Here is a 60948-nt window from a genome sequence, read left to right as displayed (position 1 = left end):
TATGATGGGGTCTCGCTCAGAATGGTGGCAACAGAAATGGGGTAGGCTGAACCACTTTTGCCTGGGCTAGGGGGTGGGGAAGAAGGAGGGAAGGAGAATGCCTCTGTCTTCAGACCTCAGTTGTGGGGTGGGGAGAGGGCAGTCGGCATGGGTGTCCCACATCTATTCTTCTTAGAGGAGCAGAGGGAGGCTTCACAAGGTCGGAAGCTGCTGACAAGACCTAATAGAAGGCAGGGGTGGGAGGAGAAAGAGGAAGTTGGGTCAGAGCCCGGATGCATGGGAGCTCAGGGAAAGTGGCACTGGGGCTTCCTCAGAATGTGGAAATTCCACTGTCTTTGGCTCTGCTTCATGACGCCACATCCTGAGGTGCTCACACCCTGAGGCCCAGACCATGGAAGTCCTGGAGCCTTCTCTAGCTGAGTCTGTATAGCTGAAGGGCCACAGCTCCTTGAAATGTTGCAAGGTGGTCCCCTAACATCACTATGTACTTCCTGTGGGCTGGTCCCGATGCCGTGACCTGCATGATCCCATAGCCCTCAGAGACTGGCATGAAGGGGTTAAGGAGCCTGCTCAAATTCACGCAGCTAGAATAAGGCAGAACAAGGATTTGAACTGAGGTTTGACTGACATCAAAGTCTGTGCTCTTACCCCCTCTGCTATATTAAGCCTGTCCACCCTTTGCTTGATTGGTTCAGCAAGGGGAGGAGGCTTTGTGGGGGATTTGCTTGTGGTTGGGGTGGCTGCCCCCCTTCATATCAAACCATGGGAAATAGTGCTGACGTCAATTGTTGCCATAGCAATATAGCAACCCTTTCCCTGCCATCGCCATGGAAACCGGGGGGGGGGTCCATCTGTACTTCGCCCCCTCCTTCTAAAAAGGGGGTCCCTTAGGGAGGGGCCAGCTAATAAGGTGTTTGAGAGAGAAGGCAGTGAAACATTCTCTCCCCCCCACACCCTTCTCTGAATACATCTTCATTGCTAGATCCAGGCTGGAGTCCTGGAGGTCCAACATTAGAGTCTGGGGTCAGCTTTACCCTAGACTATGAAGGAGCCTACCTAGGGATTCTTCTGGAAATGTCACTCCCCCAAGCTTTCAGGCTCCAGAGAAGATTTGCTGGGAAGTTGGCTCAGTAAGGTTGAGGGAGTTTCTCCAGCCCTCTGCTGACCGGATGTCACCCTGCCTGCCTGTGGGAACAATGTTCTAGGCTGTTTAGCTCTCTGCTGCCCCTTAAAGTCACAGGTCAGAGTAGCAGCAATTTCAGTCTGGTATTCAAGGGCTGGCTGACCCTCGGCATCCTGTCTGGTACTAAACAGACATAACCTTGTAGAAGGTGACATTAGCCCCATGTTCTGGATTTAGAGATGGAGCTCAGAGAAATTTAAAAATTAGTCCAAGGATATACAGTTAGTAAACGGGCATAAGTTGTACTTGAACTCAGGAATAGAGTTTAGGCCAGTTTTTTTTTTTTTTTTAATTTCAGATAGAGATAGAGGAAGAGAGAGAGAGAGAGAATGGGTCTTCAGCCACTGCAGATTCGTGTACCATCCTGTGCATCTGGGCTTACGTGGGTCCTGGGGAATTGAACCTAGGTCCTTTGGCTTCCCATAGGCCAGTATCTTTTCCAAAAGAAAAGCTAGGAAAGACACAGAACAGAAGACATAGGAAAACAGAGCCTTTCACCATCGTTGTTGCCTGCAGAACTAAATTCCAACTCCTCAGCTTGGTACCCAGGCTTCCTTGACTCAGCCTTTCTTCTGGTAACCGTTCCCTGAACCCTCTGCTTTAGGCATGGACTCTCAACAGACAACATGGTCTTGATGCATGTTGTGAAAACTGAATTTCCTCAACTATCCCTCCACCTTGCCACTTTGGAGCCTTTGCCTACAATGTCCCCTCCACCTGCAGTGCCCTGATCCTGGCTCATGGGCATGCTCATGAGCCACAGGGTCTGGCCCGTTTGCAAGGTCTGTGCTTGGAATCTGCATCCCTCACAAACCAAGCATGTAGGAAGTGGCAGTAATTTAAATTTTTTATTTGCAGCACTCGGGAAGCAGAGGTAGGAAGATAACTGTAAATTTGAAGACAGCCTGGGACTGCAGAGTAAGTTACAGGTCAGCCTGGGCTAGAGTAAAACCCTACCTTGAAAAAGGCAAAAAGCAAAAAATAAAAATTTTGAGCTGGAGAGATGGCTTAGTAATTAAGGCCTGCACAGCCTATCGATCCAGGTTTGATTCCCCAGGACCCATGTAAGCCAGATGCACAAGGTGGCACACGTGTCTGGAGTTCGTTTGCAGTGACTGGAGGCCCTGGAGCACTATTCATTCTTTCTCTCTTTTTAAGAAGTCATTCCATTTTGCCAGAGGTCAGAAATGTCAGAAGGGTCTGGCCTTTTTAAATATATATATATATATATATATGTATATATATATATATATATATACATATATATATATATATATATATATTTTTTTTTTTTTGGTTTTTCGAGATAGGGTTTCAATCTAGCTCAGGCTGACCAATTCACTATGTAGTCTCAGGGTGGCCTCGAACTCAAGGTGATCCTCTTACCTCTGCCTCCCAAGTGCTGGGATTAAAGGTGTGCGCCACCAAACCCAGCTAAAAATATTTTATTTTTATTTATTTATTTGAGAGAGAGAGAGATGCAAACTCCAGATATGTGCGCCCCCTTGTGTATCTGGCTTACATGGGTCCCAGGGAGTTGAACCTGGGTTCTTTGGCTTTGTAGGCAAGTGCCTTAACCACTAAGCCATCTCTCCAGCCCTCATTCTTTTTCTGTCTGTCTCTTTTTTAATCTCTCTCCAATAAATAAATATATTTTTTTAAATAAAAATTTTGAGCCGGGCATGGTGGTTCATGTCTTTAATCCCAGCACTTAGGAGGCAGAAGCAGGAGGGTCACCTTGAGTTCAAGGCCATCCTGAGACTACGTAGTGAATTCCAGGCCGGCTTGGACTAGAACAAGACCCTATCTCAAAATACAAAACACAGGACTGGAGAGATGGCTTAGCAACTAAGGTGATTGCCTATGAAGCCTGAGGACCCATATTCAATTCCCCAGGACCAATGTAAACCAGATGCACAAGGTGGCATATGTATCTGAAGTTTATCAGCAGTGGCAGGAGGCCTTGGTGCATCCATTCTCTTTTTTTAAATATATTTTTAAACATTATTTATTTATTTATTTGAAAGTGACAGACAGAGAAAGAGGCAGAGAGAGAGAGAGAGAGAGAGAGAATGGGCACACCAGGGCCTTCAGCTACTGCAAACGAGCTCCAGACACATGCGCCCCCTTGTGCATCTGACTAGTGTGGGTCCTGGGGAATCGAGCCTCAAACCAGGGTCCTTAGGCTTCATAGGCAAGTGCTTAACCGCTAAGCCATCTCTCCAGCCTTCCATTCTCTTTTTAATTTTTTTTTTTTTTGAGGTAGGGTCTCACTCTAGCCCAGGCTGACCTGGAATTCACTCTGTAGTCTCAGGGTGGCCTCAAAATCACAGTGATCCTCCTACCTCTGCCTCCTGCATGCTGGTATTAAAGGCGTGCACCACCATGGCCAGCAAAATAAAATATTAAAAAAAAATTAAAAAAGACTTTAATCCCAGCACTCAGGAGGCAGAGGTAGGTGGCTCGCCGTGAGTTTGAGGCTACCTTGAGACTACAGAGTGAATTCTAGGTCAGCCTGGACTACAATGAAACCCTATCTTAAAAAAAATTACTTTTATTTATTAGGGAGAAAGAGACAGAGAAAAAATAAAGAATGGGCACGCCAGGGCCTCCAGCCACTGCAAAGGAACTGCAGATGTATACACTACTTTGTGCATCTGGCTTATGTGAGTCCTGGGGAATCAAACTGTGGTCCTTTGGCTTTGCAGGCAAGCACTTTAACCACTAAGCCATTTCTCCAGCTCCATTCTCTCTTTCTATCTACCTCTTCCTCTCTCTTTCAAATAAAATAAATTATTTTTATTTTTATTTCTTGGCTTTTCGAGGCAGGGTCTCACTCTTGCTCAAGCTGACCTGGAATTCACTATGTGGTCTCAGGGTGACCTCGAACTTATGGCGATCCTCCTACTTCTGCCTCCCGAGTGCTGGGATTAAAGGGTGGGCAACCACACCTGGCAAATAAAATATTTTGAGAAACATGTTTGTTTTTATTTATTTGTGAGAGAGAGACAGAGACAGAGAGAAATAGGCAGGTAGAGACAGAGAGAGAATGCTAATGAACTTCATATGCATGCACCCCCTTATCATCTGGCTTACGTGGGTCTTGGGGAATTGAACTTAGGTCCTTTGGCTTTAACCACTAAGCTGTCCTCTCTAGCCCAAATAAAATATTTTAAAAGATTTAAATTTTTTTATTTATTTGAGAGCCAGAGAGAGAGGGAGGGAGGGAGGGAGGGAGGGAGAGAGAATGGGCTTGTGAGGGCATGCAGTCACTGCAGACGAACTCCAGTTGCATGCACCACCTTGTGCATCTGGATTATGTGGGTCCTAGGGAATTGAACCTGGGTCCTTTGGCTTTGCAGGCAAGCACTTTAACCTCTAAGCCATTTCTCCAGCCCTAAAATATTTTTTAAATATTATTTTTTTGAGGTTGGGTCTCACTCTAGGTCCAGGCTGATCTGGAATTCACTATGTAGTCTCAGGGTGGCCTCCAACTCATGGCGATCCTCCTACCTCTGCCTCCCAAGTGCTTGGATTAAAGGTGTGTGTCACCACACTCAGCAAGACTGGCCTTTTTATAAATATGTGACAGAGAGAGAGGGAGGGAGAGAGAGAGAGAATTAGTGCACCAGGGCCTCCAGCTCTTAAACTTCATATGCATGCACCACCTAGTATACTTGTGCAATCTTGCACACTTGCATCACCTTGTGCATCTGGTTTATGGGTCCTAGAGAGTAGAACATGAGCCTGACAGGTAAGGCTTGACAGGTAAGCACCTTAACTGTTAAGTCATCTTTCCAGCCTACTTGGCTTTTATTTGTATTTTTAAAATTATATTTTAAAAATTAAATTTTTATGTATTTGAGAAAGAGTCAAAGAGAGAGAGAGGAGAATGGGCATACCAGGATCTCCAGTTGTTGCAAACAAACTCCAGATGCATGCACTGCCATATGCATCTGGCTTATGTGGGTCCTGGGGATTTGAACTTGGATCCTTTGGATTTGTAGGCAAGCACCTTAACTGCTAAGACATGTCTCCAGCCCTTATTTTTATTTTTTGGTTTTTCAAGATAGGGTCTCGCTCTAGCCCAAGCTGACCTGGAACTCACTACGCAGACTCAGGGAGGCCTCCAAGTCATGGCAATCTTCTCACCTCTGCCTCCTGAGTGCTGGGATTAAAGGCGTGTGCTACCACGCCCAGCCCTTATTTGTATTTTTTAAAATTTTTATATATTTATTTAAGAGTGACAGACAGAGGCAGAGACAGAGAGAGAGAGAGAGAGGGAGAGAATGGGTGTGTCAGGGCCTCCAGCCACCTCAGAGGAACTCCAGATGCGCACAACACCTTGTGCATCTGGCTAACGTGGGTCCTGGGGAGTTGAGCCTCGAACCGGGGTCCTTAGGTCCACAGGCAATCGTTTAACTGCTAAGCCATCCCTCCAGCCCCCTTATTTGTATTTTTAAGGGAGAGGATGGTTGTGAAAAGGAGGGTATGTGAGGGAATATCAGAAGACAAAATTTCAGAGTGGGAAGCATTCAACATTGGGAGATGGGTTACAGGGTCTACAGAGAGCAGGATTTTGGGACTGCCTGGGAGACCATTTTATGTGAAAAAGAAAGATGTCTGAGCCAGGCATGATGGTACACACCTTTAATCCCAGCACTTGGGAGGAAGAGGCAGGAGGATCACCATGAGTACGAGGCCACCCTGAGACTACAAAGTGAATTCTAGATTCATCTGGGCTAGAGTAATCCCAGCATTCTGAAGGCAAAGGCATAAGAAATTCATGTTCCTGGTCAGCCTGTATTACACAGTGAGAACCTGCTTCCTTTTTTTTTTTTTTTTTTCCTTTCCCAAGGCAGGGTCTCACTGTAGCCTGGGCTAACTTGGAACTTACTCTGTAGCCCAAGGCTGGTTTTGAACTTCTGATGATCCGCCTACCTCTGCCTCTCCAGTGCTGGGATTAAAGGCGTAGGCTACCATGCCTGGCCTGTCTCCTCCTCCTCCTCCTCCTCCTCCTCCTCCTCCTCCTCCTCCTCCTCCTCCTCCTCCTTCTTCTTCTTCTTCTTCTTCTTTTTTTTTGAAAGAGAGAGAGATAACTATGGGCACATGAAGGCCTGTTGCCATTGCAAACGAACTCCAGACACATGCACCACTTTGTGCTTCTGGTTTATGTGGGTACTGAGGAATTGAACCTGGGCTGCAGGCTTTGCAAGCAAGTGCCTTTAACTGTTGAGCCATCTCCCCAGTACAGAACCTGCCCCTTTTCTTTTGTTTCTTCCCCTTTTAAAATATTTTATTTGTTTTCAAGCAGACACACACACACACACACACACACACACACACACACACACACACAGGAGAGACAGAGAGAGAGAGAAAGAGAGAGAATGGTGCACTCGGATCTCCAGCTACTGCAAACAGACTCCAGATGCATATGTCATTTTGTGCATTTGGCTTTATGTGGGTACTGGGGAATTAAACCAGTTCATCAGGCTTCATAGGCAAGTGACTTAACCACTGAGACATCTCTCCAGCCCTTTTTGCTGTTGTTTTGGAGGTAGGGTCTCACTCTGTATTCCCAGTCTGGCCTAGAACTCAGTAATCCTCCTGCCTCTGTCTCCAGAGTGCTGGGATTAAAGGTGTGCACCACCACATCTGACTTTCTTTCCTCCCCTTTTCTTTTCTTTCTTTCTTTCTTTCTTTCTTTCTTTCCTTGAGACAGAGTCTCACACTGATCCTGGAACTCTCTGTTTTTGTTTTTTTTTTTTTTTCAGTTAGTCTGGCTGACAGGGAGCTGCAATGATCCTCCTGCTTCTACACACCTCAGTGCTGAACCTACAGGCATTTGTGGCCATGCCTTTTTACATGGGTGCTAGGGATTGAACTCAAGTCTTCATGCTTTGTGAGCCATCTCCCCAGCTTCAGACCCTATCTCAAAAATAAGAAATAAATAAATGAACAAATAAATGTGCCAGCCAGGCATGGTGGCACATGCTTTTAATCCCAGCACTTGGAAGGCAGAGGTAAGAGGATTGCCATGAGTTTGAGGCCAGCCTGAGACTACAGAGTAAATTCCAAGTCAGTGTGGGCTAGAATGAGACCCTACCTTGCAAAACAACACCACCACCAACAAAGTGTCCTTTTCAGTTGCCTGTATGTCCTGAAAGCATCCCATGAGGGGCTTGGACTTCCATGTGGGTGAGGGGAGGGATAGTGAGTCACATGTTCTTAAGTCTCAGGGGACAGGAGATGGAACCTGATCCTTGGGTTCCAAAATTAAAGATAAGACTAGACAGATGGCTTGACAGTTAAAGAAACTTACTTGCAAAGTCTCTAGCCCAGGTCTGATTCCCCAAGACCCATGTAAAGCCAGAGGTACAAAGTGGTGCATATGTCTGGAGTTCATTTTCAGTGGTAGGAGGCCCTAGTGCACCCATTATCTTCCCCTCTCAAATAAATAAATAAATATTTATTTTATTTTTAGAGAGAGAGGGAGAGAGAGAATTGGAGTGCCAGGGCCTCAGCCACTGTAATCAAACTCTAGACGCTTACATCACCCAGTAGGCATGTGCAACCTTGCACTTACCACACCTTTGGGCATCTGGTTTACATGGGATCTGAAGAGTTGAACATGGGTCCTTAGGCTTTGTAGGGAAGAGACTACATAATGAGTTCCAGGTCAGCTTGGACTAGAACAAGACCCAAAAAAAGGATAATACAAAAAAAAACCCCCTACAATTCCTATGTGTGCATGTATGTATATATTCCTTTCCTTGCCAGCCGTCATGGCACACACCTGTAATCCAGCATCTGGGGGTTTAGGCTGTAGGACTTGAGGCAAAAGGGTCATAAATAGAGGTGGTCTGGTCTAGAGAGAGCCCCTACCTCAAAATAATTTTCATATAAACTGGTCGTGGTGGCACATGCCTTTAATCCCAGCACTCGGGAGGCAGAGGTAGGAGGATTGCAATGAGTTTGAGGCAATCCTGAGACTACATAGTGAGTTTCCAGGTCAGCCTGAGCTAGAGTGAGACCCTATCTCAGAAAACCAAAAAATAAAAAAATAAAAAAAATTCATGTTAGAATTGGAGTTTGACCCAGTGCCCATATAAAAAGTTGAATGTGCCAGGTATGGTGGCGCACGCCTTTAATCCCAGCACTCAGGAGGCAGAGGTAGGAGGACTGCCGTGAGTTCAAGGCCACCTTGATATTACATAGTGAATTCCAGATCTGCCCGGTTACAGCAAGACCCTACCTTAGGAAACAAAAAAAAAAAAGGCTGGAGAGATGGCTTAATGGTTAAGGCTCTCACCTGTAAAGTATAAAGACTCAGATTTGATTCACTAGTACCCATGTAGGCCAGATGCACAAGGTGGTGCACACAAGTGGAGTTTACTTGCAGTGAGTGGAGGCCCTAGCATACCCACGTTTTTCACTAGTCAGCAGGTCTGAGTGAAAAATACAAAAACCCAAAACCAGCTGCTACAGTTTTGGTGAGAAACACCATCTCAGGGAAATAAAGTGAAAGAACAATAGAGGAGGACACCTGACATTCTCCTATGTCCTATACGTGCATGGGCTCAGGGGATGCACTCATGTACACAGCATGTACACAAAATTTTAAAAGATAACTCCTTTTTTTTTCTGGGCTGGGGAGATTGCACAGCAGTTAAAGGCACTTGCTTGCAAAGCCTGGTGGCCTAGGGTTCAATTCTCCAGCATCCACATAAAGCCAGCTAGGCATTGTTTGTTGTGGCAACAGACTCTGGTGCGTGGGTTTGCATGCACACATACACATGTGCAAATTAATAAATAACTCTCGAGCTGAGCGTAGTGGTGCATCCTTTAGTGCCAGCACTTGGGAGGGAGGCAGAAGTAGAAGGATCACTGTGAGTTCGAACCACCCTGAGACTACATAGTGAATTCCAGGTCAGCCTGGGTTAGAGTGAGATCCTATTCCGAAAAACCAACAAAAGAAAAACTAATAATAATTCTCAGGACAGGAATCATGGTACACACCTTTTATCCTAGCATTCAGAAGGCTGAGGTAGGAGGATCGCTGTGAGTTGAAGTCCATCCTGGTCTACAGAGTGAGTTCCAGGTGAGGCTGACTTTGCAAAAAACAGAAATAAAAAAATTTCAACCCTTGGGCTGGAGAGATGGCTTAGCAGTTAAGCGCTTGTCTGTGAAGCCTAAGGAGCCCGGTTCGAGGCTCGATTCTCCAGGACCCACGTTAGCCAGATGCACCAGGGGGTGCACGCGTCTGGAGTTCGTTTGCAGTGGCTGGAGGCCCTGGCCCGCCCATTCTCTCTCTCGTTCTCGCTCTCAAATAAATAAATAAAAATGAACAAAAAAGTTCAACCCCTTACTCAATTTTCCAGTGATCCTGCAAGTCCTAGGAGAAACTGAGGTAGCCCCTAACCCCTACAACAAACCAGAGGGACCCAAAAAAATAGCAAGGAGAGAGCCAGCTTGGGAAAATTAGATGGGTCTGGTGTAGCCATCTCTTTTTCTTTTTTAAATTTCATTTTTATTTATTTACTTGAGAGCAACAGACAGAGGGAGAAAGAGGCAGAGAGAGAATGGGCGCGCCAGGGCCTCCAGCCACTGCAAACGAACGCCAGACGCATGCGCCCCCTTGTACATCTGGCTAATGTGGGTCCTGGGGAATTGAACCTCGAACCAGGGTCCTTAGGCTTCACAGGCAAGCACTTAACCGCTAAGCCATCTCTCCAGCCCTTTCTTTCTTTTTGGTTTTTCGAGGTAGGGTCTCACTCTAGCTCAGGCTGACATGGAATTCACTATGTAGTTTCAGGGTGGCCTTGAACTCATGGCGATCCTCCTACCTCTGCTTCCCGAGTGCTGGGATTAACGGCGTGGGCCGCCACGCCCGGCCCCAACCCTCTTTTCCCATAACGTCTATTTATGTAATCTTTCCCTCTCCTTGCCCCAGTCCAAGGTCTTGTAAGCAGCCGGTGTCCCGCACAGTAATGGGAATTTCACAGAGGAATGGAGGACAGTCTTAGGGAGTGGGTCACAGGGACTGGCTCCTGACCAGCAAAACATGTTGGGAGGAGGAGGGCAACCCGCAACTAGGAAGCGGAGGCGGGCCTGGACTGGGTCCCTGCGAGTAGGCAGTCCAAGCTTCCCGGAAGGGAAGGTGATCGCGGACGCAGCTGGACCGCTGGCGGGCCCGAGACGAAGGATAGACACACACGGCCAGCCCTGAGTGGAAAGAACAGTTTATGCTGTGCTTTATTAAAATGTGCATCATTCTTTTATTTTAAAATGTGCATCACTGTCTCGTGCTCGGCGCGTGCGACCTCAGCGTGGTGGCCCGCGGCGGGCCTCTCCTGCTCGGCTCGGGGAGCCGCCGTGCGCAGGCGCACTCAGGTGGCACGGGCCCGGGGGCTCCCGCCCATGGCCAGGTAGACGTCGATGGGCACGTGCAGCAGCGTCAGGCAGTGGCAGCCGGGGCAGCGTCGAAGCGGCCTGGCAAGAACGGCACGCGACAGGGGGCGCTGAGGCGGGGCCCGGGCCATGCCGTTGGGGTGCACCCGGGGCGGGAGCCTTCTAGGGTTGGGACCCTGGAGATGGGAAGTGGGGCGAAGGCCCTGCCCACAGTGCCGGAGGCACCCGGGCGGGCGCCGGCCTCACCTGACCGGGTTGTGCTCCGTAGCTACTGGCTCTGGGCTGTCCTGGGACTCGGAGGCGGCGGCAAGGCCAGGGGAGTCTCCGGCCTCAATGGGGAATCTTCGACCCTGCGGGGGCTCCTGGGTACTCATGTCCAGGCCCCGGGGTGCTCTGCGCAGGGAGTGGCGGTCAGGCCGCTCCAGGTGCCCCTTGCCCGCGCCCGCCCTCCGGGTCGTGGCTCACCTGCTGGAGTCCGAGGCCGGTCCCAGGCTGGAAGCAGCTGCCCGAGCCCTGGCCGCGGGAGGACGCTCCGGTCCAGGCGGAGCCTGGCAGGTGTCTGCGGCGTGCGGGGACCACAGCGTCGAAGGGGAGCGCTGCATTGTGACTCGAGCCACTCCGCACTGACCTCACAGAGCCCGTTCTTCCCTGGAACCCTGGACCCCGGGCAATTCCAATGTTCAGTGTGGCCACAAGCCTGGAGCCGGAGGGTCCTGGCCACAATGCCTTGGGGACCCTGTGGCCGCAGCAGCTCGATGGGGACACAGGAGAAGACGACGACCCGCTTGGAGGCGGTCCCCGCGCCAAGGAGCCCCGCATCCCTGACCCACGCAGGGCTGCGACTGGCACCCGGGTGAGGGCATGGGTGACTTTACGGCGCTGAAGACATGGAGGGCCACAGCCCTTTTTGGCTCAGGGTCATACAGCATTTACATCACAATTGGGTCGGAGTTTAAAAATGTCTGGCCCTCTCCCTCCCCACCACCTGCGGCTGTGTCCAGACGGAGAATGTTTTAGCCCTGGAGGCAGCTGTGGATGAAGTCCTCGGTGGGAAAAGGAGCGGGCCAAGGGCGATGGTGGAGTAGAGCTGCCTCGCAGAGGCAGCATGAGCTGAGAGGGTGATAGGAAGGAGGCGCTACACAGCATGGAGGACTTTCTACTCTCCAATGGGTACCAGCTGGGCAAGACCATTGGGGAAGGGACCTACTCAAAAGTCAAAGAAGCATTTTCCAAAAAACACCAAAGAAAAGTGGCAATTAAAATTATAGACAAGATGGGAGGGCCAGAAGGTGAGCTGGGGCCCCGTTAGAGGAAGGGTGGGCTAGCCAAAGGGGGTGGGTGTTTCTTCCAAGTCAGAAACTTCCCCTCTTCCCCTTTAGTGTGAAGTGGGAATGGGAAATAGGAATGTGGGCGTCCAGAAACACTGCACCTTCCGAAACCTGATTGATTAAAGAGACACAAGATGAAGGGTGCTTGGGCTTTTCCTATTCCAGGAGGGGACGGCCAGCAGATGGCAAGAACTGGTGCCCCAAGTGGAGCTGGGAAGAGGAAGACAGGACTCCTGGAAAGAACTTGTGGGTCAGAAGGCAGGGGTGGGAAAGGCTGGCTCTCCACCCTGTGGGCAAGTCATGACTCCTGAGATCCAATAGCTTTGTAAATGTTCCTAAAGCACCTTGACAGCTGTGATCTCACAGTAGTCACTGGGGTTGGCAGGTAATGGTTCCAATGATACTGTTATTAACTACAAGTGACAGTTTCAAGCAGTTTCAAGCAGCTAGATGCTATTGTGGGAGCCAATGAACAAGACCCAGACATGGTGGGTAGACAGAAGCTGGAATGCAGGAGACAGGAGTGAGGGGTTAGGCCCCTCTGAACTGGTAGCCCATTTCTCCTCCACTTGTTTCTTCAGAGTTTATCCAGAGATTCCTGCCTCGGGAGCTCCAGATTGTCCGTACCCTAGACCACAAGAACATCATCCAGGTGTATGAAATGCTTGAGTCGGCTGATGGGAAAATCTACCTGGTGATGGAGCTGGCCGAGGGAGGGGATGTCTTTGACTGTGTGCTGAATGGTGGACCACTGCCTGAGAGCCAGGCCAAGGCTCTCTTTCGCCAAATGGTTGAAGCCATCCGCTACTGCCATGGCTGTGGTGTGGCCCACCGGGATCTCAAGTGTGAGAACGCCTTGTTGCAGGGCTACAACCTGAAGCTGACAGACTTTGGCTTTGCCAAGGTGCTACCCAAGTCACGCAGGGAACTGAGCCAGACCTTCTGCGGCAGCACAGCCTATGCCGCCCCCGAGGTGCTGCAGGGTATTCCCCACGATAGCAAGAAGGGGGATGTCTGGAGTATGGGTGTGGTCCTGTATGTAATGCTCTGTGCAAGCCTACCTTTTGATGACACAGACATCCCCAAGATGCTGTGGCAGCAGCAGAAGGGGGTGTCCTTCCCTACTCATCTGGGCATTTCAACTGAATGCCAGGACCTGCTCAAGAGGCTCCTGGAACCCGACATGATCCTCCGGCCTTCAATCGAAGAAGTTAGTTGGCACCCATGGCTAGCAAGCACTTGATAAAAGCAATGGCAAGTCCTCCCCAATAAAGTAGGGGGAGAAAGCAAACCAAAAAGCTGCTTCTAAGATGGCGATATATATTTTACACTTAAGTTTACTTACTATACCCGCTTGTGACAGGCCCCAGCAGGCCTCTTACCAAAACAATTTTCCTGCTAAACATCTTCATGCAATCAAGGCCCTCATTCAGACTTACCTTTCATTAATGGCTGACAAATGATTTTCAAACAAGTGTTTAGCTAACCCTAATTAGGCCAAAGGGTAGAAGAGAAAAATGACCCAAAGGAATTGGAACTGCCAAATACAAGCACTGGGAATGTGGAAATGGCCTCCTGCCTCCTTGTTTTGGTGAGAAGCCTGTTTGGTGTGCATACCTTCCTCAAACCAGAGGGTAAGTGGGGCCAAGGAGACAAGGGGCTTCCTCAGGACCCACCTATGCTCCCAGTTCCCGGCAGGAAGCCACCCTTGCAGTTGTATAAGTCCTGCCCAGATTCCAGTATGGCACCAAAGGGGACAGAAACATCCCCAGACATCATCTAGCTTCTGTTGAATCTCTTTAATGCTGTTACAGCAAGTCTGTAAAAGGTTCAGAACAAAGTTCTTTTTTTTTTTGTTCCTTTTTAATTACAAAACTAACAGCTGTTAGAATCTTTTTTCTTTTTTTTTTTTTGCTTTGTTTTCTTTTTTTTCTGGCTACAAAATACTCTGGGGAGATGCATTATAATTTAAAATATATAATATTGCACAAACAACCAAAAGGTTAATTAAACTAAAATAATTACAGAGAAAAACCCCATCCAACAAAAAAATCATCATTCTCTCCAGCCCTTCCCCCCACTGAAGGTGTGAAGTGCCCACCACTCGTGGTGCTCCTGACCACAGCCCCTTTAAATCACTGGTGGATACACTAGCTTACAAGAATCACCAGAGCAGTATCAGGGAGCACCAAGTCTCCAGGAATGCAGGCAGCCCTCACTGCCCCAGCTTACTGTCTTCAGGAAGGAAAGCCTCTGCGGAAGCCAGCTGAGTCCCGGGACGATCACGCCAACACATCCCTTAGGGACAGACTGAGGTGGAGAAGCTGTGAGCAGGGCTGGGAGGGCTTGCCTTTGCTCCATAGCACTCATAGTGGCTTGTGTCCTAAGCTACAGGAGTTAAGGTAGGGAGCAGCTTGGAGCAAGCATCCTGCTGGGCAACACACAGAAGGGCCTGAAGTGGCCCCTCCATTTTTGGGAGGAGGGGAAGAATGCAAGAACAGAGTCTTGCAGTGGCACAGACGGGCTAAGGACTTGGGTGCATCTGACATGACAAAGCCCTGGCTAAGTGTGGGGACATTCCAGTGTGGGCTGGGGGAAAGGAGGGGATTCCAGGTTTGGTCTTAGATTCTGTACCCCAGGAAACCATTCCAGGAGTGGAAAATGTTTGGGACAGAGATTCCCAAGAGAGGCAAATTTCCTAGAGATGAGTGCCTCTTACCCACTGGGGAAGGAGCCAAGGGCAGGTGGCATGCCTTCCTTGCTGGCATATGGAAGGACAGGGGATGCTGTCCTGGCTTCCTCCAAGAGACTGGTGGTTCAGCTGCTTCTGTATTATAGCTATGGGACTCCCCAGCAGCTGTCTCAGGAACAGTGGGTGTTCAACAGAGAAATGTAGGCTCTCTGGTGAGGGGTAGGCATCCTCCTGTTAGGTCACCCTAAGGTTGGCACAAGTCAAAATTCTGGGCTTGTATTTAGAAAGGCCCTTTGAAGGTGTGAACAGAGGCCCTAGCCACCAGAATCTGTATCCAGAGTTCGAGATAACAGAGGTCATTTGGGGAACATTCCCAATCAGTGTCTTTCAAGGCTGGGATGAGACGAGCAAAGGAGGTGGAAGGTGCCATGGTTGGGGGAGCTGTTTGCTCTGGCTCCCCTCATTCCCAATCTTCCCACTCTACATCTTCCAGCTGCAAATGTGAAGAGATAATGGAGAATACAAATACACTTACTTCTTTGAGTCAAGCCTAGACCCCCACTTCTCCTTGCTAAGCACAGCCACCTCTGAATAGCCACCCCCACCCTGCTCTTTTTTTGTTTGTTTTTTCAAGGTAGGGTCTCTCTCTGGTTCAGGCTGACCTGGAATTCACTATGTAGTCTCAGGCTGGCCTCAAACTCATGGCGATCCTACCTCTGACTCTGGAGTGCTGGGATTAAAGGCGTGCACCACCATGCCTGCCACCCACCCTGCTCTTGATGTGACAGCCTTAAGAAATATTTGGGGAACAGAGATTCCCTTTGTCTAGGGGAGTGGCTGCCTCTATTGCTTTAGATGCAAAGAAAATGATTCCATTGACCAAGGCCCCAAACTGCAGGGGGAAGCCTTGATCCCCTAAAGGAGAATTTGCTTGTGCTGAGCAGACCGAAGTTGTACCTCTGAAAGGCAGGGAACTTGAAAGTGGTACTGTGACTAAAAGAGTAGCAGGTGCTCACAAGGTCTTCCAAGGGCTCAGTACCCTACCTCCAGCTGCCTTTTTCTTGCCTAGTTACTCTTATCCTACTTTCAGCTGATCCCTGTATAATGGGTTCCAGAATGACTGCTCAGGTATTTTGCATGCAGGTTTTCGTTGCTGCTGTTGTATGACTGCTGGGGATCAAATCCAGGGCCTCATGGATGCTAGGCAAATACCCCATTACTGATCTACATGCCCAGAAAGACTTGAAAAGACACAAAGTGTTGGGCATGATGGTTCATGCCTATAATCCCAGTACTTGGAAATTAAAACAGGAGCTATCTTTTTTTTTTTTTTTTTTTTTCTTTGAGGTAGGGTCTTTAGTCCAGGCTGACCTGGAATTCACTATGTAGTCTCAGGCTGGCCTTGAACTCACAACCATCCTCCTACCTCTGCCTCCAGAGTGCTGGGATTAAAGGCGTGCCCCACTACATCTGGCTCAGAGCTGCTTTAAAGTCACAGTGTCATTAGGTATCTTTGGAAATTAAAACAGGCGATATCTTTTAAGAGACTCCCAGTACTTGGGAGGATCTCTGTGAGTTCAAGACCAGTTTGGGCTACAGAGTGAGTTCCAGGCTATCCCAAGCTAGAGTGAGATCCTGCCTCAAAAAAAGAAAAAAAAAAAAAGACACAAAGATGACACTGGGTCTTCTTTGCTCAGGGTATATGAAGATCATTCTTGAATAGGTCACTACTTCTCTGTCAGCTTACCAATATGAAAGCCAGGCCCATGTTGCTGGGCATAACAGTTCATTCCTATAACCCCAGCAACTCAGGAGGCTAGAGAGATGGCTTAGCAGCTAAGGCATTTGCCTGAAAAGCCCAATGACCTGGGTTTAATTTGCCAGTACCCACATAAAGCCACATGCACAAAGTGGCACAAGCATCTAGAGTTCATTGTCACTGGCTGGAGGCCCTGGTAGGCCCATTCTCTCTCTCTCTGCTTGAAAATATATAAAATTGTTAAAAAACAGAAGGCTGGGGAGATGGCTTAGCAGTTAAAGCGCTTGCCTGTGAAGCCAAAGAACCCAGGTTTAATTCCCCAGTACCCACGTAAGCCAGATGCACACGGGGGCACATGAATCTGGAGTTCATATGCAGTGGCTAGAGGCCCCAACACACCCATCCTCCATCTGTCTGTCTCCTTGCTATTTCTCTCTGCTTGCAAATAAATGATCAGCAGCAGAATCTGCTGAAGACAACTGTCATCTTGGGCTTGAGTGAAAAGCCTCCCCTCTCCTCTTACAGGCTGTTACCTGAGCAGGGTATAGGGATCTACCATGGAGGCAGCTTGGAGGGAAATAGTTGGCACCCCTGGCATCACTATCTTGCTTGCTTGTGGGTGACCTGACCCACTCACCTCACCGGAGGCATCCACTTTGGAAAGTGCCATCTGCACTTCTTCTTCGGTCATGTCCAAGTCAAAGTCCTTTTCCCAGTCTTCACTGATGTCTGTGCTTGACCCTGGAATCATGAGCCATAGTGTGAAAAGAGAGCAAGGGGCAGGGAGGGGGTACCTAAAGCTTACATGGGAGTGATAACAACCCTTAAAGGGACTGACAATATATACCCCAAGTCTTTACAACTGACTTTTACTCAGGCCCAGTGATCTTAAAAGGAACATTAGAAAAAATATTGGGCTGGAGAGATTGCTCAGTGGTTAAAGGCGCTTGCTTGTAAAGCCTGACTTCCTGGGTTCAATTCCCTAGCACCCACATGCCAGATGCACAAAGTGGCACATACATCTAGAGTTCATTTGCAGTGGCAAAAGGCCCTGGCATTCCCATTTTCTCTCTCCCCTTGATTGTAAATTAAAAAAAAAAATTTTTGAAGGCTGTAGAGATGGCTTAGTAGCTAAAGGTTCTTGTCTGCAAAGCCAAAGGACCCATGTTTGATTCCCAGGACCCATGTAAGCCAGATTTACAAGGAGACGCATGCATCTGGAGTTCCTTTGCAGTGGCTAGAGGCATGATATACCCATCTCTCCCCCCCTCCTCTCTCAAATAAATAGAATATAAAAAAAAAAAAAAAAAGAAAAAAAGGCATGACATGATGGCACATGCCTTTAATCCCAGTACTCAGAAGATAGACGTAAGGAAGATGGCCATGAGTTTGAGGTCACCCTGAGACTACATAGTGAACTCCAGGTCAGCTTGGAATAAGACTGAGATCCTACCTTGAAAAACCAAAATAAATATATAAATAACAAATTAAATTTTAATTTAGTCTTTTAAAAAATACATTTATTTTTATTTGAGACAGAAAAGATGGGGAGGGAGAGAATGGTACACTAGGACCTCTAGCCACTGCAAACAAACTCCAGATACATGGACCATTTTTATGCATCTGGCTTACATGGGACCTAGAGAAATGAACCTGGGTCCTGAGGCTTCACAGGCAAGTGCCTTAACCATTAAGCCATCTCTCCAGCCCATAAATTAAACTTTTTAAAAAGCCTGCATACAGTTCAAAAATTTAGTTTTGCTGGGAATGTAGTTCAATGGTCCAGCACATGCCCAAGGCCTAACTTTACACACACACACACACAAATTTAACTTAGGGCTAGGATATAGCAGAATTGGGAGTATTGGCCCATTAAATACAAAGCCTTGGTTTGATCCCCAAAACTGCTTAAAACCAGGCATAGTTATAATCCCAGCATTTGGGAAATGGTAGAAGGATGAGAAGTTCAAGGTCATCCTTGGCTACAAAGTGAGTTGGAGGCCAGTCTGGGCTACATATGACCATGTTTCTCTCTCTCACACACACACACATGCACACAGAGGATGTTAGCAGGGCATGATGGTGCACGCCTTTAATCCCAGCACTTGGGAGGCAGAGGTAGGAGGATTGCTGTGAGTTCAAGGCCACCCTGAGACTACAGAGTGAATTCCAGGTCAGCCTGAGCTAGAGTGAGACCCTACCTTGAAAAACCAAAATAAATAAATAAAGAAAATAAAATAAATGAAAAATAAAGGATGGTCACTGTTGTAATATATTACAATGAAAAAGAATCAGGCTGGGCATGGTAGCACATGCCTTTAATCCCAGCACACTCGGAAGGCAGAAGTAGGAAGATCACCATGAGTTCAAGGCCACCCTGAGACTACAGAGTGAATTCCAGGTCAGCCTGGGCTAGAATGAGACCCTACCTCAAAAAAAAAAAAAAGGGAATTAGAGAAAAACAATAGTGCAGTTATATGATGGGACATATTTATACTTTTTATTCCCCCCCAACATGGTGTCTCACTCTCGTCCAGGTTGAGACTATGTAGTTTCAGTGTGTCCTTGAACTCACAGCAATCCTCCTACCTAGGCTTCCCAAGAGCTGGGATTAAAGTTGTGCGCAACCACGCCTGGCTCAGAGCTACAAAATTTCATACCTGGTCTCACAGCAAGTCAGAACAGATCTATGGCCAAGATTTAAATTCTGACCCTACACCTAATCTCCCTGTGCCTTCAGGACATTTTCATGGCTCTTTTGGCTATCAGTGTGGCTTCAACTCTTGGCTAATTTCTTAGGATCTATGGCTGTGGCCATAATGATCTCCTCTAATCTTCAGAACTCCCCTTTCAAGGGCTGGAGAGATGGCTCAGCAGCAGTGTGTGTTTCCTGTGCAAATATGAGGGCCTGAAACTGCCAAAAGCCATGGAAACAGCTAGGCATGGCTACACAGACCAGTAACCCAGTCCAGCAAAGAACAGACATCAGAGCATTTCAAAACACTGCAAGCTCTTGTATTTGAGATTCCAGCTCAGATAAGAACAGGGGGAAGGGTGACAAAGCAGGACACCTGATATCCTACTCCAATCATCACGAACAAGCACATGGGGCACTGCAAGGGCATATTCATCATGCATGTGTATATAACACACACACACACACACACACACACACACACACACAAAACCTCCCTCTCTTCAGGCTAAAATGCTAAAACATACCCTTCCCAAGGTAGAAGATCAACTAGCATTAACGTTTCTTGAGCATTTCACCTCCACCCTCTGATATGGACATCTGCAGTCATAACTTACACATGACGGAATGAAGGCTTCAATGGCAGAACGAGAGGTGAACTTGATGCTGTCACCAGCCTCCTCTCACTCGTACCCTGTAGCATACAGTGTGCTCACATCTTTCTTGTGTGATCAATGAAATAACTTAAGACTTCATGATATTAGTTTTTTTTTTTTCTTCCTTTCAAGTGATTATTAACCTCTGGGCGCCATCACTCATAATTCATTTAACTGGCTCTTTGCTTCTTCAGATAAATGGAGGCAGAACAGCCCCCAGGCTTCATAGTCAACACCCCTACCCCCACCCAGCTCTTAATTTAAGACACAGCATCACTATGTAGCACAGACTGGCTTCTAAGTCTGTATCTTTCTGCTCTGTCTTCAAATGTTAGGACTACAGGCATATGCCATCACATAGCACTTTGAAGATTTCCTCTCACCAGTGGGGGTGTGAATAAACTTTCCTCCTAGGGCTGTGGGTGTGGCACACTGTTAGAGTACCTAGCATTTGTGAGGTTCTAGGTTCATTTTCTAGCATTATAATTTTTTCCCCTTCCTCTACTGTGTTCCCACAGTTCCATTCTAGCCTCAAGACCCTGGCTTCCTTACCTGACCGGTATGGTTGTTTTGTGGTTGTTCTGCATTATATCCCCAAGTCCCTGAGCACAAGCGAGGCAGCAAAGGAGACTGGCTGCTTTCACTGCACCTCCCACATGAATTAGTTTCATCTGTCTCCAAGTCCAAACACAGCCATAATTCTTTTCTCTCTCTTTTTTGTTTTTTTTGTTTTTGTTTTTCAAAGTAAAGTCTTGCTCTAGTCCAGGCTGACCTGGAATTAAGTCTCAGGCTGGCCTAGAACTCACAGCAATCTTCCTAACTCTGCTTCCCAAGTGCTAGGACTAAAAGCATGTGTCACCACACCCACCTAGAACTGTAGTTCTTTTTTTAAAAAAATATTTTTGTTGTTTATTTTTATTTAAGAGTGACAGACAGAGAAAGAGAGAGGGAGAAAGATAGAAAGAATGGGCGTGCCAGGGCCTCCAGCCACTGCAAATGAACTCCAGACACGTGCATCCCCTTGTGCATCTGGCAAACGTGGGTCCTGGGGAACCAAGCCTCAAACCGGGGTCCTTAGGCTTCACAGGCAAGCGCTTAACCGCTAAACCATCTCTCCAGCCCTGTAGTTATTTTTTTTAACTTTTTTCCCTTGTAACCACTTAAAATTTTCATTTATAATTAGGAAAGAGAGAAGGGCGTGCCAGGACCTCTAGCCACTGCAAACGAACTCCAGATGCATGTACAGCCATGTATATATGGCTTAAATGGGATCTGGGGAATCAAACCTGGGTCCTTAGGTTTCACAGACGCCTTAACCACTGAGCCATCTCTCCAGCCCACAGAACCATAATTCTTTTAACTTTGTTTCACTATCTCTCATTCCCTCCCTATCTCTCATTCCCTCCCTATCCCAGGTAAGATTTCCTGAGTTATCATCACACTGTTTCCTTTCCCTTCCCCCTTTTCTTCCCTTCCCTTTGAGACAGGACCACATGTAGCTCAGGCCCTTGGAACTTGCTATGTAGCCAAGGAAGACTTTGAACTACCCTCTTGCTTTCATCTTCTTAGTACTGAGATTACAGGTGTGCACATGTTTTGTTTTGTTTTTTTCTTTTCCTCTATTGATTTTACTTGGATAAACTTGAACTCTGGTTAAAGCCTATTTTCTATCTAATTTGTGCTGGCACTGGAACAACCGAATATGGCTGGACAAAAGTACAGGGGTGAGCCAGGTGTGGTGGTGCATGCCTTTCTTCAGGAGGCAGAAGTAGGAGAACCGTTGTGAGTTCAAAGCCAGCCTGGGACTACAGTGAGTGCCAGATCAGCCTGGGCTAGAGTGAGACCCTACCTAAAAAAGACAAAACAACAAAAGAGCATCGTGGTGCACAAAGGAGGCACAGGTAAGAGGATCACCTGAGTTTGAGGCCACCCTGAGACTACATAGTGAATTCCAGGTCAGCCTGAGCTACAGTGAGACCTTACCTTGGGGAAAAAAAAAAAAAGAAAAGAGTTCCAGGCTCAAGCCCAATCTGGGCTTCATAGTGAAACCCTATCTCAACAAAAACAAAATAAACAGTTTGACTAGTCTCACTTGAAATCCATGACCACTCTTTTTTTTTTTTTTTTGGTTTGTTTTTTGAGGTAGGGTCTCACTCTAGCTCAGGCTGACCTGGAATCCACTCTGTGTTCTCAGGGTGGCCTCAACTCATGGTGATCCTCCTACCTCTGCCTCCCGAGTGCTGGGATTAAAGGCGTGCGCCACCACACCTGGCTTCATGACCACTCTTTTTTAAAAAAATATTTATTTATTTGAAAGAAAGAGAAAGAGAGAAGGAGGGAGAGAATGGGCATGCCAGGGCATTCAGCCACTGCAAATAAACTCCAGATGCATGTGCCATGTGCAACTGGCTTACATGGGTCCTGCAGAATTGAACCTGGGTCATTTGGCTTTGCAGGCAAGTGCCTTAACCATTAAGGCATCTATCCAGCCTTTTTCTTTTTTCTTTTTTTGAGGTAGGGTCTCATTCTATCGCAGGCTGATCTGGAATTCACTATGTTGTCTCAGGCTGGCTTCAAATTCACAGCAATCCTACTACCTCTGTCCATGCCCAGCCATGACCACCTTCTTAAAGGAGCCCTGGTGCTACCCACCCAGCAATCCCACACCTGTTAAGCCCATCAGGTAACTACTCTTCCTCTCTCCTATGGGACTAGTTCACTCTTTTAAGTATCTTCTATTGATCTCAGGGTACATGATCTAAGTTTCCAACCAGTAAAAACACAGGGAAACTGTACAGATCTCAGAGGTCTTTGTGCGATTGAGTGAAGATATGCTTATCTAGTGCTCAGGACATGTCTGGACACAATGTTACCTATTAATTGTCATCATCATTTCCTCAATGCAGGGCTCTACCCAAATTTCTCTATGATTGAGAACTACCAATTAAATCATCTTCAGTTTAGGGCCAGGCGTGGTGGCGTACACCTTCAATCCCAGCACTCGGGAGGCAGAGGTAGGAGGATTGCCGTGAGTTCAAGGCCACCCTGAGACTACACAGTGAATTCTAGGTCAGCCTGTGCTTGATCAAGACCCTACCTCAAAAAAATAAAAAAATTATCTTCAGTTTATAGGTAGTAAACAGAGGCTTAGGAAAACTCATTAACTTTTCTAAAGTCAAACAGCTTATAAACCAAGTCCAAGTTCCCCCAGAGCCTGGGCCTTAAGCCTCTGTGTGCTGCTGCTTTACCAGGCCAAACTTCTGATGCCAGCCTAAGATGTTAAGTTCTTAAGCTCTACTTAAGAACAAGCCCTTTCGGGGCTGGAGAGATGCCTTAGCAGTTAAAGTGCTTGCCTGCAAAGCCAAAGGACCCAGGTTCGATTCCCCAAGACCCATGTGAGCCAAATGCACAAGGTGGTGCATAAGTCTGGAGTTTATCTACAGTGGCTGATGGCCCTGGAGTGCCCATTCTTTCTTTCTCTCTCCAATAAATAAAGTAAATGTATATTTTAAAAAAGAACCAACCACCTCACCCTTCTTGTTCCTTCCTTTCCTAGAAGACAATATAGAAAGTGCCACCCCACCTCTTAAACATGCCCCTCAGCCTGAACTACACTCCTGAGCACCTGCCCCAACTCTCCACCTTTGTCTCCTCAGTGAAACATTGCTGATGCTCAGATTTCTTCTTTCTCTGAATGCCTCCAGCATCAAGACTGCCTTATACTGCTTCATGCTTCACCACAAAGACTTCTGCCCCTCCCCGCAAGTGTCTCATAAGCAGCACATAGGAGCTCAATGGATGACCTCACTGAACCAAGCAGAAGGGAAGAACTATGTTGAGATTGGAAACCCTGAAGTTTCCCTCAGGAAACAGGGTATGGCCTCACCACATGGACAAGCTTTATGGATGTGACTGGCACTGAGTGTTAGCAAGGACAGTAATATGTTTGTCAAGGGGCAAAGTATGGTCCTGTTGGTAACTAGCACTCTGGAGAGGAATTTTGGGAGTGACCAAAAAAAAAAAAAAGTAAAATAAAATAAAAATACTTGATACTAGTTCTATCCTTGTCCTTTAATTCCTGTAGTTAAAAATGGTGCTCTTGGGTTGGAGAGATGGCTTAGCAGTTAAGGTGAGGCAAGTGCAGGGTCACACATGCCTACTAGGTGGTACAAGCATCTGGAGTTCTACTGCAGTGGCTGAGGCCCTAGTATGCCAATTCTCTCTCACACACTCTTTAAAAAAAGCAAAAAAAAAAACAAAAACAAAAACAAACAAACAAAAAAAAACAGTGCTTTTCTGGGTGTGATGGCACACACTTTTAATCCCAGAACTTGGGAGGCAGAGAGGTAGGAGGACTGCCATGAATTCCCAGTCATCCTGAGACAACATAGTGAATTCCAGGTCAGCCTAGGCTAGAGCAAGACTCTATCTCGGGGGTGGGGGTTTGGGGGAGAAGAGGATGCTCTTTGGTGGGCGAGGTGGCACATGCTTTTTTTTTTTTTCTCTCTCTCGAGGTAGGGTCTCACTCTAGCTCAGGCTGACCTGGAATTCACTATGTAGTCCCAGGGTGACCTTGGAACTCATGGCGATCCTCCTACCTCTGCCTCCCGAGTGCTGGGATTAAAGTTGTGTGCCACCACGCTCAGCTGGCACACACTTTTAAACCCAACACTCGGGAGGCAGAGGTAAGAGGATCACTCACACGAGTCTGAGGCCAGCTGAGACTACATAATGAATTCTAGATAAACCTGGGCTAAGCACGACCTTACCTCAAAAAAACAGAAAAAAAAAGTTATGGGCTGGAGAGATGGCTTAGTGGTTATGGTACTTGCCTGTAAAGCCAAAGGACCCAGATTCAATACAAGGTGGTGCATGTGTCTGGAGTTTGTAGGGTCTCACTCTAGCTCAGGCTGACCTGGAATTCAGTCTCAGGGTGGCCTCAAACTCATGGCTATCCTCCTACCTCTGCCTCCTAAGAACTGGGATTAAAGGTGTGTGCCATCATGAGCAGCTAAATATATATTTTTAAATTTTATTCATTTTCTGGGAGAGATGGCTCAGTGGTTAAGGCATTTGCCTGTTAAGCTTAAATACCCAGGTTCAATAGCCCGTTACCCACGTAAGCCAGATGCACATGGTGATGCATGCATCTGGAGTTTGTTTGCAATGACTGGAGGCCCTGGTGTGCCCATTCTCTCTCTCAAATAACTAAATAACTTTTTTTTTTAAATGATACCAGTGAGTTTATTTTTATTTATCTATTTATTTGAGAGCGACAGAGAGAAAGAGGTAGAAAGAAAGAGAGAGAATTATGGGTGTGCCATGGCCTCCAGCCACTGCCAATGAACTCCAGATGCACGCACCACCTTGTGCATCTGGCTTATGTGGGTCCTGGGGAAATTGAGCCTTGAACAGGATGCTTGGGCTTCACAGGCAAGCACTTAACCGCTAAGCCATCTTTCTAGCCCCCCTGAAAACTTTTTAGAAATTGTATTTATTGGGCGGGAGAAATGGCTCAGTGGTTAAGGTACTTGCCTTCAGAGCCTAACAAGCCAGGTTCAATTCTCTAGTATCCACATAAAGCCAGATGGAGAGGATGGTACATGTATCTGGAATCTACTTGCAGAGGCTGGAAGCCTTGGCTTGCCTAATCTGTATGTCCCTCTTCTATCTCTCTCTGCTGGAAATTAAATAAATTAATAATCCCAGCACTTAGGAGGCAGAAGTAGGAGGATCACTGTGAGTTGAAGGCCAGCCTGAGACTACAGAGTGAGTGACAGGTCAGCCTGGGTTAGAATGAAATCCTACCTTAAAACAAACAAACACAAACGAATTTTGGGTCTAGAGAGATGGCTCAGTGGTTAAGGCACTTGCCTGCAAAGCCAAAGGACTCAGGTTTGATTCCCCAGAACCCACCTAAGCCAGATGCACAAGGTGACCCACACATCTGGAATTTGTTTGCCCCTGGTGCGCCCATTCTCTATCAGCCTTTCTCTCTCCCTCAAATAAATATTTTAAATATATATATTTTAAAAATTGTATTTATTTATTTGCATGCATGTGTGTGTGTTTGGGCACCAGAGAATATCTTATTATTTTCATTCGTTTGGATGTTTTTGGAGATAGGGTTTCACTCTAGCCCAATCTGACCTGGCACTCACTCTGTAGGCCCAGGTTGGGCTCAAGCTCACAAGTGATCTTCCTATCTCTGCCTCCTGAGTGCTAAGATTAGTGTGCTACCATGCCCGACATTTTATTTTATTCTTTTTAGGGTCTCTTAATATTGCAATAAATGCCAGATGCATGTGCCAGTTTACAATTAGCTTTTAGGTGGAAATTAGGGAATTGAATGAAGACTGTCAAACAAGTGCCTTTAACTACTGAGCAATCTCCTCAGCACCCCCTACTATAAATCTTATTTGTTAATTTTTAAAAATATTCTATTTATGGGGCTGGAGAGATAGTGCAGTGGTTAAGGTGCTTGCCTGCAAAGCTAAAGGTCCCAGGTTCAATTCCCCAGAACCCACATAAGCCAGATGCACAGGGTGGAGCACACATCTGGAGTTTGTTTACAGTGGCTGGAAGCACTGGCACACCCATTTTCTCTCTCTCTCTGCCTCTTTCCTTTTTTTTTTTTTAAACTTAAACAGTATTCAGGGAAGTTCTCTTTCAAATAAATAAAAATTTTAAAAAATATTTAAAAAATTGTATTTATTTACTGAAAGAGGAGGAGAAAGAATGGGAACACCAGGGCCTCTAGCCACTGCAAATGAACTTCAAACACATGCACTACCTTGTGCATTTGGCTTTAAGTAGGTATTAGAGAGTCAAACCTGGGTTCTTTGGCTTTGCCAGCAAGCACCTTAACCACTAAGTAATCTCTTCAGGCATTAAGTGTTAATTTTTTTTTTTTTTCAATGTAGGGTCTCACTCTAGCCCAGGCTGGCCTGGAACTTACTCTGTAGTCTCAGGCTGGCCTTGAACTCATGATTCTTCTACCTCCGCTGACCCAGTGCTGGGAATAAAGGGGTACAACAACACGCCTGGCTTCTATTATTTGTTTTGTTTTTGTTTTTTCGAGGTAGGGTTTTACTCTAGTCCAGGCTGACCTGAAATTCACTATGTAATCTCAGGGTGGCCTTGAACTCACAGTGATCCTCCTATCTCTTCCTCCCAAGTGCTAGGATTAAAGGTGTGTGCCCCGCACCGGGCCCTTTTTTTTTTGGTTTTTCAAGGTAGGGTCTTGCTCTAGTCCAGGCTGACTGAGAATTCACTATGTACTCTCAGGGTGGCTTTAAACTCATGGCAATCCTCCTACCTCTGCCTATCAAGTGCTGGGATTAAAGGTGTGCACCACCATATCTGGCTCTGGTTTTGGATTTTTGAGACAGTATTTCACTATATAGCCCAGGCTGTCCTTGAACTCTTGAATCCTTAGCTTCCCAAGTGCTAGGATTACAGGCATGAGTCACCAAACCTGCATTTTGAGGGTCTTAAAAACTAACAAATAAAAAAGACCTGAGATTACATAGTGAATTCCAGGACAGCATGGGCTAGAGCAAGACTCTATATCAATGTGCATGTCTTCAATCCCAGCACTTGGGAGGCAGAGGTAGGAGGATCATAGTGAGTTCGAGGCTACCCTGAGACTACATAGTGAATGCCAGGTCAGAGAGAGACCCTACCTCAAAAAACTATTAAAAATAAAAATGAAAAAGCAAACAAAAATAAGCCAAACAGAAGACCCCAACAATTAAAATCACATCCTTCTTCCCAGGTCATATGCCTGTTAGATGGTAAGATAAATAAATAGAACAGCTTTTCTAATGAGTATCACAAATGAAGGAAAACTGCTAATAGGAGCATTACAAAGGACAACATATAGCCGTGTAAGGTGGATACTCTAGCTTGTCCTGCCCACAAAAACCCCTGGACTTGGGCCTTCAGACATACCTTTCTTGCCATTGTTGGAGGGAGTAGATTTCCCACTGTCCGAGTTCAGCTCAAACACTCGTAGGTCTGTGGGCACTTCCTCCCTCAGAGTTTCTACACGGGCTGGAGGTCTGGGCTCTGGACCGCTGTGGCGGCCTGCAGAGATTAGAGGCTTGGAGGGAACTGAAGGTGGGGGTCCAGTCTCGCCCTCATCTTCAGCCTGGCTCTGTTCCTCCAAAGATGCCTCGAGCAGCTTTTGCGACAGGTCTTTGGGCAGCATTGGTGTCTGGGGTGCAGTGGCAGGGTTGGCAATCTGCGTCACAAGTGAGATGCTTTCACTGCTCTCTGATGGAGTAACTTCTGCTGAGGGATCCACTGGAGTCTCATTACAGGGGCTCTGGGGGCCAGGCCCACCTTCTGAGGATGTGGAGGTTTTGGTCTCTTTTGGAACCTTTGCTTCTTTTGGAATGCCCTCAAGCTCCTCTGTAAAGAGAGAAAGGTAGCAGGAAGGAGGAGTGTAACCCCAGCCAGCCTTAAGACAATCTCAGAGCACGCACCTCTCGCCCAGGTTTGCTCCAGGGGCGACGCGACTAGTGCTGTACACCCCACCCCACGCCATCGTGAGTCTTCTGCTAGTCAGTCTTGCCAAGGAGCCCGACTGGACTGCTGGCAACATAGCTTGAGACATCTTGAGAGCCAAGGCTTGAAAGAGGTGAGTTCGGGTTAAGCTCAGCTATACCTTATATGACTAGGTATAGACACTAGTTATACGACTAGGTAAAGACACTTCACTTTCAAGTTCCTACCTTTTTGATAAAAAGGGATACTGAAGTTGTAGTTAGAACTACACATATAAAGTTCTTAGTGGAGGATGGGCATGTAGTTTAAGCACTTAATAAATCTTGAGCCATCACCTTTCAGAGTCTTATCTACTTACCTTATTTTTCTTTTGAGTACATGTGTGTGGTCTGGTAATCTCTGCCTGTGGTGGTAGCGTACCTGCCTACAGCGGCCACAGTGGAAGGTGGTTAGGTGTCTCACACCATTGCTCCTGTGCTATGTTGTTTTTTGTCCTCCCCCCCCGGCCAAGATAGGGTCTCTCTCTAGCCCAGGCTGACCTAGAATTCACTATTTAGTCTCTGGGTGGCCTCAAACTCATTGCAAACCTCCTACCTCTGCCTCTTGAGTGCTGGGATTAAAGGCATGCACCACCATGCCCAGCCTCTGCTATATTTTTCTTTTGAGCTCAAGTGTCTCTTTACTGATTCCAAAGCTTGTAGGCTCTGTCAATTCTCAGGGTCTCTGTTCCCCTTCGAGACTGAGGTTACCATGCCCAGCTGTTTACACGGAATCTGGAAATTTGAACTCTGGTGGTTGCTGGGCCTTTCAGGCCCTCATGCTTGCACTTAACCACTGAGACATATCTACAGCCCAGAGGCAGAGGTAGGAGGATTGCCATGAGTTCAAGGCCACCCAGAAGCTATATAGTGAATTCTAGGTCAGCTTGGCTAGAAAGAGACCCTATGTCAAAACACCAAAAGGGGGAGGAATCTGAATTTTTTTTTTTTTTTTTTTGGTTTTTCGAGGTAGGGTCTCACTCTGGCCCAGGCTGACCTGGAATTCACTCTATAGCTTCTGGGTGGCCTTGAACTCATGGCAATCCTACCTCTACCTCCCGAGTGCTGGGATTAAAGGCATGTGCCACCACACCCAGCTTGAATATTTTTGTTTTGTCATTGCTTCACAGTAGTCCAGGCTGATATGGGACTTACACTGTAGCCTAGGCTGGCCTCTAACTCACAGCAGTCCTCCTACCTTATTCTCCTAAGGGCTGGGATTAAAGGCATGTGCCACCAGAACCAGGGAATCCAGATTTTCAATGTGCTCCCCAGTGCATATGAAACAATAGGACCATGTATGGATGAGGGCATCTGATTTCCATATCAAGATTCAGGGTTCCTCCTACCTTGTATGACATCTTGTTAACTCTATGCTCAAAACATACAATGTGCTCATTTACTACTTCATTCTGGGATGCCATGTCTCTCTAGGCCTCTAAGCTTACCAGACAGACCTGTCACTTACCATTATATTTATGCTTTTTTTTTTTTAAAGCAGGGTTTCATTCTAGCCCAGGCTGACCTGGAATTCACTAGTAGTTTCGGGGTGGCCTCGAACTCATGGCGATCCTCCTACCTCCCAAGTGCTAGGATAAGGCATGTGTCACCACGCCCAGCTTCTTTTTAATGCTTTATATAAAATATTCTTATTTATTAGGGAGAGAGTGAAAGAGGCAGAGAGACAGAATGGGTGCACCAGGGTATCTAGCCACTGCAAACGTACTCCAGATGCATGCGTTCTCCCTGTGCATCTGCCTTATGTAGGTCCTGGGGAACTGAACCTGGGTTTTTTGGCTTTGCAAGCAAGTACCTTAATTGCTAAGCCATCTCTCCAGTCCTCTTTTTAATATTTCTTAGTTGAGAAAGAGCATGAGACAAAGAGTGAATATGGATGTACTAAGGCCTCTTGTCACTGCAAACTAAATGCATATGTCACTTTGTGCATCTAGCTTTATGTGGGTACTGGGGAAGTGACCCCCAGACCATCAGGCTTTCCAAGCAAGCCTCACTTACCATTACATTTCAACACCTCTTACCTTCTTCCTCCTCCCACCTAGGCTCTTCAGAGATGCTCTGTTCTGCCCGCTGCTTCAAAGCATCCCTCCGGGCCTGTTCCTGAGGGCAGGAAAGCTATGATCAGAAGCAGTCAGGGCACTCTGAAATGATGATTGTAGTCTCAAACTCTTCACATCCTGCCTTTCTTGCCTTAAAAATCCAGTCTGAGCTGGGTATGGTGGTACACACTTTTAATCCCAGCACAGAGGCAGAGGTAGGAGACTGCCATGAGTTCAAGGCCACCCAGAAACTATATAGCGAATTCCAGGTCAGCTTGGGCTAGAGAGAGACCCTATATCAAAAAACCAAGGGGGGGGAGGTGCAGAATCCAGTCAGCTTCCCTCGGGGCTATGGCTAGGGCTGGAGCTGGTATTATGGAGGGTGATGAGCAGGGTGTGTGTGAGGGTCTTCCTGAGCTAGACCAGCATACCTGCTCAAGTTGATGAACTTTATAGAAATACCGATGCCAGAATTCTGAGTGGGAAACAGCTGCTGGAACCTGAAAGGGAAGGAAAAATGGAAGAATATGGGAACAATGTACATGGTCTGTGTCCCCAGTCTTAATAGTTTGCTACCAGCTGATTTGTATTTCAGACACAGAAAGTAACTTTAAAGTGACTGTGAAAGCCCTTCCACTCTACCTCAGTTTCAGCCAGACCCACCTTCTTGGCCTGGTTTAGCCAAGGTGAGAGAAAACGATCCCATCAGGCTTTTTTGGCCCCTCTATTTCTCACCATTGACGGCCAGAAGACTGGCAAATCAGTCTCTTCTCGACAGGGTCCTGGTTTACAGAGTGGCCCATCTGGCTATATAGGATCTCCCAATGTGTATGTCCCTCCCATTTCCCAACACTTCAAGCTGAGTCCCTGCTGGCTGGGCCCTCACCATCTTGGTGTAGAGGGACCGGATGGAAGGGCTGCCTACAAGGAGTTCTGAGATCTCCCCTTTCCTCTCTTCCAAGCAGAACTGGGAAAGCCAGGCGTCAAACAATTCCGAGGGGCCTGCAGAGGGACAGACACTTATGGTCAGTTCTCTAGGTCTGGGCAAAGAATACTGGGAGTATAGAACAATAAAGAAAATTTAAGGTTTTTCTCAAAGCCATCTGGTAGAAGGCAGGGCTCAAACAAGGTGAAGGGATGTGTGGGTTCTGTTATGATCAGGACCTTTAGAAAGGGCTGCAGTCTCCATTTGTTCACATTCCTGCTGGCATTTCAATCTACTGCACCTGCTGGCTACTGAGCCCCTCTTCTCTGAAACAGCTGGTTCTCTGGTCACCAGTGGACCCATGTTGTCAGAGCCATTGGCTACAGCTCTGTCCTCCCTCATGTGACTGTGCTACTACTTCAACCAGGAGCTATGGCTTTGCAGACCTCTTCTCCCCTTTTGTTCTTTTCCTCCTCATTTCTCTAGATATTGAGTCATCATGGCCTTCTTGTTTTCCTTCTCTTGCCTTTTCTCATTTTCTGGTTTTTTTTTTTTTTTCCTTCAAGATAACCTTCACTAGACCATGAGTTAACACCCTCTTCCTTCTGAATTCCTGTTTATTTGCAATCCAGAGTCCCTTCTGGACCCAGCTGCAAACACACTGTGTGCTTGCTTTGCTTCCCACTCAGTTCACTGTAACTCAGAGCCATCTTAGCTCCTTCTTTATCTACTTGCTCTGGATTCCCTTTCTCAGGGTCGCCTATGTACACCTTCCTCTTCCTGCCATCTCTCCAGGCCCTGGTCTGATCTCTGACAAGGGGATTCCTAGGAGTCTCCTACCTCATCTCCCCGTCTTGTCTCATGATTTCATTTTTCACAATGCAGCCCAAAGGCTGCTTTACAAAATGTGAAACCTGGTCACCTCAGGTCTTAAAACTCTTTAACAGTTCTCTACATGAAAGCTAGGGTCAATAGATGATGTTTAAGAGTCAAAGAACTTGAACTGGGGAGGGGGTAAGAAAAAAATGTCAAAAATCTTATACACAAAATTTTATAGAAAAATGGTTTGTATTTTCAACAGTTCTCCCCACCACCCCAGTACTGGAGATTGAACCCAGAGACTTATATAAACTAGGCTAACATTCTTCCACTGAGTTGTATCCCCAGTCCTATTTTAATATTATTAATTTTTTTTTTTGAGGTAGGGTCTCACTCTAGTCCAGGCTGACCTGGAACTCACAGTGATCCTACCTCAGTCTCCTGAGTGATGGAATTAAAGGCGTCACTACACCCAGTTCCTTTTTAAAAAAAAAAAAAAAATTATTGATTTGAGACAGAGAGAGAGAGAGAGAGAGAGAGAGAGACAGAGGAGAGGCAGAGAGAATGGGCGCGCCAGGTCCTCTAGCCATTGTAAATAAACTTCAGATGCACGTGCCTCTTGTGCATCTAGTTTACATGGGTCCTGGAGAATTGAACTGGGGTCCTTAGGCTTTGCATGCAAGTGCCTTAACAGCTAAGTCATTTCCCCAGCCCCCAGTTCTTTTTTTATTTTGAGACTTGGTCTTACTAAGTTGCCCAAACTGGCCTTAACTTTTCTAGGTAACCTAGCTTGGTTTCAATCTTGTCAGCCTCCTGCCTCAGCTTCCCAACTAGCTAGGAATAAAAGGATACACTGTTATACCTGGCTCTCAACAGATAGTCAAAGGCCCTTTCAAATGCCTTTGTTACTTAAGAAAGGTTTAGAAGCTGAGTGTGGTGGTGCATACCTTTGTTTGTTTGTTTTTTGTTTTTCCGAGGTAGGGTCTTGCTCTTGCTCAGGCTGACCTGGAATTCACTATGTAGTCTCAGGGTGGCCTCAAACTCATGGTTAATCTCCTACCTCTGCCTCCCGAGTACTGGGATTAAAGGCATGTGCTACCGTGCCCAGACTGTGGTGCATACCTTTAATCCCAGAACTTGGAAGGCAAAGAGGTAGGAGGATCGCCATGGGTTCAAGGCCACCCTGGGACTACATAGTGAATTCCAGGTCAGCCTGAGCTAGAGTGAGATCCTACCTTGAAAAACAAAACAAAAAACAAACAAACAAACAAAAAAACACCTTTCATTCAAATGTCTTAGGCTCCCTAAGCTAGGTAGGTGTCATTCCTGTGGCCTTGCACTGCCACCCTTTACAACCTCTGATTCCTTCCCTCCTGCTTCTCCCCCTCTTTGCAGTCTAGTCCTGAAATGGGTGGCTTGAGGGTTTGACTTATTTCTGGTCTTTAGTTTCCAGCCTGGGGCTCGCTGGTTGACAGGAGTTTAGTGAACGAGAGCCAAAGGGGAAGGGCAGCAAGGATGAGAGGGAGGCTGAGTAGAGAGGATAAAGAACCAGAAGAGCAAGTCTTTGTAGGGACCTGAATTAGGGTAAAGACAACTGAAGTTCAGGGAGGAAAACGGACCATCCATCCACCTCACAAGGCATAAGGTATACACAGGTCCTACTCTCTTCCCGGTATATAGTGGGTACTTGTATTTGGCTACCTGGGCAAGAAGGCCCACAGTCCATATCCTTTTGTTCCACCTGCCCCACAAGCCCACCCCCACTGCTACCCCCTCACCATCAGGTTCATTGCAGTATGTTGCTGGGTCTGACTGCAGACAATAGAGGCGAGCCTGTAAGCAACAGAGAAAACAAACATTCTGGGAAGGTGGACAAAGAAAGGACTACTTCTCTGCATGGTGCCAAAACAACCACCATCTATTTTTTCCCTTCTTGGCATTCTAACCCATAGGGAACTTATAAAAAATTTATTTTTATTTTTATTTATTTATTTGAAAGTGAGCGAGAGAGAGAGACAGAGACAGACAGACAGACACACACAGAGGGGGAGGGAGAGAGAATGGGTGCGCCAGGGCTTCCAGCCTCTGCAAATGAACTCCAGATGCGTGTGCCCCCTTGTGCATCTGGCTAACGTGGGTCCTGGGGAATCGAGCCTTGAACCATGGTCTTTTGGCTTCACAGGCAAGCATTTAACCGCTAAGCCATCTCTCCAGCCCCACACGCAACTTTTTAACAATCACAGTGGCAATGGGCTAATATCCTCAGAACTAAAGCGCACACAAAAATATCTTTTACCCAGTATTCCATCCTTGGGAACTAAGAAAATACAGCAAGAAGGTTATAAAATTAAATGTATACAATTCTTCAGAAATATGTGAAATTTGAAAAAAGTATCAAATGTAATTATATTAATAAAGACCAAATTTAGGAACAAATTTTGAGATAATAAAATTACCTCCAAATTCAAATTACCCATGAAGCTAGGATGGTGGCTCACACTTTTAGTGCCATCACTTGGGAGGCTAAGGTAAGAGGATTGCTATGAGTTCAAAGGCAGCCTGGGCTACAGTGAGACCCTGTCTCAAAAAGAAAAAAAGGGGGGGCTGGAGAGATGGCTCAGCCATTAATGTATTTGCCTGCAAAGCCTAATGACTTCGGTTTGATTCCCCAGGGCCCAGGTAAAGCCAGATGCACAAGGGTGGCCCATGCCTTGTGTGTGTGTGTGTGTGTGTGTGTGTGCGTGTGTGCATGTGTGCATATATATATATATATATATATATATATATATATATATATATATATATACATTTAATTTTATTTATTTATTTGAGAGAGTGAGAGGGAAAGAGGTAGATACACACACACACACACACACACACACACACACAGAATGGGCACGCCAGGGCCTCCAGGCACTGCAAACAAATTCCAGACACATGTGCCACCTTGTGCATCTGTTTTATGTGGGTCCTAGGGAATCAAACTGAGGTCCTTTGGCTTTGCAGGCAAATGCCTTAACCACTAAGCCATCTCTCCAGCCCACAAGTGGCACACACATCTGGAGTTAGTCTGCAGTAGTTAGAGACCCTGGTACAACCATTCTCTCTATTTGTCTTTCTTCTATCTCCCTCTGCTTGCAAATAAATAACAAGAAAATTAAAGAAATAGCCAGGCTAGTGGCGCATACCTTTAATCCCAGTAATTGGTGGTGGTGGGGGACAGAGGTAGGAAGATCGCTGTGAGTTCAAGGCCACCCTACGACTACATAGTGAATTTCAGACTAGCCTGGGCTTTAGTAAGACCCTACCTTGAAAAAAAACAAAAATTAAAGGAAAAAACAACAGATAGGGAGATGGCTCAGTGGTTAAAGGCACTTGTAAAGTCTGTTACCCTTTTTTTCTTTTAAGTTTTTATTTTATTTATTTGAGAGAAAGAGAAACAGGCAAACAAAGAGAAAGCCAGAGAATGGGTGCACCTTTAGCCACTGCAAACAAATTCCAGACACATGCACCACCTTGTGCATCTGATTTATGTTGGTACTGGGGAATCAAATCTGGGTCCTTAGGCTTAGCAGGCAAGCTCCTTAACTGCTAAGCCATCTCTCCAGTCCTGGCCTGGGTTTGATTCCCCTGTACCCAATAAAACTAGATGCACCAAGTGGTACATTGATCTGGATTTTGTTTGCAGTCGCAAAAGGCCTTGGCATACTCAAATTCTCTCTCAAAGAAATGATATAAAATAAAGAAATTTTTTGAGGAAGTGTCTTTTTTAATATTTTAGGCATCTGAGAGGGACAGAAAAAGAGTCAGAGAGAGAAAATGGGTGTGCCAGAGTTTTAGCCACTGCAAACACACTCTAGACATGTGCATCTGGCTTTATGTGGGTACTGAAGAATTGATCCTAGGTCCTATGGTTTTGCCAGCAAGTGCCTTAACTGTTAAGCCTCCAGCCCTTGAAGTAGGATCTTGCACTAGCCCAGGCTGATCTAGAATTCACTATGTAGACACAAGCTGAAAATAAATAATTTAAAAGAACCCTCCATCAGGGTTAAGGACTTGTGATATAGTTCAGATGTAGAACACATGCTTAGTACGTGCAAGGTCAGGGTTCAATCCCTAGCATACAAAAAGGAGAAGGAAAAAAAGGGGGGAATCCTAGCACTCAGGAGGCCGAGGTAAGAGGATCACTGTGATTTTGAGGTCATCCTGAGACTACAGTGAATTCCAGGTCAGCCTGAGCTAAAGTGAGACTTTACCTTGAACAACAACAACAACAATTTATTTATTTATTTATTTTGGGTTTTTTTTTGAGGTAGGGTCTCACTCTAGCCCAGGATGGCCTGGAATTTACTATGTAAACTTAGGAAGGCCTCAAACTCACAATGATCCACCTACCTCTGCCTCCCAAGTGCTGGGATTAAAGGCATGTGCCACCATGCCTGGAAAAAATTTAATTTTTTATTGACATCTTCCATAATTATAGACAATAAATCATAAGAATTCCCTCTCCTCTCCCACTTTTGCCTTCTTAAATCCACTCTCATCATATTCCCTCCCCCCTCAATTAGTCTTTTATTCTGATGTCATCATCTTTTCCTCCTATTATGAGGGCCTTGTGTACACAGTGCCAGGCATTGTAAGGTCATGGGTATCCAGGCCATTTTGTGTCTGGAAGATTGCATTATAAACAGTCTTATCCCTTCCTTTGGCAGAAATTTTTTTTAATTTTTTTTTTATTTGAGAGAGTGAGAGAGTCAGAGAGAGAGAGAGAGAGAGAGAGAGAGAGAGAGAGAGAGAGAGAGAGAGAAAAGGCACGTGACAGGGCCTCCAGCCACTGCAAATGAACTCCAGACATTTGCGCCACCTTGTGCATCTGGCTTTCTTAACCACTAAGCCATCTCCCCAGCCCTTCCCCGCCCCCCCCCACACACACAGGAAGGGTCTCACTCCAGCCCAGGCTATCCTGGAATAGCCTCAGGGTGGCCTCAAACTCACAGTGCAAAGGTGTGCACCACCACGGCCAGCTGGCAAAAAGAATTTAATTTTAGAGCCACCATGACAAATGCACTGTAAACTCTGTTCCAGTAGGGCCATAGGAGGGCAAACTTCAGCTAATTAACAGAAAGTCCTCCTTCCTTCCTGAGCATCACATGAAGCATGGACTGTCTGCATCAGAATGTCAGCAGTGGCTTTGGTGATGAGTTACTATTGTGATAGATTCAAGTCATTTTATTTTTATCTTCTGGTTTTTCAAGGTAGAGTTTCACTCTAATCCAGGCTGACCTGAAATTCACTATGTAGTCTCAGCGTGCCCTTGAACTCACAGTGATCCTTCTGCTTCTGCCTCCTGAGTGCTTCAAGTCTTATCAGCTACAAGTCTTATCATTTAGTAACTTTCATAATTCTGCATGTTCACTAATGCTAGTGCAAAAAAATACTTGCAAAAGAGGAATATGGAACAGAAATTAAATGTTATATACTGTCACAGTTGCTGACTTAAGCGCTCTAAAGACAAACAAATTACCCATGAAGCTAGTCTGCAAACAAACTCCAGACATATGCGCCACTTTGTAGATCTAGCTTCATGTGAGTGTTGGGGAAATGACGCTGGGCCATCAGACTTTGTAAACAAGTGCCTTTAACTGATGAGCCATCTCTCTAGCCCTCTTATTTAAGGTATCCCAGGCTAGCATTAAATTCACAGTAATCCTACTTCAGCCTTCTAAGAGCTGTGACTAAAGGTGGTGAGCAACCATGCTTGGCTCAAGAATGTCTTAGGGGTTTTGTTTGTTTTTCCTTTTTTTCGAGGCAGGGTCAGACTCTAACCCAGGCTGGTCTGGAACTCATTCTGTAGCCCAGGCTGACTTGAACTTACACTAACCCTCCTACCTAAGCCTTTCCTAGAGTGAATTCAAAGCCGGCCAAGAATAAGATCCCGCCTCAAAAACAAACAGGGCTGGAGATATGGTTTAGTGGTTAAGGCACTTGCTAGCAAAGCCTAAGGACACAGGTTTGATTCCCCAGTACTTATGTAAAGCCAGATGAACAACATGGCATATGTGTCTGGAGTTCATCTGTGGTACCTAGAGGCCCTGACACATCCATTCTCTCTCTGCCTCTTTCTCTCTCTCAAAATGAATAAATAAAATATTTTAAAAACAAACCAACCCAGCCAGGCGTGGTGGTGCACACCTTTAATCCTGGCATTTGGGAGGCAGAGGTAGGAGGATCACCATGAGTTCAAGGTCAGCCTGAGACTACATAGTAAATTCCAGGTCAGCCTGGGCTAAGGCGAGACCCAACCTTGAGAAAAGAAAAAAAAAAAAAAAAAAAAGCCCAACCCAAACTATTTTACTTATGTTTGTAAACAAAAAGAAATGGAAAGGTACATCTCTTGAGGTGATGAAGTTAGAAATACAATAAATCTTCTAATGTTCTACAATTTAGTTAAACAAATATATTTATTGGCCTGAACATGTGTTGCTTTTGGGAGTGAGAGGTTGGAAGATAAAGCCTAGCATCCCTAGGGAAAGCTGACGGTGAATACCTTGGTGCCATCATAGAGCTCAGCTGTGCCAGAGGGTGTGCCCATCAGGGTGATGACATCACAGTCGATGGTTTTGTCTGCCGAGGGAGCAAAGGTGTCTGAGATCACCCCTAGGAAGTCAGACAACCCCTTCTTCATTTTTTCTGTTGCCCCGGAGGAGCCTTCAGTCTGCAGAGAAAACCAAGAGAAAGCAAGTGTCCCAGAAGCAGGTTGCAATTGGGTCTGGAACGTGAAAGCACAAAGGTTTAGTGGGGCTGGAGAATAAAGTAGCTAGAGCCCTAGAGCCCTTGAGTCCTGGTTGGGATGCAGAACAGGGCCAAGCTAGGTCTGACAGCGCTCTGACCTCATTTATGTTGCCCAGGCTAGTCTTGAATTCCTAGGCTCAAGAGATGCACCTCAGCCTCCACTGTAGCTGGGACAACAGATACTTGCCACCATATCTGGCTCAAAAATGGTTCTTACAATCTCTAATCTCACCTCTAAATTCAAGGTGACCAAGTTAGGTGGTGATCAAATGAAGAAACTATAATCTTTCATGGCTAGTAGAAAAACCATAATATAAAAATGAAAAACTAGAAACAATGAAACCTAAAAGTCGGGTATGGTGGCAAATGCCTTTAATCCCAGCACTTGGGAGGCAGAGGTAGATGGCTGCTGTGAGTTTGAGGACAGCCTGAGACTACATAGTGAATTCCAGGTCAGCCTGGGCTAAAGCAAGACCCTATCCTGAGAAACAAACAACAACAACAACAACAAAAACCCTAACAACAAAAACTGTATACTAGCAGGGCATGGTAGTGCATGCCCATAATCTCAGCACTTGGAGGCTAAGGCAGTGGGACTGATGTGTATTTGAGGTCAACCTAAATTACACACAGAGGTCAAAGCTAGAACACCAGATGCTTGTTTCACTATCTATGTCTAGCTCACATAGTGGTGGCTTGGGAGTTGAAACAGGGCCAAAAGACTTTGCAAGCAGGTGTATTTAACCACTGACCAATCTTTTCAGCACCCAATATTTTATTTTTATATATATATATATATATATATATATATATATATATATATATATATTTTTTTTTTTTTGGTTTCTTGAGGTACGGTCTCGCTATAGTCCAGGTTGACTTGGATTTCACTGTGTAGTCTCAGGGTGGCCTTGAATTCAAGGCAATCCTCCTATTTCTGCCTCCCAAGTGCTGGGATTAAAGGCATGTGCCACCACGCCCGGCTCCAATATTTTGTAATAAAAAAGTATGCCAGTTACCTATACATGATCTTCATAATAGGAGGAAAAGATGATGCCACCAACATAGAAGAGTAGAGTAGAGCCAGGTGTGGTGGCATATGCCTTTAATCCCAGCACTTGGGAGGCAGAGGTAGGAGGACTGCTGTGAATTCGAGTTCACCCTGAGAATACAGAGTGAATTCCAGGTCAACCTGGGCTAGAGTGAGACCCTACCTTGAAAGACCAAAAAAAAAAAAAAAAAAAAAAAGATGGGCTGGAGAAGTTGCTTAGTGTTAAGGCACTTGCCTAAAGACCCATGTTCAATTCTCCAGGTCCCACATAAGCCAGATGCACATGATGGCACATGCATCTGGAGTTCACTGGAGTTGAATTCCTGCCCCCTCCCCACCTCTTTCCCTGCCTCTCTCTCAAATAACAGATAAAAATAAAAATATGTTTTAAAAAAAGACTAATCAGGGGCTGGAGGGATGGCTTAGCGATTAAGGTGTTTGTCTGCAAAGTCAAAGGATGCAGGTTTGATTACCCAGGACACACATAAGCCAACGCACAAGGTGGTACATGCATCTGGAGTTGGTTTGCAATAGCTGCATGCCTTAGTGTGCCCATTCTCTCTGTCTCTGTCTCTCTCTCAAATAAATAAATAAAAAGAAAGACTAATTGGAAAGAAGATGGAATTTACTGGAGGATGGATTTCAGAGAGGAAGAATGGGGTGGGGGAGGAAATTATGGTTTATTGTCTATACTTAGGGAAGCTGTCAATAAAAAGTTAAAAAAAAAAAAAAGAAAGAAAAACAAGGGGCTGGAGAAATGGCTTAGCAGTTAAGTACTTGCTTCTGAAGCCTAAGGACCCCAGTTCGAGGTCCAATTCCCCAGGACCCATGTAAGCCAGATGCACAAGGGGGTAACATGCGTCTGAAGTTCGTTTGCAGTGGCTGGAAGCCCTGGTATGCCCATTCTCTCTCTCTCTCCCTCTCTCTCTCTGCCTCTTTCTCTCTCTGTCTGTCACTCTCAAATAAATAAATAATTTTTTTTCCTTTTTTTCAAATTTTTAATTTTTTTCTCAATTTTTATTAACATTTTCCACGATTATAAAAAACAAAATTATTAAAAAAGAACAAGGGCTGGAGAGATGACTGAGCAGTTAAGGCACATGCCTGCAAAGCCCAAGGACCCAGGTTTGATTCTCCAGGTCCCATGTAAGCCAGATGCACATGGTGGCGCATACATCTGGAGTTCATCTGCAGTGGCTAAAGGCCTTGGTGCACCCATTCTCCCTCCCCCACCCTCTCTCCCTTTCTCTGTCTCTAAGAAAGGAAGAAAGGTGGGCTGGAGAGATGGCTTAGCGGTTAAGCGCTTGCCTGTGAAGCCTATGGACCCCGGTTCGAGGCTCGGTTCCCCAGGTCCCACGTTAGCCAGATGCACAAGGGGGCGCACGCGTCTGGAGTTCGTTTGCAGAGGCTGGAAGCCCTGGCGCGCCCATTCTCTATCTCTCCCTCTATCTGTCTTTCTCTCTGTGTCTGTCTCTCTCAAATAAATAAATAAATATTTAAAAAAAAAAAAAAAGAAAGGAAGAAAGGAAGGAAAGAAGGAGGCAGGCAGGCAGGCAGGCAAAGTATGTTAAGAGAGGGGATGGGGGAATTAGGGCATAGGAGAAGAGTTAAAGATATTATGAATAAGCTATATGAAAACCTACTTCTTCACTAGGTAAATACTGTTTGAGTTTGGTGCTGGAAAGATGGCTCAGTGATGAAAAATGCTTGCGTAGAAAATAAAAATAAACCAAAAAATAAAAATAAAAAAGTGCTTGCTTAGAACGCCTGATCACCTTAGTTCGATTTGCTAGGACCCACATAAAGCCAGATGCACAAAGCGGCTAATGTACCTCCTGTAGTTTGTTTATAGTGGCAAGATACCCTGGAGTGCCTATTATTCCCTCTCTCATTTTCATTCTCTCACCTGGGCCATTAGGCTTTGCAAGCAAGCTCCTTTAATCACTAAGCCATTTCCCTAGCCCAAATTTCAACAATATATCATTTTGCTAGTGGAAAATGTTAAGGCAATACAGAAGTGGAAAAATAATTATTTAAAATATATAGGCTGGGTATGGTGTTGCATGCCTTTAATCCTAGCACTTGAGAGGCAGAGGTAGGAGGATTGCCATGAATTTTGAGGCCACCCTGAGAATACATAGTGTATTCCAGATATATATATATATGCCAGTTTTGGTGACACAAGCCTTTAATCCCAGAACTCAGTAGGCAGAGGTAGGAGGATCACTGGAGTTCAAAGCCAGCCTGAGACTTCAGAGTTCCAGGCCAGCCTGGGCTAGTGTGAGAAAGTACCTCAACCTCACCCCTGAAATAAATAAATATAGATAGATAGATGGCTTGTTTGCTGGCAAACACAATTCCTTTTTTTTTTTTTTTCTTCCTCTCTCTCACAGTTCTTTCAGAATGAGAAGAAAAAAAATCTTCCGTTTTTCTCCACCCAGAGGGTAAAATAATCACCTAATGAGAGAAAAGTTGGGAATCCCCACCAGGATCTTAGGGCAGGTCAGGCTTTAAGGGGCAGTTGTCAAGGTGTGGGTAGTACTCACAGCCAGCTTCTCCTTGACCACACTGGCCGTGGCTGCAATGGTGCAGGCTGTGTCATGCTGTACCACCTGGGTAAATTCTGTCAGGTCCCGCTTCATGAACTCCAAAGCTTCAGAGGACTAAGGAAAACAGAGAAGGATGACAGAGCTGGCAGGTCCTATCATCCCTTGCCTTTTTTTCTAAAAAAATTTATTTAGTTATTGATTTGAGAGAGAGAAAGCAGCACATAGAATGGGCGTACTAGGACCTCCAGCCACTACAAACCCCAGATTCATGTGCCACCTTGTGCAACTGGCTTACATGGGGTACCAGGGAATCCAACCTGGGTCCTGAGGCTTGGCAGGCAAGCGCTGTAACTGCTGAGCCATCTCTAAAGCACTTTCCCCCCCTCCCCTTTTTTTTTTCTAGGGTCATGCTCTAACCCAGGCAGACCTGGAATTCACTATAAGTTTCAGGCTGGCCTTGCCCTCACAGCAATCCTCCTTTGGAGCGCTGGGATTAAAGGTGTGTACCACCATGCCTGGTGCTGTATTTCTTTAATACCAAGATAATGTGGAACTATCAAGTAATACAGGAGCTTGGCCTTAAGAATAATGAATGCTTACTTTTACTAGTTGCATTACCTGAGATTATTGGCCTAGAAGAGAACACAAAGAAACTCCTGCTATGCAGCACAGGGACTGAATCTCAACCCAGGAATTCACAATGTTACCAGAAGTGAGTTTCAGCTAGTCATTTCTCCCCCCTCTTATCAAACGTGGAAGCTGGACTAGGCCAAAAAGTGGACTGGGAAAGAGGGAATGCAGTCTTAACACAAAACAAAATAGACTCCACAGTTGCTTGAAATTTCAAGTAACATGAAAAGGTATGATTTAAAAAAATTTTTTTTAAGAGATGGAGGGAAGGAGGACAGAGAACTGGCCCCAGGGCCTCAGCCACTGCAATCAAACTCCAGACACTTGCACTAGTGGGCATGTGCAACCTTGTGCTTGCCTCACCTTTGTGCATCCGGTTTATGTGGGATCTGGAGAGATGAACATGGTTCCTTAGGCTTCCCAGGCACTAAGCCATCTCTCTAGCCCTGATTTTTTTTCTTTTGGTTTTTCAAGGTAGACTTCCACTGTGGCCCAGGCTGACCTGGAATTCACTATGGAGTCTCAGGATGACCTTGAACTCACAGTGATCCTCCTACCTCTGCCTCCCTAGCGCTGGGATTAAAGATGTGCGCCACCATGCCTGGCTTCCTGATTTTTTTGTTTGTTTTAATCAAAGGAAAGGCAAATTCTCTCCAATGTCTTGGTAAGGTTTCACTCTAGTCCAGGCTGACCTGGAATTCACTCTATAGTCTCAGGGTGGCCTCAAACTCATGGTGATCCTCTCCCACTTCTACCTCCCAAGTGCTGGGATTAAAGCTGTGTGCCACCACGCCCGGCACCAATGTCTTCTTGCTTCCACTGTTCTAGGTTCTGTTCATCCATAAAGCTCCTTTGGCTGAATAATATGTGCTCCTGTATATTTGCACTCAGAGGCAGCATAAGGAAGCAGGCCCTCAACTTCCTTCTCTATATTGCCTTGCCAAGTCCTGGATACCTTGCTGGACCAACTGTGCTTGCCCCACCCTCCAAATCCTAGGTTCATATGGACACTATCACTTACATGGTCTTATTACATATATCAACCTTGGGACTATAGTGGGATGGAAATTGGGGTAAGGAGATTTAGAAGCCCCTACCCCAAAGTTATGTCCTATACTGTAATAGACTTTTGGATTGGTTGTGTCCTGTACTGTATAGTCTTGTGCTGGTTAAGCCTAACATGGTAGTTTTGATATTGTTTCAAAGCCATGATCTGTACTGCAGGTCCTATCCTGTAAATCATCCTACGCTCCTTTTTATTTCCACAGCACAGCTGCAAGGATCTGCCTGAGATCTTTTTGTTTTCTATAGGTCATCCTAGGAACTGGCATAGAGGATGGGTCCAAGACTGACAAGTTTATTTATTTATTTTGAGGTAGTCTCCCACCATAGCCTAAGCTGACTTAGACTCACTATGTAGTCTCAGGGTGGCCTCAAACTCACAGTAATCCTTTCACCTCAGCCTCCCAAGTGCTAGGATTATAGGTGCGTGCCACCATGCCTGGCTCTGGTTTATTTTTATTTGAGAGAGAGAGAGAGAGAGACTATGGGCATGCCAGGGCCTCTAGCCACTGCAAGTGAACTTCAGATATCAGATACACGTCCACCTTGTACATATGGCTTACACAGGTACTGAGTCCTTAGGCTTCGCAGGCAAGCACCTTAACCGCTCGACCATCTCTCCAGCCCAGTGACAAGTTTAAGTGAGGAAGGAAGTCAGACAGATTGTTGAAATAATCCAGGAAAGAAAAGATATTATTGGCCAGGTATGGTAGCACATGCCTATCATGATAGCACTTGGGAGATAAAGGCAGGAGGAACTGAAGTTCAAGGTCATTCTCAGAAACAAAGTAAGTTTAAGTCCATCCTGGGTTACATAAGACCTAACCCAAAATACCAAAATCAACAAATAGACAAAAGTTGAGTGAAAAGCATGAATTCAAGGCCACCCTGAGTTTGAGGCCAGCCTGGAACTAAAATAATGAATTCCAGGTCAGCCTGGGCTACAGTGAGATAAAAACCAACACATACACACAAAATATGCTAGGCGTGTGCCAAGGCAGAGGTGTAGGAGGACCATCTTGAGTTCAAGGCCAGCCTGGGACTTCAGAGTGAGTTCCTGGTCAGCCTGGGGTGGAGTGAGACCCTACCTCTAAACGTAGATTTGGTCATAAAATAGATATGTTGGAGACAGGCCTGGTAATCCCAGCACTTGGAAGGCAGAGATAGGAGGATTGCCATGAGTTCGAGGGCAGCCTGAGACAACATAGTGAATTCCAGGTCAGCCTGGGCTAGAGTGAGACCCTACCTCAAAAAAAAAAAAAGAAAAAAAAAAGATATGTTGACTAAGGGCAAGAAAAGAATTAAGGAAGAGGGGCTGGAGAGACGGCGTAGCAGTTAAGGCACTTGCCTGCAAAGCCAAAGGTCCCAGGTTCAATTCTCCAGAACCCACGTAAGCCAGCTACACAAAGGGGAACATGTATCTGGAGTTTGCAGCAGCTGAAGGCCTTGGCATGCCCACTCTCGCTTTCTCTCTCCTTCTTTCTCTATCTCTAATAAATAAATAAAAGAGGGAAAAAAAATTTTAAAATAAGAGCTGCTGGTTACAATAGGTGACTGGATAGATTTACTGCTGCCAGTGGTAAAAGGTACTTGCTTGTAAAGCCAGAGAGATCAGGTTCAATTCTCCAGTAACTACATGAAGCCAGAAGAACAAAGTGGTACATGCATCTAGAGTTCATTTTGCAGTGGCAAGAAACCATGGTGCACCCATTCTCTCTACTTGCAAATAAATAAAAATATTTATTTGTTTATTTATTTTTGTTTTTTTTTCAAGGTAGGGTCTCACTCTAGCCCAGGCTGACCTGGGATTCACTATGGAGTCTCGGGGTGCCCTCGAACTCACAGCAATCCTCCTACCTCTGCCTCCTGAGTGCTGGGAGCTTTGTATTCTTTAAATATTTTATTTTTATTTATTTATTTGAGAGAGAGAGAGAGAGAGAGAGAGAAAGAAAGAAAGAAAGAAAGAGGCAGAAAGAAAGAATGAGAAAGGGTGCACCAGGGCCTCTAGCCACTGCAAACGAATTCCAGATGCACGTGCCATCTTGTGTATCTGGCTATGGGGGTCTGGGGAATTGAATCGGAGTTCTTACGCTTCACAGGCAGGTGCCTTAAATGCTAAGCCATCCTCCAGCCCAAATAAAAATATTTTTTAAAAAGTTTACAGCCAAGCACAGTGGCGTATGCCTTTAATCCCAGCACTCGGGAGGCAGAGATAGGAGTATTCCTGTGGGTTCGAGGCCACCCTGAGATGACATAGTGAATTCCAGGTCAGCCTGGGCCACAGTGAGACCCTTGAAAAACAAAAAACAACAAAAAAGAAAGAAAGAGAGGGAGAGAGGGAAAAAGTGAGAAAAGAAGGAGCAAATGCCAGGGTGATATGCAGCCGAAAGCTACAGAAGATAAGGGCTGAAAAAGCAGTCACTGGAGTTGGCAAGTATGAAGCTGAGTGTGACTACAGATAAGTATATATAGGTGGTGGCTTCAGGGGTGGGGAGTCAAGCTTGTTGACTTCGTATCATAAAAGTATGAGGTTGCAGAACAGGGACATAAGGGAAGAGTTTCTGAAGTCAAGGGGAGGAGAAGCAGTAAGAGACAAAATGGACTGGCTGTGAAGGGCTCAGACCCAGGTGTGGTGGCACATGCCTTCATTCCCAGCACTCAGGAAGCAGAGATAGAAGGATCACCATGAGCTTGAGGATACTCTGAGACTATATAATGAATTCCAGGGTACTTGGGCTAGAGTGAGACCATACCTCCAAAAACCACAAAAGAAAAAGATTGTGGAATCTGGGGGAGGCAAAAAGCAAATACAAGAGAGACCAGGGATGGCAGCACACACCTTTAATTCTAGCACCTAGGAGGCAGAGGTAGGAGTATTGCTCCTACTGTAGTGAGTTTGAGGCCAGCCTGAAACTACACAATGAATTCCAGGTCAGTCTGGGCTAGAGGGAGACCCTACCTCAAAAAGCCAAAAATAAGGGCTGGAGAGATGGCTTAGCGGTTAAGCACTTGCCTGTGAAGCCTAAGGACCCCGGTTCGAGGCTCGGTTCCCCAGGTCCCACGTTAGCCAGATGTACAAGGGGGCGCACGTGTCTGGAGTTCGTTTGCAGAGGCTGGAGGCTCTGGCGTGCCCATTCTCTCTCTCTCCCTCTATCTGTCTTTCTCTCTGTGCCTGTCGTTCTCAAATAAATAAATAAATAAAAATTTAAAAAAAAGCCAAAAATAAAATGCAAATGTATCCTTCTATAATAATGTTTATGTGAAGCACTTGGATAGGTGCACTGGACGTAAGAAGAGGATGAAGACAGATTGTATCATCATCTCACAGGTGTAGGTTCTGGGGCAGTACAGAGCAGAGCACCAAAAGATGACCCCAAAAAAAAAAAAAAAAAAGAGGAGAGCTGGAGAGATGGCTTAGCAGTTAAGGCACTTGCTATGAAGCCCAAAGACCCAGGTTTGATTCCCCAGTACCCACGTAAGCCAGGTTCACAAGGTGGTACATGCATCTGGAGTTCATTTGCAGTGGCTGGTGGTACGGGTCTGCCCATCCTCCCTCCATCCCTCCCTTTCTTTCAAATAAATAAATAACAATATTTTTAAAGGCTAGGAGTGGTGGTGCACACCTTTAATCCCAGCACTAGGGAATTAGAGGTAGGAGGATCACTGTAAGTTCAAGGCCACCCTAACACTACATAGTGAATTCCAGATCAGCCTGAGCTACAGCAAGACCCTAACTCAAAAAACAAAGCAAAAAAAAAAAAAATGTGGAAACAGCCCCAGCTCCAAATTGGGAATTACCTAAAAATAAAGATGGAAGGCTAACCAGTTACCTATTTTTCATGAGTTATGATAAGACCAACCTCCAGAGAAACACACAGGAGGCCTTCATGTAACATTTATTGAATCAGTAACATACTATCCTTCCAGGAAACTAACAAAAAGCATGCTACTTTGGGGTGTCATATTAAGCTTTAGGGTGAAATCCTTCCTCTTAGTCCCCATCAATAAAATAAACAGGGAATTCTCAGATGTGCTGAGCTACAGCTGACAGGCTAGCCAGGAGTAACCAGGTCAAGAGAAAGAAAAAATGTTCTCGGAGTAGGGGTCAGAAGCCTCTTGGAGTCTGCCCTGCAGCAGGACTCACTCCACTTGCTTGAGATAAATAGTAATTAGTTTTCCACAATTCAACCGGACTGGTCTTAACAAACGAGAAAAATTGAGGCCAGGTGTGGTGATGCACACCTTTAATCCCAGCACTGGGGAGGCAGAAGTGGGTGAGTTTGAGGCCATCCTGAGACTACATAGTGAATTCCAGGTCATCCTGGGCTACAGTGAGACCCTAATGCGAAAAAATAAAAATAAATAAATAAATAACAACAACAAATGGAACATCATCCACTGGTGGGACCAAACTTTATTCATAGCATTGGGATTACTTGGTAGCCGTTTCAGGGTCTCCATTCTCAGACCACATCTGTCTGTCTACTCTCCCTGGCAAACCACCACTCGCTCAGGCAGAACTTTGTCACCCACCAGTGTGAAGGCGTGATCCTTATCTCTGGCCCAGGTTCTTGCTTTTCACTTTCCCTATGACCCCTCCCCTGGTATGCTCTTGATTACCTAGACTAGACAAGAAGTTAGGTACTTTCCGTTCACGGTACTTACAACAGTAACTAAAGAACTATTTGTTTGACGAGTTGGCTGCCTGCCTTCCCACTAGACTGAGCTCTGTGAAGCCCGATTGTCTGGCTAAGGTTGTAATCCTCGGGACCTGTCAAGAGTGCTGGTTGGCACAGAATCTAATCTTATTTGAATGAGTACTGGGGGTGTTCTTCAAAGGCCTCTGTCAAATGCTCTCTCTTCTACAAAGAAGCTGTCAATTTTCTGAGCTGGAATAAACTGTCCCTTCCTATGCACTGCTAGGAAAGAACTGGTCTGGGTTTTAAAAGCAATCACCCCATGGCTAGCATCCCCACGGGTCTGCGTCAGGCCCGTCCTTTCGTAGACAGGTAAGGCATACAGCAAGAAAGGGCCCAGGCTGGCCTCCCGGAGGCGTGAAAGAGCCGGACAGAGCTGGCTGGACCTGGTTGCCCCGAGGCTGCGCGGGGCCCCGGCTTACCTTCTCTTTGACTGCCTGGTAGCTCTGCTGCAGCCAGCTCCGCCACCAGCCCACGTCCTCCCTGTGGAAGACAGACACAAGTGGCGGCCCGGCCCCGCGCTGCACGCCGGCCCGCCCACGAGCGGCTCAGGGCTTCTCCCTCGGCTGCGGCCCGCGGGCTGAGGCTAGGCAGGCCGCTCCCCCACCCCCTCACGCCGCCAGCTCCACGCTGCCGCTGTCAGCTTCGCCCTCGTCCGCCGCGCTGACCTCCTGTTCCCCCACGGCGACCCTAGCCCAGCACCCCCACACCCTGGGAGAATTCAGCCCCCAACGACTGGGAGCGGAATGACGGGCTCACCCTTCCGCCATCTTGCCTGCATGACATCACCACTATTTACCGACCTTTGACTTCCGACACGGCAACGCCCCCTCAAGCTCCGCCCCTGAAGCCCGCGGCCCAATCCTCACGCCGACTCCGCCCTCAGCACTGTTCTCGCCCCGCCCCTCGTCATTAGGCCCCGCCTCCTCTGAGCTCTATCCAATCCTAGTCCCCTAATTAGCGATTAAATTCCACCTCTGAACTCTCTATCCAATCCGGATTCAGGGTTGTCTTCGGGCTCCACTCCTCACCGACTTCAACTCTCCGGATCAGCCGACGTCTGATACGGTGGCCTTTGTAGGTCATGCTTAGCCCCTTGCTAGACTACGAACTGGGAGTAATTAGGGAGAAAAAGGAGGGGCTCGAACGTCTTGCTCCTTAGGACCGCCCCCCTTTGTGAATGCAGCTACGTCGCCAACGCTGGGCATGTGTTCTGTTCTCACTAATTCAGTGGGCGAGGACTGGGCTTCTGGGCCAGGTCCTGGCGGAGTGTGGAGGAATATTTAGAATGTTTAATATTCAGAGGAATATCCAGAATATTCTAGTACCCTAAGAGGGAGAGGCAGACATGTTCAATTATCACAAAACAATGTGAGCTGAATATGGGTCTCTGGAGACTGCCTGGAAGAGAGACCGAGTTGATGGGATCCAGCGCCTTATCTACGTCCAGTATCTGTGCCCCCTTGTTTTACAGTTACTTTTTGGGTTGTGTGGGTCTTTTGTTTTGTTTTGGTTTTTTGAGGTAGGGTCTCACTCTAGCCCAAGGTGACCTGGAATTCCCTGTGTAGTCTCAGGGTGGCCTTGAGCTCACAGAGATCTACCTCTCCTCATGAGTGCTGGGATTAAAGGCCATGGTTTTTAAGCCTTCCCTCTTGCAAGCAAGCACCTTAGCTAAGGCTAACCCGCCAATTAGCTCATAGCTTCTTGTCTCCTACTGCTCTGCATGCCGCTCTGGCTTTCCCTCTATGAAATTATTTCTGTCATCATATGTAATGTCATTTATTATTTCTCCTCTTAAAGGCAAGCAAACAAAACCCATTCTTTCTGTCGGGTTGGTGTTTTTTGGAGGAGACGGGGCCTTACTATGAAGTCACTGTAAATCTGGAACTTTGTGTAACTTACAATGACTTTTATTTTTAGTCCCCTGCCAGTCTCCTCAGTACTAAAATTACAGGTGTGTATCACCAGGCTGGACTTAGAAACCCACGCTTTTTTTTGGGGGGGGGGGTGTTTTTTGAAGCAGGGTCTCACTCTGGCCCAGGCTGACCTGGAATTCACTATGTAGTCTCAGGTTAGCCTCAAACTCATGGCAATCCTACCTCTGCCTCCCGAGTGCTGGGATTAAAGACATGCACCACCACCGACTCAACCTATGCTTTTTTTTTTTTAATTTTTTTTGTTTATTTTTATTTATTTATTTGAGAGCGACAGAGAGAGAAAGGGGCAGATAGAGAGAATGGGTGCGCCATGGCCTCCAGCCACTGCAAACGAACTCCAGACGCGTGCGCCCCCTTGTGCATCTGGCTAACGTGGGTCCTGGGGAATCGAGCCTTGAACCAGGGTCCTTAGGCTTCACAGGCAAGCGCTTAACTGCTAAGCCATCTCTCCAGCCCAACCTATGCTTTTTTTGATATAGGGATTTCCCCTATACAGCAAAATTGAATTAACTCCCCACTGTCTCCAGCTTCCCTCTCATTACCTATTAACTTAAAAAAAAATTTACTTATTTGCAAGCAGAGAGAGAAAGAGAAGAAAGACCGAGATGGAGAATGGGCACCCCAGGGCCTCCAGCCACTGTAAACGAACTCCAGCTGCATGTGCACTTTGTGCATCTGGCTTAAGTGGGTCATGGGGAATTGAACCTAGGTCCTTTGGCTTCACAGGCAAATGCCTTAACCACTAAGCCATTTGTTTGCCTGTCTGTGTTTCAAGGTAGGGTCTCACTCTAGCACAGGCTGACCTGGAATTCACTATGTATTCTCAAGGTGGCCTTGAACTCATGGCGATCCTCCTACCTCTGCCTCCCAAGTGCTAGGATTAAAGACATGTGCCACCAGGCCTGGCTCTATTAATTCTTTTCAGTTCCGTTGGATTTTTGTTGTTGTTGTTTGTTCGTTTGTTTTTGTTTTTCGAGGGAGGGTTTCATTCTAGCCCAGGCTGACCTGGAATTCACTATGTAGTGTCAAGGTGGCCTCAAACTTGGGGCAACCCTCCCACCTCCGCTTCCCGAGTGCTGGCATTAAAGGCGTGCACAAGCATGCTCGGGTGTTGTTGTTTTTTTTTTTTTCCTCCCCACAGTACATGGAAATAACTTTAGTTAAGGCCCCAAAAGCAATGACCAATAATCAATTTTCAATTCTCTTAATTTGACGATCAGCATCTTACACAACTCAACTGACCACTTCCTTCTCTCCCAAAGGCTTTCTTCTAGTAGCTTCCAAGATATCATGCTGTCATGAACTCTGATCATTTTGGGCACCTCCTTTACAGAGTTCTTAGCTCTCTTGTTACTAAGAAGTCCAAAAACTCAGTCCTTGGTCCTCTTTGATCATTTCTTCCTCAGGTGACCTCAAGTCTCATGATTTTTCAATGTTATGTCTGTGCTGGTATTTGCCAAATTTTCTCCCCAATCCAAATATCTTCTCAGAACACCAGGCTCATTATTCCATTTGGATGTATAACAGGCATATTAAATTTAACATGTCCCAAGACAAGTTTCTGAGGTATCTACCACAACTTCCTCCATCTGAAATGACAACCACATTCCTCCAGTTGCTGAAGCCAGGAATCTGGGAGTTTTCCTTGATTTTTTCACCTCCTTTCATACTCCAAAGCTGATTAGCAAGTTTGCTTTGCCTTTAAAATACAGACAGTGGGCTGGAGAGATGGCTTAGCAGTTAAGGCACTTGCTTGTGAAGCCTAAGGACCCAGGTTTGACTCCCCAGAACCCATGTAAGCCAGATGCACAAGGTGCACGTGTGCCTGGAGTTCATTTGCAGTGGCTGAGTCCCTGGCATGCCCATTCTCTGTCTTTCTGAAATAAATAACATAAAAATATAAATAAAATACAGCCAAAATCTAGTCTCTTATCACCCATCCACTGCTGCTATGTAGATCTAAGCCATCATCACCCTTCATCTAATTAATTACAAGAGCCCCTTACTAATACACTCTCCCCTTTTACCTTGTTAAGTCTGGTTTTAATTTATCCTGCAAGAAATTTTAAAACAAAGCAAAACAACACCTAAGTTGGTGAGACTTTTTTTTTTTTTTTTTGAGGTAGGGTCTTGCTTTCACCCAGGCTGATCTGGAATTCACTTAGTAGTATCAGGGTGACCTCAAACTCATGGCAGTCCTCCTAAATCTGCCTTCCTATTGCTGGGATTAAATGTGTCTGCCACCACACCTGGCTAGTTGGTGAGAACTGAAGATAACACAACTGTATTTGGAATATTATATGGCATTTCATTAAAAAAATTAAACATAGGGCTGGAGAGATGGCCTGGCAGTTAAGTGCTTGCCTGTCAAGCCTAAGGACCCCAGTTCGAGGCTCGATTCCCCAGGATCCACGTTAGCCAGATGCACAAGGGGCGCACTTGTCTGGAGTTCCTTTGCAGTGGCTAGAGGCTCTGGTGTGCCCATTCTCTACCTGTCTATCTGCCTCTTTCTCTCTCGCTCTCAAATAAATAAATAAATAAATAAAATTAAACATAGGAGTGGCTGGGCATGGGGGCGCATGTCTTTAATCCCAGCCCTTGGGAGGCAGAGGTAGGAGGATCACCATGAGTACGAGGCTACCCGGAAAATACATAGTGAATTCCAGGTAAGCCTGTGCTAGATTGAGACTCTATTTCAAAAAAAAAAAAAAAAAATTAAACACAAGGCTGGAGAGATGGCTTAACAATTCAGGAACTTACTAACAAAGTTTAAGGACCCAGGTCTGATTCTCCAGATCCCACGTAAGCCAGATGCCCATGGTGGCACATGCATCTGGACTTTGTTTGCAGTGGCTAGCGTCTCTGGTGTGCCTTTCCTCATTGCCCCCCTCTCTCTCTCACTCTCTCCATCTCTAAAAAATAACTAAAAAATAAAAATTAAACATAGTGCTGGAGAGATGGCTTAGCAGTGAAGGTGCTTAACTGTGAAACCTAAGGACTCCTGTTCAACTCTCCAGGTCCCACATAAGCCAGACACACAGTGATGCAAGCACGCAAGGTGGCACATGTGATCAAGGGGGCAGGGGCGCACGTGTTTGTAGTTTGATTGCAGTGCCTGGAGAAACTGGTACGCCAATTCTCTCTCTGGCTTTCTAGCACTCTGTAAAAAATGAAAAACAAAACAAAAAAAAAACTTAAATAGAAGTTGGAGATACAGATCAGTTGACAGACTGCTTGCCCAGTATGCACGAAGTCCTGGGTTTGATCCTCAAACACCACATAAACCAGGCGTGATGGTATATACCTGTAATCCCAGCAATGTGGAATTAGAGGTAAAAGATCAATGCCAATCTAGGATTCATGAGACTCTGTCCAAAACAAAACAAAATCCCACAAATATTAAACATAGAATTGCTCTATGAGCCAACAACTCCATTTGTAGGTATATATCCTAACAACTGAAAGCAGGAAGTTGAACAGATAAATGTACAGGCATGTTTATAGCAACATCACTCACAATAGCAAAAACAGGGCTGGAGATATAGCTCAGCAGTTAAGGTGCTTGCTACAAATCCTGACGACCTGAGTTCAATTCCCCAGTACCCACATAAAGCGAGATGCACACACTGGCACATATATCTGAAGTTCGTTTACAGTGGCTAGAGTCCTTGGCATGTCCTTTCTCTGTTTCTCTTTCTTCTCTCTGTCTCTCTCTCAAATAAATAATTTGTTTTGTTTTGTTTTCTTTTGTTTGTTGAGGTAAGGTCTCACTCTAGCTGAGGCTGACCTGGAATTTACTATGTAGTCTCAGGGTGGCCTCAAACTCACAGTGATCTTCCTACATCTGCCTCGCAGGTGAGTGCTGAGATTAAAAGCATGCACCACCACACCTGGCAAATAAAATATATTTTTTTAAAAAGATGATGACATCAAAATAAAAAAGAGGACACTGCAAGCCTTATATTTGGCTAGCCAGGCCAAATGAGCCAACGGGTGCAATACTGGCACATCTGTTATAGGGGAAACCAACTGCCCTCTAATTGGACTGGAGGCCTGCTCCATGGGGAGGAATACATCCCTGATACTGAAAACCTACAACAGAGCCCTAGGGATGTAACATCTGCTGGTGTCTAGCTAAATGTATATACTATGCTCACCAAAATGCCCAGTAAGCACTTGTCTTAATGTTCATATCCATATATTAATGCTATTCTCACTTTTGGTAGAGAACCTTCTCTTTTCAGATGGCAGTGACCTTGGGATGACTCAGAAGGCACCATGGTGCTGAGAAGAGGTGACAGAGGGGTGCTCAGTACTGAATTATCTCTATCACACCTTCTAAGACTCAGAGTCCATTGCGGAAGAGGTGGCAGAAAGAATGTAAGAGCCAAAGGAAGGGTAGGACTCCTTACAACATGCTCCACCAGACATAAAATGGCCTGGATATCCATGACCTCACAGTGCCTGACACTACCTACACCAGACCATCATAAGAGGAGGAAAAGATCATGACATCAAAATAAAAGAGAAACTGATTGAGAGGGGGAGGGGATATACTGGAGAGTGGAGTTTCAAAGGGGGAAATAGGGGGAGGGAGGGAATTATCATGGGATATTATTTACAATTATGGAAGTTGTCAATAAAAAAAGAAGCAAAAAAAAATCAATAAAAGAGAGAGTAACGGAGGGAGTTAGGGAGGGAATAACTATGGTGGACAATGGATTTGTGAAGGGGAAAGTGGGGGAAAGGAGAGAATTATCATGGTTTATTTTATTGTCTGTAAATATGGAAATGGTCAATAAAAAAAGAAAAATAGGAGTTGGGTGTGGCACCTTTAATTCCAGCATTCATGAAGCAAATGTAGGAGGATTGCCATGAGTTCAAGGCCAATCTGAGACTATATAGTGGATTGCAGATCAGCCTGAGCTAGAGTGAGACCCTACCTCATAAAAAAGAGGAGCCTGAAGGGATGGCTTAGTGGTTAAGGCATTTGCCCACAAAGCCAAAGGACCCTGGTTCAATTCCCCAGGACCCACGTAAGCCAGATGCACAAGGTAGTGCATGTATCTGGAGTTCATTTGCAGTGGCTGGAGGCCCTGGTGCACCCATTCTGTCTCCTCTCTCTCTCTCTCTGAATCTCTCAAATAAATAAAAACTTTAAAAATAATAATAATAAAAGAAAAACATTTAAAAATATATATTGCCAGGTGTGATGGCACACACTGTTAATCCCAGCACTCAGGAGGCAGAGGTAGGTGGATCACTGTGAGTTCGAGGCCACCCTGAATTCCAAGTCAGCCTGGGCTACAGAGTGAGACTCTACCTCATAATACCAAATAATAATAATAACAAATAAATAATTAAATAAAAGTTACAGCTGGGGCTGGTAGTGAAATGCCTTTAATCTCAGCACTCAGGAGGCAGAGGTAGGACTCAAGGCCAGCCTGGCACTACGGAGTGCCAGGTCAGGCTGGGCTAGAGTGAAACCCTACCTCGGAAACAAGAAAAAAACATAATGTTAAGAGCTGGGAAGATGGTTAGTGGTTAAGAACACTTCCTGTGCAAGTATGATGACATGAAATATTCTGAGAGACCCCTTGTGTTTGACCCCTAGGACCTATGTAAACAGCTGGGTCTGGCCATACACACCTGAAACCACTGTTCCTTGGAGGCTCCAGAATCATCCTTGCTCATATAAAATGGCAAGGTTGCTGGGCTTGGTGGCGCACGCCTTTAATCCCAGCACTCAGGAGGCAGAGGTAGGAGGATTGCCATGAGTTCGAGGTCACCCTGAGACTACATAGTTAATTCCAGGTCAGCCTGAGCTAGAGTGAGGCTCTACCTCGAAAAACCAAAAAAATTTAAAAAAATGGCAAGCCCCAGGACCACTGAGAGACTCTCACTCAAATAAGAATGCGTGGGAAAAGATACGCGTAGTGGTGCACACCTTTAATCCCAGCACTTGGGAAGCTGAGGTAGGAGGATCTCAGTGCGTTCCAGGTCAGCCTACACTACAGAGAGACCCTACCTGGGAAAAACAGCCACAAAGAAGTTTGTACTTTTCTTTCTCTGGTCGGGGGACACAACAAAGCAGAGGACTTGGGTGAGGGGAAAATCCAACACCCAGCCAGGTTTGGTGCATCTAAGCCATCATCTTGCATTTATTTGCTTACTTTGAGAGTGCCTGCCCAGTGCAGTTTGGAAAATAACATAAAACTTGCTGCAACGAGAAGAGTTTCTTAGTGTTATATACACCACTCTGGTCTTTTTTTTTTTTTTTTTTTTTTTTTACAGCCGAACCTATGGAGGGCCACTGGAAGGTTTCAAAGACATTGGTCAGGTAATAGCAGAGCCAGAACTGTAAACAGATTAATGCAGTGCAACAAATATTGGCCATTTGCTACATGCTAGTTGCTGGGTTTCAACATTAATTGCACATGAGCCCTGGCTGTTGTCAGATGAAAACCAATGCATGAAATGGTGAAGAATATTTTCCTACTTAGAGGTATTATACATGTAGGAAGGAAGTGAGATCAGTTTAGTTGGCTCTGGAGTTAGCTGGGAAGTTGATTGGTGAATGAGAGAGGAGCTGCCTTGGAATAGGCCCACAGTCTGCTTTTGGCCATTTCCAAATACTATGAATTCTTGAAAATGTAAGTTCTTGCTGGGTGTGGTGGTGCACTCAAGAGGTGAAGGACAAGGATCACAGAGAGTTCCAGGCCAGCATGAGGTACATAGGGAGATACCTTAAAACAACAAAAACCAAAATGTAAATTCTTTTTTTTAATTTTATTTTTTTAAAGATTTATTTTTATCTTATTTATTTATTTCAGAGCGACAGAGGAAGAGGCAGAATGAGATAATGGGTGCACCAGGGCCTCCAGCCACTGCAAATAACTCCAGATCCATGCACCACCTTGTGCATCTGGCTTACATGGGTCCTGGGGAATTGAGCCTTGAACCAGTGTCCTTAGGCTTCACAGGTAAGCACTTAACTGCTAAGCTATCACTCCAGCCCCTAAATTTTATTTATTTATTTGAGAGAGCAAGAGAAGGAAAGAGGCAGAGAGAGAGAGAAAGAAAGAGAATGGGTGTACCAGGGCCTCCAGCTACTGCAAACAAACTCCAGATGCATGTGCCACCTTGTGCATCTGGCTTACATGGGTCATGGGGAATTGAGCCTTGAACCGAGGTCCTTTGGCTTTGCAGGCAAACACCTGGCTGCTAACCCATTTCTCTAGCCCTTTAAAAAAATTTATTAGCCAGGTGTGGTGGCACAGGCCTTTAATCCCAACTCAGGAGGCAGAGGTAGGAGGATCACTGCGAGTTCGAGGCCACCCTGAGACTACATAGAGAATTCCAGGTCAGCCTGAGCTAAAGTGAGACCCTACCTCAAAAAACCAAACAAACAAAAAACAAAACAAAAAATTTTATTAATTTATTTACAAGCAGAGGATGAGAAAGAGAAGGGAGGGAATGAGCATACCAGGGCCTCTAGCCAATGCAAATAAACTTTAGGTGCATGAAAACAAAGTTTACCATTTTGGGGCTAGACATGTAATTTAGTGGCAGAGCACTTGCTTTGTATACATAATCCCCAGTACCAAAAAAAAAAGCCATTTGAAAAAAATACCATTTGACCTTTTTTTTGTTGTTTTTCTCCATTGTTTTTATTATTATTATTTATTTTGAGAGAATGGGCCTGTGAATGAATTCCAGACATGTGTGCCCCCTTGTGCATATGTATGACGTTACATGCTTATGTCATTGTACATCTGGCTATGTGGGAACTGGAGATTCGAACATGAGATTCTAGGCTTCTCAGGCAAGTGTCTTAACCCCCCAGCCATCTCTCCAGTGCCCCTCCCTCTTTTCTTGTTCTTGTGAGGTAGGTTTTGCTGTGGCCCAGGCTGATCTGGAATTCACTGTGGAGTCTCAGGGTTGCCTTGAACTTACAATGATCCTCCTACCTCTGCCTCCCCAGTGCTGGGATAAAAGGCGTGCAACAGTACACCTGGATCATTTTGTACATTTTAAATTTACTGGCTCCAGAATTGAATCAGGAGTGGCTGACAGCATAACAGATCTTCATGTTTCTGTGAGCCATAATCATCATTCATCTCCAGAACTTTTTCATTGTCCCAAAGGGAAACTCTGTATCTATTAAGCAAAGATCTATATGCTATTGCCTCCCCTCCTCAATTATTAGTAACCATCATTGTGTTTTCTGTCTTTATGAATTTGACTACTCTAGGTACCTCACATTAATGTAGCAATACAATACTTATCCTTTTGTGACTGGCTAATTTCATTGAGCATAATATTTTCATGTTATAGCATGTGTTAGAATTTCTTCCCTTTTCACGTTTCATGGTGAGTACAGTTTGTATTTATACATTCATCCATCAATGGGCCCTTAGATTTCTTCCATGATTTTGCTATTGTCTTTTTAAAAAATATTTTACTTATTTATGTATTTGAGAGAGAGAAAAAAGGCAGGGAGAGAGAGAGAGAGAGAGAGAGAGAGAGAGAGAGAGAGAGAAGAGAGAATGGGTGGGTCACTACAAATGAACTCCAGACACGTGCACCATTACCCTGGGCATCTGGCTTATGTGGGTACTAAAGAACCGAACCTGGGTTCTTTGGCTTTGCTGGCAAGCACCTTAACCACTAAGCCCTCTATCCAGCTCTTTTTTTTTGTTTGTTTTGTTTTGTTTTCAAGGTAGGGTCTTGCTACATAGTAAAGTCCAGATCAGCCTGGGCCAGAGTGAGACCCTACCTTGAAAAAAAAAAAAAAAAAGAAAAAAATTTGGTGGCTGGAGAGATGACTTAGTAGTTAAGGCACTTGCCTGTGAAGCCTAAGGACCCAGGTTCAAATCCCAGTACCCAGGTAGGCCAGATGCACAAGGCGTTGCATGGATCTGGAGCTCATTTGTAGTAGGTGGAGTCCATGGAGCACCTCCTCTCTCAAATAAATAAATAACACATTTTTTAAAAAGAAGATAATTTAGGCCGGGCGTGGTGGCGCATGCCTTTAATCCCAGCACTTGGGAAGTAGAGGTAGGAGGATCAGCGTGAGTTCAAGGCCACCCTGAGACTACATGGTGAATTCCAGGTCAGCCTCTGCTAGAGTGAAACCCTACCTTGAAAAACAAAACAAAAGAAGAAGAAGGAGGAGAAGGAGGAGGAGAAGATAATTTGGGGTCTGGAAAGATGGCTCAGCAGTCAAGGCACATGCCTGCAAAACCTAACAACTGGGTTTGATTCCACAGTACCCACATAAAGCCAGATGCACAAAGTGACCCATGAATCTGGAGTTTATTTGCAGTGGCTACAGACCTGGCATGCCCATTTTCTCTCTCTCTGAAATAATTAAGTACATAAATACTATAATTTTTTTTAAAAAGAAGATAAGCCAGGTGTGGTGGTGCATGCCTTTAGTCCCAGCACTTGGGAGGCAGAAGTAGGAGGATCACTGTGAGTTCAAGGCCGCCCTGAGACTACATAATGAATTTCAGGTCAGCCTAGGCTAAAGTGAGAACCTACCTCAAAAAGAACAAGAAAAAAGATAATTTGTGGACTGGAGAGATGGATCAGTGGTTAAAGACATTTGCTTGTAAAGCCTGATGGCTTGGGTTCAATTCCCCAATACCTATGTAAAGTCAGATGCACAGGGTGAAGTGTGTGTCTGAGTTGATTTGCAGAGGCTGGAGGCATTAGCTCCTTACCCTTGTCTTCAGACCTTAACACAATTCAGGGCACTCGTAGGTCAAAAAACACCTGCCAATCAAACAATATGTTAGAGGAGGGGGAGATGGCTCAGCAGTTACAGGTGTGTGTACAAAGCCTGTTGGTCTAGGTTCAATTCAACAGCCACCCACATGAAGCCAGATGGGCATTCATTTGCACTGGCAGGAGATTCTGGCACACACAAACACACCCAGACACAAATAAATAATTTAAAAATAGTATGTTAAAGAAATATTAAAAGCCAAGCGTGGTGGCACACGCTTTTAATCCCAGCGCTTGGGAGGCAGAGGTAGGAGGATCACTGTGAGTTCAAGGTCATCCTGAGACTACATAGTGAATTCCAGGTCAGCCTGGGCTACAGTGAAACCCTACCTTGAAAAACCAAAAAAAAAAAAAAAAAATT

The 60948-nt window shown here is 45.7% G+C and overlaps 3 protein-coding genes across 3 annotated transcripts; 1 reads left to right on the top strand and 2 right to left on the bottom strand.

Annotated features, from left to right (window-relative positions):
* Positions 1-10575: 10575 nt before the first annotated feature.
* Positions 10576-11199, bottom strand: Fam229a (family with sequence similarity 229 member A). Its single transcript, XM_004665269.2, has 3 exons — positions 11063-11199; positions 10844-10990; positions 10576-10678 (listed from the first exon to the last, which is right to left on the bottom strand). Exons 1-3 carry the CDS (start codon positions 11197-11199, stop codon positions 10576-10578), a joined length of 387 nt encoding a protein of 128 aa, XP_004665326.2.
* Positions 11200-11377: 178 nt separating this feature from the next.
* Positions 11378-13168, top strand: Tssk3 (testis specific serine kinase 3). The gene is made up of 2 exons (XM_004665268.2): positions 11378-11886; positions 12507-13168. Exons 1-2 carry the CDS (start codon positions 11742-11744, stop codon positions 13166-13168), a joined length of 807 nt encoding a protein of 268 aa, XP_004665325.1. The 5' UTR covers positions 11378-11741.
* A 537-nt stretch (positions 13169-13705) lies between these two features.
* Bsdc1 (BSD domain containing 1) lies at positions 13706-49655 on the bottom strand. The gene is made up of 11 exons (XM_004665265.3): positions 49618-49655; positions 49281-49341; positions 42467-42583; positions 38625-38792; positions 33856-33910; positions 31220-31335; positions 30765-30833; positions 30316-30394; positions 27681-28142; positions 17014-17117; positions 13706-15110 (listed from the first exon to the last, which is right to left on the bottom strand). Exons 1-11 carry the CDS (start codon positions 49626-49628, stop codon positions 15078-15080), a joined length of 1275 nt encoding a protein of 424 aa, XP_004665322.2. The 5' UTR covers positions 49629-49655; the 3' UTR covers positions 13706-15077.
* Between the last annotated feature and the right edge of the window lie 11293 nt (positions 49656-60948).

The sequence above is a fragment of the Jaculus jaculus genome, chromosome 5 (assembly GCF_020740685.1).
Source record: "Jaculus jaculus isolate mJacJac1 chromosome 5, mJacJac1.mat.Y.cur, whole genome shotgun sequence".
Classification (NCBI taxonomy): Eukaryota; Metazoa; Chordata; class Mammalia; order Rodentia; family Dipodidae; genus Jaculus; species Jaculus jaculus.
This window is presented reverse-complemented; position numbering and strand designations above follow the sequence as displayed.

Bases quoted from the DNA above. Each gene is read 5' to 3' on its own strand.
- Fam229a (XM_004665269.2), bottom strand. From the start codon at position 11,199: ATGCAGCGCTCCCCTTCGACGCTGTGGTCCCCGCACGCCGCAGACACC. The intron at 10,991-11,062 runs GTGAGCCACGAC...CTCCCTGCGCAG, and splicing joins CCGGCCTCGGACTCCAGCAG to AGCACCCCGGGGCCTGGACA. The intron at 10,679-10,843 runs GTGAGGCCGGCG...CGTTCTTGCCAG, and splicing joins ACGGAGCACAACCCGGTCAG to GCCGCTTCGACGCTGCCCCG.
- Bsdc1 (XM_004665265.3), bottom strand. The intron at 30,834-31,219 runs GTGAGGGCCCAG...CTTCCCTTTCAG, and splicing joins GGTCCCTCTACACCAAGATG to GTTCCAGCAGCTGTTTCCCA. The intron at 15,111-17,013 runs GTGAGTGGGTCA...TCACATTTGCAG, and splicing joins AAGTGGATGCCTCCGGTGAG to CTGGAAGATGTAGAGTGGGA.
- Tssk3 (XM_004665268.2), top strand. From the start codon at position 11,742: ATGGAGGACTTTCTACTCTCCAATGGGTACCAGCTGGGCAAGACCATT. The intron at 11,887-12,506 runs GTGAGCTGGGGC...TTGTTTCTTCAG, and splicing joins CAAGATGGGAGGGCCAGAAG to AGTTTATCCAGAGATTCCTG.